The sequence below is a fragment of the Phyllobates terribilis genome, unplaced genomic scaffold (genome assembly GCF_046119375.1).
Source record: "Phyllobates terribilis strain yellow unplaced genomic scaffold, ASM4611937v1 Scaffold_11__3_contigs__length_659146591, whole genome shotgun sequence".
NCBI classification, from domain to species: Eukaryota; Metazoa; Chordata; class Amphibia; order Anura; family Dendrobatidae; genus Phyllobates; species Phyllobates terribilis.
The window spans coordinates 623,115,042-623,187,130 of NW_027362771.1; the positions used below are offsets into that span (position 1 = coordinate 623,115,042).

General features: G+C 44.4%; 1 protein-coding gene and 1 pseudogene across 1 annotated transcript; both read right to left on the reverse strand.

Annotated features, from left to right (window-relative positions):
* Positions 1-12,704: 12,704 nt before the first annotated feature.
* LOC141167424 (extracellular calcium-sensing receptor-like) lies at positions 12,705-33,326 on the reverse strand. Its single transcript, XM_073654830.1, has 5 exons — positions 33,262-33,326; positions 20,407-20,698; positions 17,156-17,965; positions 14,482-14,605; positions 12,705-13,609 (listed from the first exon to the last, which is right to left on the reverse strand). Exons 1-5 carry the CDS (start codon positions 33,324-33,326, stop codon positions 12,705-12,707), a joined length of 2,196 nt encoding a protein of 731 aa, XP_073510931.1.
* A 7,337-nt stretch (positions 33,327-40,663) lies between these two features.
* On the reverse strand, positions 40,664-41,616 carry LOC141167425 (vomeronasal type-2 receptor 26-like; annotated as a pseudogene).
* Positions 41,617-72,089: the final 30,473 nt, after the last annotated feature.

Sequence of the window (72,089 nt, forward strand, 5' to 3'; positions counted from 1 at the left end):
TAATAGATGGCAACCGACTTTTATTCTTCCTCCAATACCACTGCCACAACGCGTTTCAATGGTCTAAGCCGTCTTCATCAGGTGGGGTAAAGGAGAATGTTACAATGACAGTTTTATAAAGGGGTGGTATTTTACATAATTTAGACCACATGTTGTAATCAATTAACCCTTTCATTGAAAACTCCATATAATGCATTCTTAACCAATTAACCATTGTTAAAAAGGGATTTTTTAGTGCACAATGCTGTTTCCAGGGGAAATAAGAGGTTAATTGGTTAAGAATGCATTATATGGAGTTTTTCAATGAAAGGGTTAATTGATTACAACACGTGGTCTAAATTATGTAAAATACCACCCCTTTATAAAGCTGTCCTTGTAACATTCTCCTTTACCCCACCTGATGAAGACGGCTTAGACCGTTGAAACGCGTTGTGGCAGTGGTATTGGAGGAAGAATAAAAGTCGGTTGCCATCTATTATATTGTTCAGTATTCCTTTGGCGCTCCCTGAGACCACTGCACCATTGTTTACTTACCTTCTTAGATCTGTCTCACTCTAAGACCCAGCGGCTACCTCCCTCCTGCTAATTGACGGCCAGGCCTGGGTGTTCAAATACTTTCTGTTTACTACAGGGAGGTGCCGGTTAAATTCACATGTTTTCTTGTGAAGGCTTGGAGCCTCTGCAATCTGTTTACTTCCTCTTTGGTGCTAGGAGGACGTGCATCATCAGACACATGCATACAGTGCTGAAAAGACATGGGAACAGCATGGGGAAGAACCCTGAAAGCATCTCTGACTCCCAGATCACTGACTAAGTGTGCCCATCATAAATGATCCTTGGCGCATGCGAAGATGCCTCCCGCCATGTACCTGTCATTGCAGACTTGAAACAATCACCGTTCACATCCTTGTCCCAGCGCAGCGTTCAGTTGTCCCGACCCCATTCCTTGGAATGCAGGCACAATTATGCAGCCAGCCACCCACCCACCCACAGGCTGCAATATTATACTGCCAAATTTTTGACAGCTGCTTGCACTTGAAATGTGGCCTTTTAGGCTCGTGGAGGCAGAAGCTGTGCACAACCTCATGGCAGCAGAGGCCGGGTGTCCATACTCGGTCCCCAGCCATCACTATTTCTCCAAGAGTCGTCTCCGCCTTCCACAAGCACGGGTCCCACAACATTACCTGTGCCCTCCCCAGTGCACTTACTGGGAAGGACCGCCTAACCACAAACACGTGGTCAAGTGAATGTGGCCAGGCACGGTACAGAGCCAGTCCACAGCTATAAGGTGAGTTGGATTTCACCACAGCAATATTTTTTAGCTTGGTGAAAGGACTGACTTCTGGGAAACCGTGTCTACTCTGGCTGTCATTTCTCTGTCACCAGGTTCCGCCCAATGTCACACACGACCATGCCTGGCTGTATGTTCAGCGGTGAGAGCCACAGATCAGGCTGCTGTATTACAGCTTTCAACAATTCTGCAGCGGTGGGCAGTTTGTCACCTAAGTATTAAGCATGTTATCTTCAGCACAGCCTGTTGCCGCTTGGCCAAGGCAGTGCTGCAGTGCTTTCAGCTTGACTGATGTGGTCTTTGGGAGATGGAAGCCGCACTGGAGGAGGAGGTGCAGAAGCTGAACAAAGTGATTACATTGAGGTTACATTGGAAACTCTGGTTTTTATGCCAAAGAAAGATCCTACTGTGTTTGTTTTTACGTTATTTTTTAACCCCTTCGCGACATTGGGATTTTCCATTTTCGCATTTTCCCATGTTCCCAGAGCCATAGCGTTTTTATTTTTTGGTCAATATGGCCATATGAGGGCTTATTTTTTGCGGGATAAGTTGTACTTTTAAACGCCATTACTAGTTTTACCATATCATGTACTGGAAAACGGGGAAAAAATTCCAAGTGCAGTGAAATTGCAAAAAATATGCAATTCCACAGTTGTTTTTTGTTTTGTTTTTCTTTCCACGTTCACTGGATGCTAAAACTGACCTGTCATTATTATTCTCCATGTCCTTATGAGTTTGTAGACACCAAGCATGTATAGGTTCTTTTTTATTTACCGTAAGTGGTGAAAAAAAAATCCAAAGTTTGATAAAAAAAATTTTTTTAAAAATGGCGCCATTTTCCGAGACCCGTAGTGTCTCTACTTTTCAGGATCTGGGGCCGTGTGAGGGCTTATTTTTTGTGCACCGAACTGACATTTTTATTAATACCATTTTGGGGTACATCCGATGTTTTGATCCCCTGCTATTGCATTTTATTGCAATGTTGCGGCGACCAAAAAAACATAGTTCTGGCATTTGGAATTTTTTTCTCATTACGTCGTTTACCGATTGGATTAATACTTTTTCTATATTGAAAGATCGGGCGTTTCTGAATGCAGAGATACCAAATATGTGTATGTGGGGTTTATTTTTTATTATTTTATTTTGAATGGGGCAAAAGGGGGGTGATTTTAACGTTTATATTTTTTTAATTTTTTAAATATTTTTAAAAACTTTTTTTTTTACTTTTTGCATGCTTCAATAGTCTCAATAGAAGACTAGAAGCAAAAGCTGTCTGATCACCTCTGCTACATATAGGTGATCAGCAGATCACCTCTATGTAGCAGAAATGCTCCTGTACTATGAGCGCCGACCACAAGGTGGCGCTTATAGTAATCTTTACAGGACAAACATTGGAGTCTGCTGCAGACCCAGGGTTGTTATGACCACGCATCGGTGACCAGTCATCATGTGACGGGGTCACCGATGGGCGGGGCTAATGCCACGCTTCTGGCACGGCGATGTTAAATGCCGCTGTCAGAGATTGACAGCGGCATTTAACATGTTAACAGCTGTGGGTGGATCGCGATTCCACCCGCGGCTGTTGCGGGCACATGTCAGCCGTAATAATCAGTGGTGGTGGAGGATCAGGATGAAGAGAAGGAGGAGGACAAGAGCAAATAGCCAAAATCAAGAAGCATATACCCATATGTGGGTGTGAAGAGGTGCATGGGAATACACCTCCCAAAAAAAACCACTGGATTTGAGTTTATGTTACGCTGCTATCATTCGGCGGTGATGAAAAGTCCAGCCCTTGTTCATTTTTATAACAGTCAGCCTGTCAGCATTTTCAGTTGACAGGCGGATGCGCGTATCAGTTATAATTCCACCAGCGGCACTAAAAACCCGCTCTTATAAAACGCTAGCGGCAGGGCAGCCCAGGACCTCCAAGGCATAGAGAAACAGTTCATTCCACGTATCCAGTTTGGATACCCAATAATTAAAAGGCACAGAGGAATCACGGAGGACGTTGGTACGGTCGGCAAGGTACTCTCTCAGCATCTTCCCAAACTTTGCTCTCCTTGTGAGAGTACCCCGCACCTCAGGGCCTGTGCGATGAGAGGGTCTAAGAAAACTCACCCAGAACTTTGACAGTGTTCCCCTGCCTCTGCTGGATTGCATTTGTGCCTCTCTCGCCTGTACTCCTTGGTTTTCCAATGAACTGTGACCTTTGCCACCAGTGTTTTCAGATGGGAATCTTTTAAATAGTTCTGTAGCAAGGGCCTTCTGGTACAGCCCCATTTTTGTAGACCTGTTCGCCTCAGGAATAAGAGATATAAAGTTCTCCTTGTAGCTTGGGTCTATAAGTATCACCAACCAGTAATGACTGTCACCCAAAATTTTGAGAACGCGAGGGTCATGGGAAAGGCAGCATAACTGTCTTGCCTAGACGACTGCTAACAGGCAAGACTTCCGTGTCCTCACAAAGAGGATGACTGACCATTCTCTCCTCCTCCTCTCTGTTCTCTGGCCATTCACGCTGAACAGACGGTATGACACTTGTGCAGGTAGTACCGTCTATAGCGCATGAAACTAGCTCCTGTTATTCCTCCTCCTCTTCCTCATTGTCACCCAATCCACGTTGGGATAAGATGAGGCTGGGCTGTGTGTAATCACCCTGTATGGTTCCTTGCTCCATCTCATCGTGCTCTGCTTGCAATGCATCCTCTTTGATTGTGAGCAGAGAGCATTTCAGAAGAGAGAGAAGCGGGATGGTGACGCTAATTATGGCGTCATCGTCGCTCACCTTCATGGTGGAGTCCTCTAAGTTTTGGAGGATGGTACATATGTCTGACATCCACATCCACTCCTGAGGTCTTATGTGTGGAGTCTGAACTGAATACTGACAGTCTTGTTGATGCTGGTACTCAACAACTGCTCTCTTCTGCTCACAAATCATTCATCTGCACTGTAGAGTTCCAACGCGTGGGGACATCACACACCAGTCTGTGAGCCGGAAGCTGAAAACGCTGCTGAAACACGGCAAGGGCGGTAGATGCTGTAGGTGACTTTTTAAAATGGGCACACAGGCGGCGTGCATTAACAAACAGATTCCGCAGCTACAGGTAGGATTTGAGAAACCACTGAACCACGAGGTTAATCACATGGGCCAGGCATGGTAAGTGTGAGAGGTCGCCTCGCCTCCGAGCCACCACCAGGTTCCGGCCATTGTCACATATGACCATGTCTGGCTGTAGGTTCAGCGGTGTGAGCCACAGATCTACCTGCTCTTTCAGAGCTGTCCACAACTCTTCAGCATTGTGCGGTTTGTCACCTAAGCATATGAGCTTCAGCACAGCATGTTGCCGCTTGGCCCAGGCAGTGCTGCAGTGCTTCCAGCTTGTGACTGATGTGGTCATTTCGGAAATGGAGGCTGAAAAGGAGGAGGAGGCTGAGGAGAATGGGATGCAGGAGCTGTAGACTGTGGGGACAACCCTGATTGACCTAGGGCCCACAATCCTTGGTGTCGGGAAGACGTATTCCGTCTCAAGGTCCGACTGGGTACCGGCTTCCACTATGTTAACCAAGTGTGCCGTCAGCGAGATGTACCATCCCTGCCCACAAGCATTTGTCCACGTGTCAGTGGTTAGGTGGACTTTACCGGTAACTGCGTTGTTGAGGGCAAGGCTAATGTTTTGGGACACGTGCTTGTGTAATGCGGGGATGGCACACTGGGAGAAATAGAGGTGGCAGGGGACTGAGTACCGAGGGACAGCCGCCACCATCAGGTTGCGGAATGTTTCCATCTCCACGAGCCTAAAAGGCAACATTTCGAGCGCAAGCAGTCATGAAATGTGGGAATTTAGTAATGTGGCCTGTGGGGCTTTGACTGCGTATTTGCGCTTGCGTTCCAAGGACAGGGGTATGGACAACTGAACACTGCGCTGCGATAAGGACGTGGACGTGCTTCCTGATGCTGCTACTTGAGAGTGTGCAACGACAGGTGCAGGGCAGGAGGCATCTTCGCATGCACCATGGACAGGAGATTGGCTTGCATGCACAACAGCAGAAGAAGCAATGGTGCCACCCGCAGACACTGTTCCTGGACCCTGGGGTTCAGCCCTCAAAGTCGGGTGCTTTGCTGCCATGTGCCTGATCATGCTGGTGGTGGTCAGGCTGCTAGTTTTGCCACCCCTGCTGATGCTCACCTGGCAGGTAGTGCAAATGGCCTTTTTGGGGTTATCGTCAGAGTCTTTAAAAAACAACCATACTCGGGAAGAACTAACAGTTGTACTGGCAACTTTCTTCGTGTTGGTGTTACAGGGAACGGTTGCCTGCCTTCTTTCTGCGGCCACCACACTGCTTCTTCCTACCTGTTCTGGTGCTCTGCCTTCCTCCCCCTGTGTGCTGCTGTCCTCGCTCTGCATGTCCTCCTGCCAGGTTGGGTCAGTTACTATATCATCCACCACCTCGTCTTCCACTTCCGCACTCTGGTCCTCCTCCTGACTTTCTGGCAATTGTGTCTCATCATCGTCCACCTCTTGTGACACTTTCTTATCATCGCCTTCATGTGACCGTGGCTGCTCAAATATTTGGGAATTGCTATATGCGATCTCCTCTTGTCCCGCTTCAAGTGGACCAGGCGAGAGGCCCGAATCTATAAGTGGGAAAGTGAACAGCTCTTCAGAGTGTCCAAGTGTTGGATAAGTTGTCTCTGGGCACTCGGCATGGTGGGAGGAAGGAGGTTCAGGGTGAATAATATGCGGTCCAGACTCACAGCTACTGAGACTTGTCCGTGTGGAAGACAAGGTGGCGGTGGTGGTGGCTAAGTGACTGGAAGCATTATCTGCTATCCAACCAACAACCTTTTCACACTGCTCTGTGTTCAATAGTGGTGTGCTGTGGTCCCCTATTAATTGGGACAGGAAGGTCGAGCAAGAAGATGTGGGTGTTTGTTGTGGCACAATTTCTGCTTGCCCACGGCCTCGGCCTCTGCTTGCACCAGCATCACCATCACGTCCAGTTCCCCATCCCTTGCCGTGTGCCTTGCCCATTTTAATTGGAGGACAATATCTTCCACGCTCACAACAAATGACTGAATTTGGAGAGAACTTATATGTGATCCGTGTGACGGACAAACCACAGTTTTAAATACCTGGCCTGTAGGTAACTATTTTGAACAGCAAACTGGTCTCAATTGCTTCACTGACACACTGAAACAAATTTTTAATGGAGGCCAGAAATGGCAGTATTTTCTGAAAATGTACAGTATATGTGATCCGAGTGACGGAGAAAACACAGTTTTAAATACCTGGCCTGTAGGTAACTATTCTGAACAGCAATCTGGTGTCAATTGCTTCACTGACACACTGAAAAAAAAATTTAATGGAGGCCAGAAATTGCAGTATTTCCTGAAAACGTATATGTGATCCGCGTGACGGAGAAAACACAGTTTTAAATAGCTGGATTTTTAGCACTGTAATATGGAAAGGACCTGGCTGTATTCTGCAGTGCCAACAAGAGAATGGCACACAAAAATGGTGTTATCTGGATTGCTTTTTAATCAAATAATGAGGATTAAGATCCAAAAAAAATTATTCCTGGCCCCTGAGACCTGGGCCTATTTCTAGAAATATAACAGCAGCAGCAGACAGAACTGGAATGGAGCCTCTTGTGCTATATGCACTTCAGTCTGCTATATACCCTGCCTGACTGATATCTCTGCAGATGGATTAGTTTGTTGAGATGGATATGTGTCTCTAATATAGTTTGGTACACCTACACTAACTAGAAACAAGCACATCTCTCCCTAGCTGAGCAGCAGCTCTCCTAACACTGCCTGATTCAGGAGTGACTGTGATGAACATGGGGGTGCCAGGTCTGATATAGACCTGATGACGCTGTGCGGCCAGCCAATCACTGTAATGCCACAACCAGGGGAGGAGTCCTGAGGAGATAATTTGCATATTCCCACTGCATTTTGGGGTAAGTGAAGAGTCTCCGCGAGCTCAAAGAACACTGGATTTTTGCTGTTGGAGCTGAAAAGAGGACATCGTCGCGCATTTTGAGGTTTTTTTTTAAGCTTTTTTCACTGTTTTCAGAACATTAACAATAAGAACATGGAAGAGTCCAGGAGCCATTTGGTGAGCTGCATATCCTGCTACATGTTCACAGACTTGCCAGTGGAAAAGCCAAACTTCACATGCCAGAAATGCAAGCTTGTGTCCCTGTTGGAGGAAAAGTTGCGAAATCTAGAAGAGAGGTTAACTACCTTGAAAATCATTAAGGAAGGTGAAGAGTTCTTAGACAGAGCAGAATTATCTCTTCATGATTCAGAAAGAGAAGAAATTCGATCTGCACCTGATGAAACAGAGGAATGGAAGCATGTGACCCAGAGAAGCAGGAGGATCGAGAGGCAGTCAGCACCCATACTGCTCAGGAACCAGTACCAGGCTCTCACGCAGGAGAACCATGAAGAAATACAGCAAAATAAGACTTTGCCAGCAATGAAGAACCTTGTAAGCCCTCAGAATCCTCCTGGATGGAGAAAGAAGAATGTTGTGAAGAAAAAACGGAGAGTGGTGGTCATGGGGGATTCCCTGTTAAGAGGAACAGAGGCCGCTATCTGCAGACCAGACATAACCTCAAGAGAAATGTGCTGTCTTCCAGGAGCAAAAATTAAAGATGTGTCTGACAGGATATCAAGACTCTTCAGACCTACAGATCACTACCCATTCCTGCTAATACATGTGGGGACAAATGACACCGCAAGAAAGGACCTGGAAACCATCTGCAGTGACTTTGAAGACTTAGGCAAGAAAGTGAAAGAATTGGGAGCGCAGGTGGTCTTCTCATCCATCCTCCCAGTGGATGGCCATGGAACAATGAGGTGGAATAAGATTCTACAGGTGAACAACTGGCTACGTCGATGGTGCCGTCAACAAGGATTTGGATTTCTGGATCACGGAATGAATTACCTATACGATGGACTACTTGCTAGAGATGGGGTGCACCTTACGAAGACTGGAAAACATGTATTTGGAAGTCGCCTTTCTACACTCATCAGAAGAGCTTTAAACTAGAACAATGTGGGAAGGGAAGCAAAAGGCCAGAAAAAGCCATACAGCTGACAAATACTATTGAGATCTCTGCTACTGGAAGTGGAAAGGAAGAACAAAGACAAAACAATTTAAATAATAAAAATATGGGAGGAAGAGAAACCAATCACAAACTAAAATGTTTTTATACAAATGCACAAAGCATGGGCAACAAACAAGGAGAATTGGAACTACTAATGCAGGAAAAGGAATATGATGTCATTGGAATCACTGAAACTTGGTGGGACGATACACATGATTGGAATAAAAGGCTAAAAGGCTACAACTTATTTGCAAGAAACAGACTTGATAAACGAGGAGGAGGTGTTGCATTGTATGTCAGAAAAGCGTATATCTGCACAGAGATTGAAGCTTCAGAGACTGGGAGTTCTGTGGAAACTGTTTGGGTAAGAATACAAGGAGAGAACAACGGAAAGGACACCATTGTAGGCATTTACAACAGGCCACCTGGGCAAGCTGAAGATATGGATGAACTCTTTATGTATCAAATGACCAAGTTCTCCAAAAAATATGACGTAGTGGTCATGGGAGATTTCAACTATCCAGACATTTGTTGGGAATCTCTCTCAAGTAAAACTAACAGGTCAAGCAAATTCTTATCCTCTCTTGCTGACAACTTTATCTTCCAAAAGGTAGGGGAGAAAACAAGGGGATCTGCTACTTTGGATCTAATCCTTATAAACAGGGAGGAAATGGTTGAGGAGGTAAAGGTGGCTGGGACCCTAGGAGGCAGCGATCATGCTATTATAGAATTTTGGATAACTAGAGGAGGAAGACATGTGAAGACTCAAACTTCAAGGTTAGATTTTAGAAAGGCAGATTTTAAGAGACTCAGAAAGAGAATAGGAGGGATCCAATGGCTGGATGTCCTTAAGGACAAAAATGTCCAGGAAGGATGGGAAATTTTTAAAAATGAGATTCTCAAAGCACAATCGTTAACAATCCCGAAAAGTAGGAAGAATGGGAAGCATTTAAGGAAACCAGGATGGATGAACACAGAACTTAAACACATGCTAAAAAGAAAGAAAGAAATGTTTATTAAATGGAAAGAGGGAGGCATATCTAAAGAAGATTATAATGCAGTCTGCAGATCCTGTAGGGCACGTATCAGGTTAGCTAAAGCTGACAATGAATTAAGGCTTGCAAGAGATGTCAAAAGCAATAAAAAAGGATTTTGGGGGTATGTCAAAAGTAAAAGAAAAGTCAAAGATGCTATAGGATTTTTACAGGATGAAAATGGAGAAATGGTAAGAGAGGATGTTGAGAAGGCCGAACTTTTTAATTCCTATTTTGCATCTGTTTTCTCTCAGAAAGAAAATGTAACATCAACTGATCTTCACTGTCCTTTTAAAGGAATAGAGGAATCCAAGTTATCTGTAAACAGAAAGATTGTGAGGGAATATTTAGCTAACATAAATGAGTTCAAGTCTTCAGGTCCAGATGAATTACACCCCAGAGTACTGAAGGAGATCGTAGAAGAAATTTTAGAACCACTCTCCATAATCTTTGAAAATTCTTGGAGAACAGGAGAAGTCCCAGAAGACTGGAGAAGAGCAAATGTTGTTCCTATCTTCAAAAAGGGGAAGAAGGTGGACCCAGGGAACTATAGGCCGGTGAGTCTGACTTCTATACCAGGAAAGATCTTTGAACAAATTATTAAACAACATGTATGTAAGTACATGGATAAGAATGAAGTGATTAACCAGAGTCAGCATGGGTTTGTAACTAACAAGTCATGTCAGACTAACTTAATTTCCTTCTATGACAGAATCACTGACTGGGTGGATCAGGGAAATGCTGTAGATATAGTATATCTTGACTTCAGCAAAGCATTTGACAAAGTATCTCACACCATCCTTATTGAAAAAATGACCAAGTATGCAATGGACCAGGCAACTGTTAGGTGGATTCATAACTGGCTTAGTGATCGGACTCAAAGGGTGGTTGTAAATGGCTTCACATCCAGCTGGATGAATGTCTCAAGTGGGGTACCACAGGGCTCCATCCTGGGACCTGTATTGTTCCATATCTTTATCAATGATTTAGATGAAGGAATTGAGGGTAAACTGATTAAATTTGCTGATGACACAAAGCTAGGAGGGATAGCTAATACTAGAGAAGAGAGAGAGAGGATTCAAAAAGACCTAAATAAACTGGAGCAGTGGGCAGCAACCAACAGAATGGTTTTTAACAGGGAAAAATGCAAAGTACTACATCTGGGCAATAAAAATGAAAAAAGCATATACAGAATGGGAGGAATAGAGCTAAGCAACAGTACATGTGAAAAAGACTTAGGTATACTAATAGATCATAGACTGAACATGAGTCAACAGTGTGATGCAGCAGCAAAAAAGGCAAATACAATTCTGGGATGTATTAACAGAAGCATACAGTCTAGATCACGTGAAGTCATTATCGGTCTTTACTCCTCTTTGGTCAGACCTCATCTGGAATACTGTGTACAGTTTTGGGCACCACATTTTAAAAAAGACATAGACAAACTGGAGCAAGTTCAGAGAAGAGCGACCAGAATGGTGACTGGTCTGCAAACCATGTCCTATGAGGAACGGTTGCAGGATTTGGGAATGTTTAGCTTGCAAAAAAGAAGACTGAGAGGAGACTTAATAGCTGTCTACAAATATGTCAAGGGCTGTCACATTGTAGAAGGATCATCTTTATTCTCATTTGCACAAGGAAAGACTAGAAGCAATGGGATGAAACTAAATGGGAGGAGACACAGATTAGATATTAGAAAAAACTTTTTGACAGTTAGGGTGATTAATGAGTGGAACAGGCTGCCACGAGAGGTGGTGAGTTCCCCTTTAATGGACGTCTTCAAACAGAGGCTGGACAGACATCTGTCTGAGATGATCTAGTGAATCCTGCTTTGAGCAGGGGGTTGGACCAGATGACCCAGGAGGTCCCTTCCAACTCTACCATTCTATGATTCTATGATTCTATGAACCAACATGGCTACGGTATTACAGTGAGTGGCAGGCAATCCCTGCATGTTCATTGGCTCTCTAAAGAGCGCCAAACATGCAGGGAGGAGACCCGAGCCCCCGCTGAGCAACCCTGGAAATACTCGGCGAATGCCGAGCATGTCGAGCAGGGAGATGCTCGGGCGAGTACCGAGCAGTAGCGAACATGCTCGCTCATCACTAGTATAAATATGTGACTCTTCAAATTTTGTGTTATACTTTTGTGTACGAACACAAAGAATACCCCGGGGGTTTAAGAGTCTCGTTACGCCCGACCATTTTTAAGGAGAACGATGATTTTTGCAAGAAGTTTAAACAAATTTTAAATAAATGTTCGATAGGCATTATGACTTTAACCCTTGATTTTTTACAAAAATCTATTATTACTGTGAAGGAACGTATCCAGTCCATTGAGTTCCAGCTCTCCTCATCTATGTCGAGTGAGGATTTTCAAGCAACTAAGGATAAAATACACACCATACTAACCCAGAATCGACAATCTTCACTATAGCGCAATTCTTATGGGTCTCTTTCTGCTCCGGGGTCTTATTTGTCCCAATGCATTGAAAAATTCTCTGTTCTGAAGAATGCCAATGTAGGCCGAAACATTATAAATGCAAATCAGAGATTTTGCTATACAAATAAAGGTTTTGAGTACCGGATTCTTCTTTTACTTATTTGGAGTGGAATCCTATCCGTGCACTGTTATAAGATGCCATGTAACGCATAAAAGGGGTTGTCCACTACTATTAATAATGTGCCAATCTATTTTTATTAAGAATAGAAGTTTCTTTGTAATTACCTTATGTTGCCATTACTGCCTGTAAGCGGCGCTATCACTGGCCGCTCACAGGCATCATGTGACCCCCCGAATGCAGCTCTCTCTTTTCTGCATTCCACGGTGGATGCTGGGCTGTGGGCGGGGATACCCCTTTTCCCTATATATAAAATCTAGTCTTTTTATTCAAATGGGTGTGGTTCTCAACTTTTCACTATGGAAATCTTGAGGACCATACCCACTTAGATAAAAATGCTAGAATTACATACAAGGAAGAGGGGGCTATATCTCAGAAATAGTGTGGTGAGGAACAAAACAAAAGTTTTCCAGATTCAGGAAAACAGTGGTCTTTACACCAGGAAAAAAAATATAAATTTATGGCAAGAGACAGAACACTTATTAAGAGCAATTATAACTCTATTTCTAGATTAAAACAATTTATAATTACTGATGTGCAATAACTTGGAATATATTGGTCGGAAATTATGAAAACACAACCATTTTATTACTGGAAATAAAACCCAGCTATTCTATAAAAAACTATTATGTACAGAAGGTTATTTTTTGGTTTTGCCCATAAGATATTCTCTGGAGTTCATCATTGGCCTAAATAACACTATGAAACATTTAGGCAGAAACATGCAGACCACCAATGCCCAACTTGATGACTGAATAGCAAATATCTCCATGGCCACAATGTACTTTCCACTGGCACTAAGATAGGCTGGAATAAAGGATATCCAGACACTAAGGAAGGCCAACATGCTGAAGGTGATATATTTGGCCTCATTGAAACTGTCTGGGAGTCGTCTGGCCAAGAAAGCAACAATGAAACTAATGGTGGCCAGGAGACCAAGAAACCCTAACATGCTCCAAAAAGCAGTGGTTGATCCTTCGTTGCACTCAATGATGATGACTCCGGGCTTTGTGTTTATATTCTGATTTGGAAATGGAGGTGAAAGAGATATCCAGAGAATACACAAAGTAAATTGTAAGAAGATACAGATTATGATGATTGTGTAGGACACCCAAGGACTCGCTAATTTTTTTACTTCACTTCCTGGCCTAGTAGCCATGAATGCAAAAACCACCATGAGAGTCTTAGCTAAAATACAAGATACACAAAGAGCGAAAGCCAAACCGAAGGTAGCCTGGCGTAGCAAACACTTCTCAGGCACGGGGTATCCAATGAAGGTCAAAGAACAAAGGAAGCAAAGACAAAGAGATCCTAGAAGAAGACAACTGAGGGAGAAATTATTTGCTCTTACTACAGGAGTCTTCTTGAAATAAAAGAAAAGTCCAAAAATAGAAGTTGGGATGCTTGACGAGAAGATGCTGGAGGCCGTCAATGCAGCTCCTAAAGGTTCTTCAAAGGAGAGGAATTCTATCTCTTTTCTAATACATCTGTCTTTTTGAAGATTAGGCCAGTGATCCCATGGACATTTCATGCAGACAATTGAGTCTGAAATACAACAAAATATATGTATGTATTGGCTAATGGCACCATTCTTAATTGATGCTGATCGCATCTACTACAGAATTCATTCACATGTTAGCGATCTCTTCTTTTCCCTGCTATTCCTCTTGCAATCCATTTGTCTGAAGAAGATCTGGGTGATCAGACCAAAATGTCACTATATAATTTCAGAAAGCTAAAAACTTAGTAAGCAACAAGTCTATCTTCCTGCTCCCCTTCTGCTGCTGCTGTGGCGCGCACCGCGCGCAGCTTCCCGGGCACTGTGCTTAGGGTGTGCGCGCTCCCTCCCTCTTAAAGGGGCCGCTCGCGCTGACCGAAAGAGTCCCCAGTCAATGGCCGGAAGACTTCCCCTATATAAGGCACCTCCTCCAAAATGGAGGTGCCTGTGCAAGGTTGTTGTTTTGCGTGCTAACACTTTCCTCAGCCCTCAGGTCCTGCTGCCTGTCAGCCTTGCCTGCCAGTCTGTCTATCAGCCGTGCCCACCAGCCTGCCTACCTGGAACACCTATCTGGCTATTTGCCGTGGTCACCAGCTTGCCTACCCGGAGCACCTGTCTGGCTATCAGCCGTACCTGCCTGCTTATCTACCTGGATCACCCGCCAGCCTTCCTGCCGTGCTCATCCGCTGTACCGGTCAGCTCCTATCATCTGACCCATGGGAGTCACCTGCTCTCACACAAGGTCGGTCCCAGAGTGGCACCTGGTTCACCTGCCCGGTCCCTCCCTGGTTCACGGAGTTGACTAAGCCGCTGTGTGACCTGTGTCGGTCCGAGTAGGCACTTAGTTACGCCCCTCTGGTCCCTCTTTGGACCGAAGCGCAAACGTTCCACCACCCGGTCCCGTAACAAAATCTTTCACCTGTTTGGTTGGAAATCTCTCCTTGAGAGCACGGAAGACATTCAAAGCAACAGATGGGTTGTCCTCTTCTCATCACTTGTCTGAAGCCTGGGAGACAACTCTCACTGCATACAGAATAGGGCACCTAGGCAATAAAATATGGAAAACATGGCAAAATACAAATACTTTAAGATGATACACCATTGATAATGATGACATTTGTAGCTTCTTGTTGCTGGTCAGTTTAAAGTGCCCTGATGAGACTCGCTATATTGAGGGGAAGCATATTTTTTAATCATGTGCTCGTAGTTATTTGGGACCTTTTTTCTCTTTCTGGTATGGCAATTTGACCTGCATTTTGTAATCAGATATGTATTATGACTTATGGGATGTGGTGTGTGTATGCATATGGTTTCATTTATCATGCGTGTGAGACACCACATTGCATTGTTTAACGTGCCAACCTCTATTGCAAGGAATGGAGATAATGAGGATGGACTAGCCGGGAGTATTTCAAAAACACCCTGACATTCAGGAGTTGAAAATGACTTCAGGGACACTTTGGAGAAATGAAACTGTATCACCGGTTCCACGACCAAATCAATGTAATGATGAGCTGTTAGTGTACCTAGAATTAAGACTAGTGGGGTCCGGCTACTGTGCATCATGCCATCCCACACCACCATACCGGGTGTAGGACTGGACAGAAACATATATTTATTGACAATCAAATCTTTTTAAAAATATTTTAGCAATTCCCCATTGACAGCCAACATAAAATTGTTCAACTGTTAGTAATATTTGTTATGGAAGGAATTAGATAACAAAGACCAACCCAAGAGCAGAAGTTCAAGGGTAGCCCTCTGCTCCCATAGACTTCAAATGTTAAAGTCAAAAGTCAACATAAAAATAGAAGTGTATGGCTCCTGGCCTACTGCATTTACACGACTGGATAATTAAGATTAAAATTTGTGTCGTCACACTAATCCAAGAGTGGATGTTCAAGGGTAGTTGTCTGCTCCCATAGACTTCAAATGTTAAGAGATCTTTCTCTAAAAAACTCAGAGCTCTTCCTAAAACATCTTTATGTCAGTAGGGAGATATTCAAGATATGTCTCGGATTATTAATGGCCATGGTTAGCATTTGGTTGGACACCTCTATTTTTTAAACTATATATGAAAACATAAAGTTCTAAGTATAAATTAGAAACATACTTGGCCATGGTTGTGGGACCATAATCCAACACCTAGGTCAACACTGAAGGTGTCTCCTTTAGTCCGAATTGTATCATAACTCCCAACTTTGACATGTTGTATACTCCCAGTCTCATCTGCTTGCCGGTAAACAATATCATAAGCTGCAGGTGGATCGCCATTTTTATCAAAAAATATTTCACTTCCGCTGGTCAATCTTACTCGTACAGTCTGAATGTAATGAGAAATCTGGAAAGGAGGCAAATATGTTTTTTTAAATTGGCGATGTTCACAAATTCTTGAGCAATCCATCCCAATTAACACTGTTTTCGAAGAAGTCAAGGTTGCACCTGTTCTCTACTCCTTAAATTTATCCGATAATCCATCTGCCAGAGAAAAGAATAGCTGTACAATATGTGGCATGTAACAATAGGGAGGTCTCGCGTAGAGGAATTGTGGCTTAAGAGATTCATGTAAGACCTGTGATCACTCGGTCATACACAAACACGTCATAATAAGCTTAACTCCTTTCCCGATGCAGCCGGTTTTAATTTTTTACCATTTTGTTTATCCCTCAACTACTTTCAAGAGCCAAAACTTTTGTTTTTCCATCCACATAGCCATATGAGAGCTTGTAATTTATGGGATGAGTTGTAAATTTGAATAACACCATTAATTTCACAGTACAATGAGCTGAAAAATTGTTGAAAAAAAAATCCCAGTGCAGTGAAATTGTGAAAAAAAATGCAATTCTGTTAAAGTTTTTGGGGTTTTATTTTTATGGAGCCCATTATATGATATAAATGACCTGGCATCATGATTCTCCAGGTCAGGACAATTACAACGATTCCAATATTGTCCCAAATTTTTAAATTATTTGAATAGCAAAAAACAATGTGAAATTTATATAAAAAATTTTTTTTTGTTTGTGTCATTTTCTCAGACTCATAACTTTTTCATTTTTCCGTTGAATGAGCTACACAAGGGCTATTTTCTTGCAGACCAAGCTGACATTTTTATTGATACCATTTTGGGGTACATGATATGTTATCACACTTTTATATATTTTTTTAAGGTGTGCAACGACTAAAAAACAGTAATTGTGGCGCTTCTATTTTTTTTTTTTTGCGCTATGGCATTTATTATATGGCTTAAATAATTTTATATTTTGATAGATCAGACTTTTGTGGATGCCAAGGTGCAAATATATATATATATATATATATATATATATATATATATATATATATATATATATATATTAATATCATTAATTTTAATGGAGGAAAAAAAGTGATTCAAACATTATAGTTATTTTTTATAACTTTTTTAAAAATAACAATTTTTCAATTTTCACACTGGCCACCAAGGCTTTTTTTAGACTCTAACTTCCTCTTGTTTCACGAGATTCACTTGTACTGTATGTTAGATAAAATAGACTGACTCAGTACTCATGTTAATATTTAACTTAGTTTAATACCAATCTTATATCAAATCCTACCTGCCAGGGCTTCATGTTCTCAATTATTCCAAATCCCTTATCATTGAATGGTCCTATTGTCTTATGATATGTGCGAAAGTCATGCAAAGCCTCAGCTATGACATAAATGGCAGCATAAAGGTTATGTGCCCCTCGTAAGCTGGAGACATCGCTGAAGCTGGTGTAGATACTCTTCAGGTCGTCCTTCTCAGCACACATATTGATAGAGTTATTGAGCAGCTGAGTCCTCATTTCCAGATTGAGAAGTTCACAATCATAAACCCAAGATCCTCCTGGTCCTTGGAGTGGATGAATACTGTTGAGATATTGTTCAAAATTGGGAATGATTGAGCTGTGGAAGGAAAACCCAATAGAACCTGAGAGTATAGAAGAATATTTACTATCTGATAGTAAAACTGATGTAGACCAAGCTTCACTAGCTACAAAGATCTTTCCGATTACATTGTTTTTTACCATCTCATTTAGAAGAGGAACCATTTCGACATCTGTGGAGAAGATTACAATCACCTTGGCAGAGGACTCTCTAATGATTTTCGTGAGGAAAGGAGCGTTCTTATCCTGACGACTATTCAAGATGTATCCCATAAAGGCCAAACAAGCTCCAGCCTTAAGGAGTTCTTGCTTTATGACTTGGATACCTTGCTGACCATAATCTTCACTCAAGGCTACTAATCCAACCCAAGTCCAATTAAAATGCATCACGAGTTGAGCCAGACCCTTGGACTGAAAGTCATCATTAGGGACAGTCCTGAAGAAGGAAGGAAATTGTGATCTGTCACTTAGAAGAGCGCTGGTTGAGTAGTGACTGATCTATGATGAGAAAGAAGAAGGTGTTCTATGGTCTAGTCTTACAATGATAAGAGCATTTCAATCAAAATAATAGCGAAGAGATTTAGTTGTATTTTTACAATTTTATTTATAATGGATATAGTGGAGATGAATCAAATATAGTCATCCTTGCTTTGCCTTTTTCGAGCAAGCAAGTAGTGAACTGGGTTCCTGATGCCTCTACCAGAAGAGATGAGGACCCAAAACAAGGGCATGTTTACTGTTATGTGTATTCTGAACGATATCATTTCTGGAGAACATATAAGGCATATCCACTTTGATGTTCACATGTGGAATTTTTTGAGCTTTTTAGTTTTTCCTGAAGAGGTTTTGAAAAATACCTAGTAGAGAAATAAATTCATGGCACTTGCATGCTTGCAGTCCAATTGGACATTTCTTCGGAGTCTTCTCTGAAAGCCTGCACTTTCACCCTTCACTCCCAGATGTTGCCAGTCACAGCTTGGCATTGTCTGAGACTGCTAGATCAGCTGCCAGACTGTGGTTGGCAGCATTTGGGAAAGAGGAGTAAAAGCACATGCCCCAAGAGAGGATTCTAAAGAAATACTCAGTTGGTCTGCAAGCAGAGATTTCACATAATGTGTTTCAAAAGCAACAAATGGGAATTTCTCAGAAATTGAGTGATACAGCGCAAAAAGGAAAAATGAGTGGCAGAATCAGAGGAGCTTGAGGATTTTTATAAGGTATTTAACTATTTTTTTCAGCAAGTGACATCCTCTTTGATGTCTTTATTGAGCCAAGATCTCGATCTGCGCATGGGCCGTCATTTTATTGAATTCAGCATGACTAGTGAAATAAAAATGCTCACATGATGCATAAGTCAATGTTGGTGGTGGCGTGAAATTGGAAAGAGGAGGCAGGTCACTTAAAAACTGGAGACAGGTGGATGGGCCGGAGAAGGAGGAAAAAACCCTCCCCACAGCCAAGATATTGTGGACAGAAATCTTGTAAAAAGAGAACTTAAAATGCTGATTAAACAAGAACCATAGAGCAGATTTCATCAACAAAGCTATCAATTTAATACATATAACAGTACCATTATGGCCATGTTTTTACATTGCTAAAGCGTGCTGACAGGTTCTCTTTAAAGATAATAACCTCTTCAGGAAACTCATCAGGAAAAGAAAAACTTTTTTAAAATCTCCCCTAAAAAAAAAAAAGAATGTGGCGTCCTTTTTGAACACCTCAAAATATTCTGTTGAATTTTAACTTTATCCAAAGTCCAGAGATGGTCATACAAACTCAATCAGTCCTCATTAACCTCTTCCCGCCTCTACTAATTTTTGTTTCTCGTTACGCTTTTTCATACTTGCTTTCCAAAAAACATATTTTTTTTTATTTATCAGCAGAGCTATATGAGAGTTTATTTTTTGTGTGATGGTTTATTTTACAATATATTGCGTATAAATCAGGCAAACACACCTATAGGTGGACCATATGCCACAATAGAGGTCATACACATCACTTTGCTCTGTGCATGAGCCCTAAACAATTATCAACATTTTAAACCAATGTGATGCTCAATTGGCCTTCTGGGTGGAAATTATTAACCCAGTTGCTAGTACCAGATGTCTGTCATGTTTCTGGACTCGAACACTTGATTCTGTGTTCTATGATCGGGGTCTCTTTCTGCTGAGTCACAACAGATACACCTTTTCTTTGGGTGTTTTAGTTCAATTATCTTTGTTTCTGTAGGTTTTGGATAACAGGTGTTTTTCATTTATTCTGTTTGTCTGTCCCATCACCTTTTGGGTGCAGCTTTAAACACCTTACCTGCTTGTGTTTCCTGCTGGTGATAGATTTTGTTGGATCCGTTCATTGGGCTGTAGCTTGTGTTGGTTGCAGTTGCTTTGTGTGTTATTCCTTTTCTCCTTAGAAACTAGCAATCCAAAGAGCTGCTAAGGACATTCAGGGTAAGCCACCGCCGATTGGTGGCACCATTACGTTATCTTAGGGTGCCAACCTCCACGGTCAGGCAGAGACAGTCCAGTGTCAGAGAAGGGTTTTTCCTAGTCTGAATATGGATCTGTCAGGTTCAGGTATTTGTCTTCCTGGTTTCTACGTTACCCGTGTGAATGTGCTTTGGCAGTCATAACAATGTCCAGGTCTGAGCTTGAAAACTATATGTAACTCTGTATCTCTGGGTAATGCATGGCTGCCATTTATTTAGGCGTTGGCTTCTGTTTACCTACTCTAGCTATGGGGAGTTTTTGGGTAGTCTCCTGCTGTTCTTCTTCTTCCTTCCTAAATACACTGCAGCTCTGCTTATTCAGATTGGACTCGATAACTACGCAGGAGCCCAAAACCACCAGGAGTTCAGTGCAAGTAGATCAGATTTCTATAACAGCAAAGAATGAATTATTACAAGCTATATAACCTGAAATAATAGCATTGTCAGACAATACCTGAGGGTATCTGTACAGACCAAGCATGTGAGCCATCAAAATAGAATAAGGTGATATAGAATGTCCAATAATGGCAGCAATTGATGGTCCTTCTTGGCAGGAATAATTGGGGATCCCTCTTTCTCGCCCTGTAAGCAACATCTGAGTCCCATCCAATTCATGGTGCATGGCAGCACAGGAGTCATAGACCTGGAAACCCAAGGTAGTATTTGGCAAGAGACTTGGACTTGTATTAATTTCCTCCACAGCAAAGCGTAAGGCTTGGAACTGCTGCAAAACCTCAAAACTAAACCTTCAAGGAAAAAATAGAATATGGTTTATGGCTCAAAATGTTTCAAGATGTCAATTCATGAACAAAAAGAGAACTTAAAAAGTCACTGAGAGTCTCCGTCATTGATGCTGCCAAACCATAAAATAATAGTAAAGCTATAACAGACAACTTTAGTAATAAAACAAGATGACTATTCTACAACCACAAGGGGGTCTTCACAAAATGGATTTCCCACTTCTAAGCAAGGGTGATGGTCCAGGTTTTGCTTTATACATTAAGTTGGAAAGGAACTTTTCTACATCTGAATTGTCATAATGATCAAATAGATGATACACAGACTTTATGTCACCATAATACCATGGGATAGTACAACACGTTTTAGACTGAACTGGATTCTAACCTTGCTCCGAGAAAAATCCAAGTTATAATGTTTCATATTTACTACACAACATCAACAATATGAAAGTTGTTATATTAAAAAGGCAACTTTAAATCACAAAACATCAAAGGGTTTGGGAATACAAATTTATTAGAGTCTTTGATTCCCTCCACACAGAACTAAATCTGTCAGGAGGATTTATGACTCACTACAATATCTGAAGAATCTGCTCCAGAGACAGTGAGGGCACCAGGCCTCTGATCTTACATGGAAATTGGGACTATAAAACTTTCACACCACTAATATAATGCAATTATGGATTCACTCTCTAAACTTAGTTTATTTTGTTTATTTAAATGTCCATTTATTATACTATGCTTCTGCCTTTTTTTGTGCATATATTTGTGTTTCTTCAGATATTTTGTTATACCATGCCTGAGAAAGAGACCTAAGAAGTCTTGAAAGCTATGGTGTAACATCATTTATTTTATTTTTGCTAGCCATTAAAAGGTTTAATAACTACAAGATTATCTTATTTTTTCCACTAAAAGAAATATACCTGTATTTGCTACGACACAAATTGGTTATCTGAGACTTTGGTTATTTTTTCATATGGGGCATAGAACTTACTGGCACGCATTTGATAAGTACCTGCCTGTTCTGCCCTGTGATGATCTGTTCTGGCTCAGACGGTGACTCTCTTGTTTGAGCAGCTCATTCTTTTCCAATCTGCTCTGTAGATAGGGCATCACTGCTGACATCACACTGATTCACTACCAGCTACCTGCAGTTAAGCTTCGGGGAACTGGCTCTCTTTCCGCATCATGTGTCAGCTCTGACGCTGTGTCGACAGAGCAAAGCGGAAAAGAAGAAACTACACTGTCGACATGATGTCACTGGAAGCAGATTGGCGACAACAATAGTCCGTGACCATACTGAGACTGCACAGATAGTCACCGGGCACAGATCGTCAGGGCAAAACAAGCAAATATTGAGCAACTACCAGCTGGTAAGTTCTTAGTAGTGTTAAGCCACCCCCGTAGTGTTCGGGTTCGGTTCGGTTCGTCGAACACCGGGATGTTCGTGGAACTGTTCGTCGAACACCTTAGAACACCGTCGAACACCGTTAAAACCAATGGCAGGCAAACAAAAACACATAGAAACACATAGAAAACACCTTCAAAGGTGTCCAAAACCTGACAAACTGCTCAGAAGACACTCTCTTTAAAAAAGCCGGGCGGCAATTCAGCAGTGGCATACACCGGTACCCGACAATTTAGACAAGAAGGAATAGAGCATCACACATAGATTAGATAGATAGAAACATGTCAGTCACATAAGAAGTACAGTGACAGTGTTGGTTACTGTACTTGTCATTTAGTGTTAAAGGATTTATTAAAAAAAATATTAGCGTTTTCATGCACCGTCTCTTTAAAAAAGCCAGCCAGCAATTCAACAGCGGTACCCGACAATTTAGAACAGAAAGAATAGAGCATCACACATAGATTATATAGATAGAAACATGTCAGTCACATATATAATAAGTACAGTGATAGTGTTGATTACTGTACTTGTCATTTAGTGTTAAAATAAAGGATTTATTAAAAAAAAAATTGGCGTGGGGTTCCCCGTAATTTTAGTCTCTAGCGGAGGTTAAGCAGACGGCTGGGGCAGATGTTTGAAGCCTGGGAAGGGGGTAATACCCACAGAGCTTCCCAGGCTTCTAATATCAGCCCCCAGCTGAATACCTAGCCTTTACTAGCTATTAAAATGGGGGACCCCAAAAAAAATGACATGGGGTCTCCCCTATTTTAATAGCTAGCAAAGGCTAGGCAGACAGCTGGGGGCTGATATTAATAGCCCAGGAAGGGTGCCATGAATATTGGCCCCCTCCCAGGCTAGAAACACCAGCCGTCAGCCGCCCCAGAAATGGCGCATCCATAGGATGCGCCAATTCTGGCACTTAGCCTCCCTCTTCCCACTGCCCTGTAGCGGTGGCAGTGGGGTAATAGGGTTGGGGTTGATGTCAGCTTATAATGCCAGCTGACATCAAGCCCAGGTTAGAAATGGAGAGGCGTCTATAAGACACCCCCATTACTAACCCCATAGTCAAAGTTACAAAAAAACACAAACACCCAGAATAAAGTTCTTTAATTGAAATAAACACACAATTCTTTATTTTTCTAAATTAAACCATACTTACCACACGCCCATTCCAGCTGAAGCCAACGATCTCCTGCAATAAAAGTAAAATAATAAAGCAACATCATCCTTACCTTTCCATGGTTCCCACGACAGCTTGAGCTCTGCTACATTCACATGACAGGCTGGACCGCAGCAGAACGCTGCCATCCAGCTTGCCATGTGGCAGACACTGAGAAGCGCAGGCACGCAACCTGGTAGGAGGACATGCAGAGCGAGGACAATAGCACACAGAGGGAGTGAGGCAGAGCACCCCAACAGGCAGGAAGAAGCAGTGTGGTGGCTGCAGACATAAGGCAGGCAACTGTTCCCCGTAAAACCAACACAAAGGAAGTTGCCAGTACAACTGTTAGGTCTTCCTGAGTCTGGTTGTTTTATAAAGCGCAGCGTTCAGCTGTCCATACCCCAGTCCTTGGAATGCAAGCGCAAATCTGAAGACAACGCCCCACAGGCCACGCTACTAAATTCTCACATTTCACGACTACTTGTGCTCGAAATGATGCCTTTTAGGCTCGTGGAGACGGAAGCATTCCGCAACCTGATGGCGGCGGCCGTTCCTCGGTACTCGGTCCTCAGCCGCCACCATTTCTCCCGGTGTGCCGTCCCCGCATTACACAAGCACGAGTCCCAAAACATTAGCCGTGCTCTCAACAACGCATTTACCGGTAAAGTCAACCTAACCACGGACACGTGGACAAGTGCTTGTGGGAAGGGATGGTACATCTCGCTGATGGCACACTGGGTTAACATAGTGGAAGCCGAGACCCAGTCGGAACTTGGGACGGAACACGAAATCCCGACGCCAAGAACTGCGGGCCCAAGTCAATCAGGGTTGCCCCCACGGTCTACAGCTCTTGCACCTCATCCTCCTCAGCCTCCTCCTCCTCTTCAGCCTCCATCTGAAATGACCACATGAGTCACAAGCTGGAAGCACTGCAGCACTGCCTCGGCCAAGCGGCAACAGGCTGTGCTAAAGCTAATATGCTTAGGTGAAAAACCGCACAATGCTGAAGTGTTGTGGACAGCTATGAAAGAGCAGGAAGATCTGTGGCTCACACCGCTGAACCTACAGCCAGGCATGGTCGTGTGTGACAATTGCCAGAACCTGGTGGCGGCTCTGAGGTGAGGCGAGCTCACACATGTACCATGCCTGGCCCATGTGCTTAACCTCGTGGTTCAGTGGTTTCTAAAATCCTACCCGGAGCAGCCGGATCTGCTTGTTAAAGTACACCATCTTTGTATCCATTTTAGAGAGTCAGCTACAGCTTGCGCCGCCCTTGCAGTGTTTCAACAGCATTTGCAGCTTCTGATTCACAGACTGGTGTGTGATGTCCCCACGCATTGGAACTCTACACTGCAGATGTTGGGAAGGATTTGTGAGCAGAAGAGGGCAGTTGTTGAGTACCAGCATCAACAAGGCCGTCGGTATTCAGTTCAGACTCCACACATAAGACCTCAGGAGTGGACATGGATGTCCGACATATGTACCATCCTCCAAAACTTTGAGGACTCCACCAAGATGGTGAGCGGCGATGACACCATAATTAGCATCACCATCCCGCTTCTCTGTCTTCTGAAACACTCCCTGCTCACAATCAAAGAGGATGCATTGCAGGCGGAGATGGAGCAAGGAACCATACAGGGTGATTACACGCAGCCAAGCCTCATCTCATCCCAACGTGGATTGGGTGACAATGAGGAAGAGGAGGAGGAGGAGAACATGGTCAGTCATCCTCTTGATGAGGACATGGAAGTCTTGCCTGTTAGTAGTCTGGCACGCATGGCTGAGTTTATGTTACACTGCCTTTCCCATGACCATCGCGTTCTCAAAATTTTGGGTGACAGTCATTACTGGTTGGTGACACTTTTAGACCCCCGCAACAAGGAGAACTTTATATCTCTTATTCCTGAGGCGGATAGGTCTACAAAAATGGGGCTGTACCAGAAGGCCCTTGTTGCGGAACTATTAAAAAAATTCCCATCTGAAAACGCTGGCGGCAGAGGGCACACTTCATTGCACAACCTAGGAGTACAGGTGAGAGAGAAACAACTCCAATCCAGCAGAGGCAGGGGAACACTGTCAAAGTTCTGGGAGAGTTTTCTCAGACCCTCGCATCGGACATGCCCTGAGGCGCGGGGTTCTCTCACAAGGAATGCAAAGTTTGGGAAGATGCTGAGGGAGCACCTTGCCGAACGTACCAACGTCCTCCATGATTCCGCTTTGCCTTATAATTATTGGGTATCCAAGCTGGAAACGTGGAATGAACTGGCTCTCTCTGCCTTGGAGGTCCTGGCCTGCCCTGCCACCAGCGTTTTATCAGAGTGGGTTTTTAGTGCCGCTGGTGGAATTATAACTGATAAGCGCATCCGCCTGTCAACTGAAAATGCTGACAGGCTGACTCTTATAAAAATGAACAAGGGCTGGATTGGGCCAGACTTCTCAACACCACCGAATGATAGCAGCGTAACATAAACTCCAATCCAGTGTCTTTTCTAGGGAGGTGTATTCCCATGCACCTTTTCACACCCACACATGGGTATATGCTTCCTGATTTTGGCTATTTGCTCTTGTCCTCCTCCTTCTCCTCATCCTCCACCACCATATCACCAGGATGACCGTGGTCCATGATGCAACACCCAATTTTTTTAAAGGGTGTTTATGTTGCCCGTAAAAAAAAATTTTCATACAGTATGTTCATGTATACCCCCCAGGGGTAAATGTTTGTCAGCCCATACACTTAGTGCATGGGCATTACAAGTATAGGAGGCCAGCTCCTTTCTAATGGGAACATTTTTTTATGAGGCCCTCCTCCACGTCTCTTCCAAGGGGCAGTGAAGTGCCTCCAAATTTTTGGCAGCCCTTGCATTCACTGCATAGGCCAACACTATGGGAGACTCTCTCCTTTCTAATGGGAATTTGTCGTTTCTGTGGCCCTGCTCTGTGTTTCTTTAAATTCTTAGTGGGGTTTTTCCTAAAATTGTCAGCCGTTGGACTCACTGCACACCCTAAAACTGTATAGCAGACAGTCTCCTTTCTAATGGGAACATGTCGTACCTTGCTACTGTGGCCCTGATCCATGTGTCTTTAAATTCTTAGTGGTGTTTTTACTAAAATTGGTCAGGCGTTGGACTCACTGCATACCCTAAAACTGTATAGCAGACTCTCTCCTTTCTAATGGGAGGATGTCGTACCTTGTTACTGTGGCCCTGCTCCGTGTGTCTTTAAATACTTAGTGGGGTTTTTACTAAAATTGGTCAGCCGTTGGACTGACTGCATACCCTATAACTGTATAGCAGACTCTCTCCTTTCTAATGGGAACATGTCGTACCTTGTTACTGTGGCCCTGCTCTATGTGTCTTTATATTCTTATTGGGGTTTTTCCCAAATTTTGGCAGCCCTTGCAGTCACAGCATGGGCATTACCACTATAGGAGACCCGCTCCTTTATAATGGGAACATTTTTTTTACTGAGACCCTCCTCTATGTCTCTTCAAATTGGTATTGGGTTGCGTCCAAATTTTTGACAGCCCTTGCAGTCACTGGATACGCAATAACAGTATAGGAGACCCACTTTTTAATAATGAGAACAACAAAGCATTTTGGCTGATGGCTCTCTAACAATAGCTAGGGCCGACTGCTGGCCTTTTAAGAATAGTAAGGGCCGTGTGATGTCCCTATAAAAATAGGGTTTATGACTTTCAGAGTCCCTCCATCATAAATAAAACAGGATGCGTCTGATAATGTGTCACACACCACATTGTCAGATAAGGTTGTAAAATGTTAAAATGACATTTCCCGTTAAATGCCTTTGTCTTAAACAAAAAAACGTTAAAAAAACAAAACAATAGGATCTTTCTTTAGTATAAAAAACATAGCCACCAATTTAACAACAATGTAATCACATTGATCAGCTCCTGCACCTTCGCCTCCATCTCCGAAATAACCACATCAGTCACAAGCTGACAGCACTGCAGCACTGTCTTGGCCAAGCGGCAACAGGCTGTGCTGAAGATAACATGCTTAATGCTTAATTGACAAACCGCCCAGCGCTGCAGAGTTGTTGAAAGCTGCAACACAGCAACCTGATCTGTGGCTCTCACCGCTGAACATACAGCCAGGCATGGTCGTGTGTGACAATGGGCGGAACCTGGTGACGGAGAAATGACAGCCGGGTAGATACGGTTTCCCTCTATGCCAGTCCTTTCACCGAGTTAAAGAATACGGTTGTGGTAGAATACAACTCCCACTGAGAAGCTGTTTCAGATTGAAAACATTGTGCCCATCAGAGGATTTGATTCTGAGGGCTAACCTTTCTCCTCCGCTCAAGAGCCCCATAGCGGCTGCAAAGTTAGCACTATCATGAACTCTCCTGAGGTAGAAGCCAAGGCACACCAGAGGATTCTCTGGTGGGACAGTCCAACCCTGCCAAGAAGCAGTCCTGGCTAAGAAAAGTGTGTGGAAAGGTTCCTGGACACTCTATGGCTGCTTTTTTACTAAGTAGGAAACACACGCAAACACGGGGAGAACATACAAAGTCCTTGCAGATGTTGTCCTTGCTGGGATTTGAACCCAGGATCCCAGCGCTGCAAGGTTTCAGTGCTATCCACTGATCCAATGTGCTGCTGTGACACCCCAGGGGTCTGGTTGCCACAGTAATAGAGATATTATGTCTGAGAGCAAGTGGGAGGTTTCTCTGGTCAGGAGCCCTAAACATGCAACACGGCCCACCCAGACCTGGGAGGGGAGGAATCTGCCCTTATAAACTGGGTCTGGGGCGGGATTAGAGAGTGAAGCTGCAGACAGAGTCAGAGTCTGGAGAGGGAAAGTGAGATCAGGAGCTCTGGAGGAGCAGTAGCTGAAGTCCAGGGGCTGGAGCTGAGCAGAGCTCGCCCTGGACGAAGACACTAAAACCGGACACAGGAGTCCGAGGCTGTGGGGACTGATATACACCCAGCAGCAGAAACCAGCCGGCAGGGGATTCCAGGTCCTCTGGCCATAGAAGCCCAGAGGCTCAGTCACAAAGAAGGGACCAGCACCGCCATCCAGGAGCGGAGGCTAACAGAAGGCCCCAAGTCACCAGCCATACGGGTGAGCACCACATGGTATACTCAGGGACGTGGGCTACTTGTAACCGCTGACAGCAAGGTAGCCAGGAAGAGTGCAGATAAACGGGGAGGCCTACAACTCCACCTGGCCAGGGGAACTCCTGCTTGCTCGCAGACTGACCAGGCCCCTTATACTAGCCAGTACTCCCGGGAGGGTCTGCCTTGTACCATCAGTAAAGACCCTGAACTGCACCACACGTCTCTGTGATTCCTTGCCGCTCCTGCACCATTAGCACTGGGACCCTCACACCATCACTCCCATCATCTTCCACATTAGCTGCCCTGAGGCAATACTTCTCCCGTGGGGAGTCATCCCATACTCGGCTGCGCAAACAACATCAGCCTCAGCGGTCTGCAGCGCAGCGGCGGTCCCCACTGACCGAAATCCACGGGTGGCGTAGTCGGACACTTATTACAATACAAATAGACTGCCACTGGTTTGACCACCCTGGGCATGGACCGGGTCACCGCCACACAGAGACTACAACCCCCAGCATTCTACAACAGGCCCGGTTCCGGGTTCCCCTGCACAACACAGGCCCAGGGGGCGCGTCACTGCCATTCAACCTCTAATATCTAACAGGCTGGAGCAACTTGCACCTACTGCCACTCTATCTTCAGCTCCTTTGTGAGAAAATGTATTTGGGCAGCCACTCAGTCTACCAAATAAAACTCCTGAGAAGGAAATTGGGGATGGCTTCGCTACTGGTACTGGGGGCAGTGCTAATACCATGGCGTCATACCATAGTTTGCTAGAAATATTCCAAGCTGGTAGGAGGCAAGCAAATTCCCACAGAAAAGTGCCAGCAGTAATGTTCAGGGTCCCACGCTTGTAGAAGACGGAGACAACACCGGAAGAAATAGTGACGGCTGGGGACCGAGTATGGACGCGAGGCATGAGGCATGTGGTTGTGAAAAGCTTCCGCCTCCATGAGCTTAAAAGGCCACATTTCAAGTGAAAGCAGCTTTACAGGATTTCTGTGAGAAATGACACGCAGGGTAGATAGGGTTTCCCTCTATGCCAGTCCTTTCACCGAGCTAAATACAACTGTCAGCAAAAAAAGTTGTGGACTGGCTCCGTACTGTCCCTGGCCACATTCACCTGTCCACGTGTTTGTGGTTAGGCGGTCCTTCCCAGTAAGTGCACTGGGGAGGGCATGGGTAATGTTGTGGGACCCGTTCTTTTGGAAGGCGGAGGCGATACCGGGAAATATAGTGACGGCTGGAGACCGAGTATGGACCCCCGGCCGCTGCCGGCATGAAGTTGTGAAAGCTTCCGCCTCCACGAGCTTAAAAGGCCACATTTCAAGTGCAAAAAGCTGCCCAGAAATCTGGCAGTTTAGTGTTGCGGCCTGTGGGTGGGTGGGTGGCTGGATGCATACTTGCACTAGCATTCCAAGCAATAGAAAACTAAGCAGATGCTGTCCTCTATCATCATCATGGCCTCACCTCGGCACTATGAACTCTCCTGAAGGAGAAGCCAGGGCCCGCCGGAGGAGTCTCCGGTTCTCTGGTGGGCCCGCCCAACCTTGCCGAAAAGCAGCCCTGGCTAAGAAAAGTGTGGGGAAGGTTCCCGGACACTCTATGGCTGCTTTTTTAATGTGGATCAGCCATGCTTAAGCATGTTATTTCTCAAACCGCATTACAGATCAGGCCATTGTCCAACTCTGTATTCATGAAATTAAATGCGCAAAGAAAGATGTGTGTGTGTGTCAAAGCACCACCGACAAGTGCAAGTTGATGTTGGACGGGCTGCCATTGCTGCTGCAACAAGCTGCATTACAGGACTTCCTGGGAGAACTGACATGCAGGGTAGAGAGGGTTTCCCTCTATGCCTGTGAGCAAAAAAAATGATGTAGGACTGGCTCCGTACCGTCCCTGGCCACATTCACCTGTCCACGTGTTTGTGGTTAGGGGGTCCTTCCCAGTAAGTCCACTGGAGAGTGCACAGGTAATGTTGTGGGACCCGTGCTTGTGGAAGGCGAAGGCGATATAGGGAAATATAGTGGCGGCTGGGGACCGAGTATGGACACCCGGCTGCCGCCGGCATGAGGTTATGAAAATCTTCAGCCTCCACGAGCCTAAAAGGCCACATTTCAAGTGCAAGCAGCTGTCAAAAATTGGGCAGTATAGTGTTGCAGTCTGTGGGTGGGTGGCTGGCTGCATACTTGGGCTTGCATTCCAAGGAATGGGGTAGGGACAACTGAACGCTGCAGTGGGACTAGGACGTGGACGGTGATTGTTGCAAGTCCGCAATGACAGGTGCATGGTGGGAGGCATCTTCGCAAGGATCACTCATGATGGGCACACTTTTAGGCAGTGACCTGGGAGTCAGAAATGCTTCCAGAGGTCTTCCCCATTCTGTTCCCATGTCTTTTCAGCACTGTATGAATGTGGCTGATGATGTGTCACACACCACATGGCCAGATAAGGTTGTAAAATGTTAAAATTACATTTCCTGGTGAATGCATTTGTCTTGGTTGAAAGCAATGCAAAAGTGCAAAACTGCATCAAAAACGCTACATGTGAACATAGCCCAAGGTGTGGAGGAGTATTTTTGTTTTTGGTTATTTATTTTGCTTTATATACATTGTACATGTCATGGAAAGGATGTTCCTTAACATATTTCACAGGAAAATCAATTTTGGTTTCATTTTGGTATGTTTTATTGTGAGTCCGTAAAAGTGGCGTAATACCTCTGACAACGTTGTTGACAGAAGTGACCTGGGAGTCAGAAATGCTTTGATGGGTCTTCCCCATGCTGTCCCCATGTCATTTGAGCACTGTTCCCATCGACCTGGGCAATTTTTAGGCCCTTTGCAGACCGCCAGGGGGAGCAGCCAGAAAAATGTTCGAGTTTCCCCTAGACTTACATTGGGCTTGTTGCTCAGGTTGAGCACCCGAGTATTCCAATTTGCTCGACCCGAGCAACGAGTACCCGAGCATTTTAGTGCTCGCTCATCCCTAGTGAGAATAAAACATTGAGTTGTGTCCTCCACCAGTTGCGAAAAGCAAAGGACACTGGCTTAAATCTCTTGCTTCTGATGAAAGAAATGTCTCCTGAAGAGTGTCTTCTGAACTCCCAACAACGTCTCCTACTGCTATCTGCTACCATGTCAAACACCAGACCTATAGTCTGTTCTACTGGTGAAACACATGACATTTTCCGAGATCTACTGGAAATATGAGCATTACTCACATTGTGCAGGCTCCTTGTGGGGGTCTCATTGTGAAATCAATCTCTGGAAATTCTTTGTCAAAATGGATAGGGAGGATGACTCCTATCAGCACACTTCCACTCTCCCGGGAACCAGTGATGGTTAAGCCCCTCAGCCTACACCCATCCTTGTCTGAATGAGTGGCTGGCATTATGTAAGACAGGATAAGATGCCACAGAGACCAGTATACGTGGAGTATCAGCCTAGGATAAGAAATATGATAAAATCTACAAGCAAAATTGTGTTATGTATGATAGAGATTTCCAATTGGAGATGCCCAGAGCACTAAGGCAACCTTTACAGTACATTGTATATACAGATGAAGAAGTAGAGTTTGTCGCTGAACTATTTTCATGACCTACATGTACTCACTGACTTATGGCAATGTAGTATCCAGAAATAAATTTAGATATCCCCATGATGCTGACTGACAATTACATTGCTGCTGCAATGAGAAAAAAACTCATCTGTATTACTATGCACCTGTGTCATGACTTCTATAAGATTCGGAGCATACTAAGGATGATCCAATTGAAAGAGTGGTTTGCTTCAGTCTTGAGGACAAAGCTTTAAAGCTACATATAATATGTAATCACAATGATAAAATATCAAATGACCAAGAAACAATAAGTTCTTGACAGTCATGGGCTGTTGGGCAATGATATCTTCTCAGCTTCACATCATCTTAAACTTCACCACCCAACTGATTCACCATTACCTTTTGACTTCATATACCAGCCCGTATATCTATTCTTTGTTATAAGGTCTACAACCAGTGAATTGCTTCATATTTGGTCTATGCTAGGGAGGGGAGTCTGATAAGATTGCAAATTATACAATCTCGACCATCTAGAGCCAATATGTGAGTGTGTGGATTTTCCTCCAGGAAATCGTCATGTCACTGCTCCAGGGTAGTCTGCGATAGAAGTGGCTAATTTGGAGATGAGCTGAAGATACTAATTTGTGGCATAAAGGCAGCAGACATAAATCATAGTTAAAAGTGCAGAGGTTAGGACAGGAATGGAACATTCACAATGGTTGATGGGCTGAAGCCAGGGCTATCAAAGTTCAGACTCTACTGTGAACAAGTAGCAAGTCTGCATGGACAACAGATGGGTGGCCCTACAAGAGGGAAAGTTCATTTGGTTGGAGAAGTAGTAAGATGATGTGTAGAGGGATTCAAAGCTGGAGAATAAGTAAGGAAAGAGCTAGGAGAGAAATGTTTGGGAGGAGAACACCACTCAGTAGGCAAACTAAGATTCCCGAACCAGTTCTAACAAGACCTCTACTCTGTTCACAATATTCTTTCCTTTTCATACTCGTGAACACACACTGAGACATCTCCTTTCCCCCACCAATTCTCTTATACTGGAGACCCAACACTCACATTTATAAAGGTTTTTTTCTTCAACCTAAAAAGAACTAACAGCTTTCATGTTCTCAATACTTCTAGGCTCATAAAGAAGACTGGCCACCATTTTTCCTTGGGAGAGTGAACAGGTATTTTATCTCAGTACTTCTCAAGTTTCTTCTTTAAGGTCCATGTCAAAATATAATATGTATGACAATTTGGAAATTACATATCTACTGTGCACTCATCATCTTTATGGACTTGTACACCGGCAATCTTATCCCCCTTGTAATATTAGAAACCAGTGCCAATATAGTGGCCATTTTTACCTCATCTCCATTTTCGCTATGAAGTTTCCTTCTTGCTTCTGCATATTCAGCCTTTTTATACACATATCCGAATTCCCCAGTTCTCACAGACTTGTTCCCTGTTGGTAGCTGTCTGTTCCTATAACTACCTGCAATGGTCTCACCTGATTAACCATGATTAGCTCACTCATAAAGAAATCCCTGACCGGGAATTGTAGAGAAAACTACCAGTAATACTTATTTCTCCATGGTTAATAGCAAAATTTTAATACATTTTAAATATTTTCCCTTTAAGGGAATGTATCATCAGAAAATTAACTATTTAAAGCATGTTTTTGTGTTAAATGTATTTAAAAAAAAAATTTGATTTTTTTTTTCATATTACGATCTGTATGCAATCATATAGCTGCAGGACCTGGGATTCGGTTGTCACAGACAGCTAGATACCCCGTAGTGAACACTGAGATGGATTATTGCCTTCGGTGCCTTCTCTATTGTTGTATACACTGACGTCGCTTTCTTCTTCAAGAGAGAAGTGTGTATAGGAAAGGAGCATGAACTGCTGGGTCATAGGAGTAGCTCTGCTGTGCAGTCAGAAGGCTGCATTTCCCCTGTAACTGGGGCTAATATCCAAGTAAAGGAAGTAAGATGGAAAAAAATATTTAATTATTTTAGTGCATCCCAAAAATGTTCTATGATTTATGATTTTTTCAGCTTTTTTTTCATCTTTGAGTTATGAAAACCAAAACTTTTTTTATCACGATTCCTCCACTCAGTGTGTCTTGGATACAGTGACTAACAGCTCAGTAGCCCTATCTGGTGTAAGGGCGTGCTCAGCTGTCGGTATTTTGATTGACAGCTCAGACATCCAATATGAGACTGGAAGCCTCCTTCCGGTGTTCCATGTTCCCCTGTTCAAAGTGATTACCCAGCTATTTAGCTAAGATATCAGTCCCACATCTCTGCCAGACGTAGCATTTCCTCAATGGTTTGCCTTGTAATCCTGTGCTCTGTTTGTTGATCTATTGCTGCCTCACCTTGGACCTTGTTCTGATCATCTGTTTGCCTAAGCCCCTTTGCTCTAATCTGCTATTTCCTGGTATTCTGACCTCTGACCATGACCTGACTTCGCCTTTGTCTTTCCCCTTTAGTTTAGTTCATGCTCTCTTGGTAACTGACCCTGGAACATTTGACTATCCTGCCTCACGGCTTGTCCATAAGTAATGACTAGCGTCACATTACGTCTGGCCTATACGTTTTTTTCCCCACCAATGGATCCAGTTTTTACATTCAGCAATCAGGTGGCGAATCTGATCCAGGTGGTCCAGGATCTGGCTAAAGAGCACCCGAAGCTAGTATCTTCAGTCCCAACTCAGGGTCAGTTTTCTACAACCCCTGGCAAAAATTATTGAATCACCGGGCTCGGAGGATGTTCATTCAGTTGTTTAATGTTGTTGAAAAAAGCAGATCACAGACATGGCACAAAACTAAAGTCATTTCAAATGGCAAATTTAGGGCTTTAAGAAACACTAAAAGAAATCAAGATTAAAAATGTGGTACTCAGTAAGGGTAATTTTTTTCAGACCAAGCAGAGGGAAAAAAATATGGAATCACTCAATTCTGAGGAAAAATTATGGAATCACCCTGTAAATTTTCATTTCCAAAACTAACACCTGCATCAAATTAGATCTGCTCGTTAGTCTGCATCTTAAAAGGAGTGATCACACCTTGGAGAGCTGTTGCACCAAGTGGACTGACATGAATCATGGCTCCAACATGAGAGATGTCAATTGAAACAAAGGAGAGGATTATCAAACTCTTAAAAGAAGGTAAATCATCACATTGCAAAAGATGTTGGTTGTTCACAGTCAGCTGTGTCTAAAATCTGGACCAAATACAAACAACATGGGAAGGTTGTTAAAGGAAAACATACTGGTAGACCAAGGTAGACATCAAAGCGTCAAGACCAGAAACTTAAAGCAATATGTCTCCAAAACAGGAAATGCACAACAAAACAAATGAGGAACGAATGGGAAGAAACTGGAGTCAATGTCTGTGACCGAACTGTAAGAAACCGCCTAAAGGAAATGGGATTAACATACAGAAAAGCTAAACATAAGCCATCATTAACACCTAAACAGAAAAAACAAGGTTACAATGGGCTAAGGAAAAGTAATCGTGGACTGTGGATGACTGGATGAAAGTCATATTCAGTGATGAATCGCGAATCTGCATTGGGCAAGGTGATGATGCTGGAACTTTTTTTTGGTGCCGTTCCAATGAGATTTATAAAGATGACTGCATGAAGAGAACATGCAAATTTCCACAGTCATTGATGATATGGGGCTGATGACATCATTTTTCATGATGATAATGCATCCTGCCATAGAGCAAAAACTGTGAAAGCATTCCTTGAAAGAAGACACATAAGGTCAATGTCATGGCCTGCAAATAGTCCAGATCTCAATCCAATTGAAAATATTTGGTGGAAGTTGAAGAAAATGGTCCATGACAAGGCTCCAACCTGCAGAGCTGATCTGGCAACAGCAATCAGAGAAAGTTGGAGCCAGATTGATGAAGAGTACTGTTTATCACTCATTAAGTCCATGCCTCAGAGACTGCAAGCTGTTATTAAAGCCAGAGGTGGTGCAACAAAATACTAGTGATGTATTGGAGTGTTCCTTTGTGTGTTTGTTTTTCATGATTCCATAATTTTTTCCTCAGAATTGAGTGATTCCATAATTTTTTTCCCTCTACTTGGTCTGAAAAAAATTACCCTTACTGAGTACCACATTTTTTATCTTGATTTCTTTTAGTGTTTCTTAAAGCCCTAAATTTGCCATTTGAAATGACTTTAGTTTTGTGCCATGTCTGTGATCTGCTTTTTCTCAACAACATTAAATAAGTGAATGTACATCCTCCGAGCCCGGTGATTCCCTAATTTTTGCCAGGGGTTGTAGTACTATGGGTGCTTCCCAAAGCTCTCTGCTTCCAACTGTAGTTATGACTTCTGTACCTTCTGACGTGCAGTTGGTCTCTCCCGAACCAGTAGTGGCACTTCCTGATAAATTTTCTGGGGGGAGAGACCAGTTTAGGATATTCAGGGATATCTGTAGACTATTTTTTACAATATGACCCTGGTTTTTTGAGGATGAGTCCCAGCGGGTGGGAATAGTCATGCCCCTACAGCAAGGGGTCCTCAGACTTGAGCATTTTCTTTGTCCCCACTACCAGAATGGTTGATTGATGATTCCTTTTTTGATGCCTTAGTGATGATCTATGACAAACCTAACAGGGTCCAGGTCACGGAGGCAACATTCTGAACCTGACACAGGGAGGCCTCACTGCTGAGGACAATAGTTTCAAGTTCCGGCAATGGTCCACTGAAGTGCCGTGGAATGATGCAGGACTCAAGTGCCAGTTCTGCAGAGGCCTCTCAGATACACTCAAGGATGCTCTGGCTCTACATACTGCACCTTGTTCCTTGGGAGGAGGCCAGGACTCAGGCCATTCGAATGGATCAAAGAATTCAGGAGAGACGTGATGAGCGACAAGGGGTTTTGGTCATTCTTCCCGAGTCTGTCCCTGTACCTGAGGTGGAAGCAATGCTGGTTGGAGCTGCCAGCTCTCGGGTCATTGAGAAGAGATGTCAGAGTGATCTCAGACTCTGCCTCTATTGTGGTTGCGCTGGACATTTCCTTAAGGACTGCTCGGCACACCCTCAAGCAAGCAAGCCAACAGGAATTGCCTAAGTCTGGGTGATTGTCGAGGAGGTCACCTAGACTCCCAGGTACCTTTTTACTCCTTAGACAAAATACTGCTAAACATGAAACTACTTTTTAAGAACCAATGGTTATCTGTGTTAACTTTAACTGACTATGAGTCTGTCACCAACTTGATTGATTCTGGACTGGTTCTGAAATTAAGGTTAGGGACAGTTAGGTTGGATATACCCATTCAAAGTTTTGCCACTGACAGGACACCTTTATTCTAGAAACTTGTCCAGCTGGTAACAGTGAAATTCATACTTGGAGTGGGAATGCTTAACTCTGAGTCCATCTCCTGAATATGATAGACAAATTACTTGCTGGGTCGGTAATGGGGCTTCTATGGCTATGTATTCACAATCTTGTAATTGATTGGTGTCGAAGGATATTGTTAAGTGGAGCCCTAACTGTCATAAGAAATGTCTTAGTTCTGTACAAATTTTCCCCGCTAGTCTGGAGAGTCTGTCGGGATACCTGAAAGACTTTGGAGATGTGCTAATCTTATCCCTAATGATGAATTACCTAAAACTCGCCTTTATAATTTGTCGGGACCTGAACATTCTGACATGAAAGAATATGTAAATGAAAGTTTATGGAAGGGTCTGTGGGAAATCAGAATCCATTTTTGTCTTCTCAGTTCCCATTTTATGCTCAAAAATCTATCACACAGCACCTTTACACAGAAACCTTCCTCTACACATTACAAGTCCCTGAGATTCTGGATAGAACCAGACACTTAGATACAACTAGCTCTGAATCCCACAAAACAGTTTTTTTCTTGTTGGCATAAAGCCCTTTCTACCGGTGCTGTCTATAAACCCCACCCACATTTAATTAACGTGGAATTTTATGCTGGACACTACATGCGTGGGTGTACTGTATTGATTCTCCGAGCTCGTTCTTCACACCTCTAATCTGGCCTCACACATCAACTCTGGTGGGGGCCGTTGCACCCACGCTAAATTTGGCGTCCGAGAACAGGGACCGGACAACAACTACTCCCGTCCGGACTACTTGTGATTGATGTTTCCCGGAATGGACAGGTAAAGCAGCCTCTTACAAGCAGCAAGGTAAGAAACTTTTTCTTACAATTTATCTGTTCCTTCCTGATGATGCTTTCTAAGTCCGGGTGAGTTTTATACTAAGTCCAAGTCATTTATCCTGTATAAAACGATTTGATGTGTGAGTAAATTATGCTGTTCTCCCAGAAAGTCCATAGTTGTTGTTTAAGTCTGTTGTTTATCACTGCACTAGCATGTTTTGGTTTGTGGTTGGTACGTAAAAGAATAGTTGATGTGGATGATTCTCACCCCATAGAAAATTCTGCATTAGTCCTTCCTCCTCACCTGTTGCTGCTCGGTACTTACCTCGATTTCCATTAATTAAACAAAATTACAGTTAAAAATACTTACCCACTTCCACTCAACCCTGACCTATATAATTAGCTTATGGGGGCTAAATGGTTTTCTACACTAGATCTTAAAGGGGCTTACAATTTGATATGCATTCAGAAGGGTGATGAGTGGAAGACGGAGTTTTTAACATCTGAGGGTCTATTTGAAAATCTTGTTATGCCTTTTGGGTTAACCAATGCACCAGCGGTATTTCAAAATTTTATTAAAGATATATTTTCTGATTGTATTAGGAGGCTTATTGAGGTATACCTTGATGATATTCCAATTTTTTTAGCCAGATCTGAATTCAAACTATGAACATGCCCGTTTTGTTTTATGAAAACTTAGAGAGAATACTTTATTTGCTAAACTGGAGAAATGTACCTTTTCTGTCTAAGAGATATCGTTCCTGATGTTCATTGTATTGGCTGAAGGGTTTAAAATTGATCCTGCATAGGTGAAGGCCAAAATTGATTGGGTTCAACCTTGTGACCTTAAATTATTGCAATGTTTTTTTAGGATTTGCCAATTACTACAGAAAATGTATTAGGGTTTTTTTCACTGATTGTTAAAGCTATCACCGATCTCACTTGTAAGGGGTGGATTTTAACTTTTGGTTGCCGGATGCTATTGGGTCACGTAATAAACTAAAATAGTTTTTTATGTATGTTCCAGTTTAATCCAACCTGATCTCCAGAAACCATTAATTGGATGCTTCAGAGGTTGGGGTAGGCGCTATATTATCTCAAGGTTCCAAAGCACTGACCAACTTGCGACCATGTGCATTTTTCTTTAGGATATTTTAGTTTCAAAATAGTGCACTGAAAAGGATTTGTACAAAAATGCTCTATACACTGAAAAATTATGTCACTCACACATAAAAATGGCAAGGAAATAAAAGTAAAAATAGTAGAAACCATGGGACCAGATGAACATAGTATGCTGACGTAATGACACAGTATAAAATATCTACAGATGTGCAGCAGAATAATAAGATAGTAAGTACTAACCCCACGAATGAATGCACGTGCCCGACGCGCGTTTCGCCTGTAGCTTTGACGAGGGAACCAATTCTGTAGTTACATAGTTTTTCAGTGTATACAGCATTTTTGCACAAATCCTTTTCAGTGCACAAGTCAAATTCCTTATACCACTTGGTTTTTTACTATGAATCTTGTTGAAAAGCAATTTGCGTGCACTTACAACTTGTAATAATAATAATCTATTGATCAGTTTTATTGATCTATGAGCACAATACATTTCTGATGTAACTGTGGCTAATTCTCTTCTGTGAATATTATTTGTAATTCTATACAGTGTGACAGCGCCCCACTATTTCAAATGCACTTTTTTTTAGCATCTTTCTACCTTAATATCTTAACTATTTTTAAACAATATGATAAATAAAGTGATATGATCTTTTATACATTTATTAGTGGTGTGTCATGTTTATAGATATATAACTGAATGGACACAACACTATAATCTGTTTGTTCTGTCTGTGTTAATTTTGGAAACCCATTTTAAAGAGGACCTATCACTAGCTATAAATGTGTATTTTTTTATACATATGCAAACAATGCTGCAGCTCTAATTCGAGCTGTTTTTCTTCTGTTCCTGTGCCTCTCCTTTCCTGTGCCTCTCCTCTCCTGAGATATGGCTCCCTTTTACCTGTATGTAAAATACAGTCTTTTTATCCAACTCTTTTCTATGGAAGTCTTCTTGAGAGCGACACCCTCTTCTATAAAAATTTTAGGCTTATATACAATGTCGGACTGCGGTGCCCAGAGCCCACCAGTAACCAACTCCAGGGCCCCACTTTTCAGCTACATGCAAATGTGACATTATCCTGAATCACAAATTTATATAACAATGAGCTGGGTATATTGTTACATAAATAAGATTCCGCCTTTATCTGTACATAGTGATTCAAGTATATAATGCCAAGTACTGGTCATATAAGAGGGTGGTGGCCTACCGGAAGATTTTCCTCTTCTCCTGTGGGCCAGTCCAAGCCTGCTTATATACAAGGAAGAGGAGGTCATATATCAGAAATGGTGTGGTGCAGGAAAACAGTAAAAACCATGCCACATTCAGGAGAACAGCGGCATTTGCACCAAAAAGAAACATATTTAGGATAAGTGACAGGTTTACAGTGAAGAGCAATTAAAATTCTATTTATAGACGAACACAATTTATAATTACTGACGTACAATAACTTGGAAGATATTGATCTGAAATTATGAAAACACAACAATTTTATTAGTGGAAACAGTATGTAAAACCAGCAACAGCTATTATATAAGAAGCTATTATTTGGTTTATTTTTTTGTTTTTGCCCATAAGATATTCTCTGGAGTTCATCATTGGCCTAAATAACACTACGAAACATTTAGGCAGAAACATGCAGACCAACAATGCCCAACTTGATGACTGAATAGCAAATATCTCCATGGCCACAATGTACTTTCCGCTAAGATAGGCTGGAACAAAAGATATCCAGACGCTGAGGAAGGCCAACATGCTGAAGGTGATATATTTGGCCTCATTGAAACTGTCTGGGAGTCTTCTGGCCAAAAAAGCAACAATGAAACTAATGGTGGCCAGGAGACCAAGAAACCCTAACATGCTCTAAAAAGTAGTGGTTGATCCTTCGTTGCACTTAATGATGATGACTCCGGGCTTTGTGTTTATATTTTGTTCTGAAAATGGAGGTGAAAGAAATATCCAGAGAATACACAAAGTAAATTGTAAGAAAATACAGAGCATGATGATTGTGTAGGACACCCAAGGACTCGCTAACTTTTTTACTTCACTTCCTGGCCTAGTGGCCATGAATGCAAAAACCACCATGAGAGTCTTAGCTAAAATACAAGATACACATAGAGAGAAAGCCAAAAAGCCAAACCGAAGGTAGCCTGGGGTAGCAAACACTTCTCAGCTACGGGGTATCCAATGAAGGCCAAAGAACAAAGGAAGCAAAGACAAAGAGATCCTAGAAGAAGACAACTGAGGGAGAAATTATTGTCTCTTACTACAGGTGTCTTCTTGCAATAAAAGAAAAGTCCAAAAATACAAGTTGGGATGCTTGACGAGAAGATGCTAGAGGCAGTCAATGCAGCTCCTAAAGGTTCTTCAAAGGAGAGGAATTCTATCTCTTTTCTAATACATCTGGCTTTTTGAAGATTAGGTCAGTGATCTCATGGACATTTCATGCAGACAATTGAGTCTGAAATAAATAAATATATATATATGTATATATACAGTACAAACCAAAAGTTTGGACACACCTTCTCATTTAAAGATTTTTCAGTATTTTCATGACTATGAAAATTGTACATTGACACTGAAGGCATCAAAACTATGAATTAACACATGTGGAATTATATACTTAACAAAAAAGTGTGAAACAAATGAAAATATGTCTTCTATTCAAGGTTCTTCAAAGTAGCCACCTTTTGCTTTGATGACTGCTTTGCACACTCTTGGCATTCTCTTGATGAGCTACAAGAGGTAGTCACCGGAAATGGTCTTCCAACAATCTTGAAGGAGTTCCCAGAGATGCTTAGCACTTGTTGGCCCATTTGCCTTCACTCTGCGGTCCAGCTCACCCAAAACCATATCGATTGGGTTCAGGTCTGGTGACTGTGGAGGGCAGGTCATCTGGCGTAGCCCCTTATCACTCTCCTTCTTGGTCAAATAGACCTTACACAGCCTAGAGGTGTGCTTGGGGTCATTGTCCTGTTGAAAAATAAATGATGGTCCAACTAAACGCAAACCGGATGGAATAACATGCCGCTGCAAGATGCTGTGATAGCCATGCTGGTTCAGTATGCCTTCAATTTTGAATAAATCCCCAACAGTGTCACCAGCAAAGCACCCCCACACCATCACACCTCCTCCTCCATGCTTCACGGTGGGAACCAGGCATGTAGAGTCCATCCGTTCACCTTTTCTGCGTCGCACAAAGACACGGTGGTTGGAACCAAAGATCTCAAATTTGGACTCATCAGACCAAAGCACATATTTCCACTGGTCTAATGTCCATTCCTTGTGTTCTTTAGCCCAAATAAGTCTCTTCTGCTTGTTGCCTGTCCTTAGCAGTGGTTTCCTAGCAGCTATTTTACCATGAAGGCCTGCTGCACAAAGTCTCCTCTTATCAGTTGTTGAAGAGATGTGTCTGCTGCTAGAACTCTGTGTGGTATTGACCTGGTCTCTAATCTGAGCTGCTGTTAACCTGCGATTTCTGAGGCTGGTGACTCGGATAAACTTATCCTCAGAAGCAGAGGTGACTCTTGGTCTTCCTTTCCTGGGGTGGTCCTCATGTGAGCCAGTTTCTTTGTAGCGCTTGATGGTTTTTGCAACTGCACTTGGGGACACTTTCAAAGTTTTCCCAATTTTTCGCACTGACAGACCTTAATTTCTTAAAGTAATGATGGCCACTAGTTTTTCTTTACTTAGCTGCTTTTTTCTTGCCATAATACAAATTCTACCAATCTATTCAGTAGGACTATCAGCAGTGTATCCAACTGACTTCTGCACAACACAACTGATGGTCCCAACTCCATTTATAAGGCAAGAAATCCCACTTATTAAACCTGACAGGGCACACCTGTGAAGTGAAGACCATTTCCGGTGACTACCTCTTGAAGCTCATCAAGAGAATGCCAAGAGTGTGCAAAGCAGTCATCAAAGCAAAAGGTGGCTACTTTGAAGAACCTAGAATATAAGACATATTTTCAGTTGTTTCACATTTTTTTGTTAAGTATATAATTCCACATGTGGTAATTCATAGTTTTGATGCCTTCAGTGTGAATGTACAATTTTCATAGTCATGAAAATACAGAAAAATCTTTAAATGAGAAGGTGTGTCCAAACTTTTGGTCTGTACTGTATATATGGAAGTAATGGACAGTACTGTATATAGCAATATAAATGGAATAGTCATTTCTTTCACCTGTTTGGTTGGAAATTTCTTCCTGAGTGCAGGGGACATATTCAAAGCAACAAATGGGTTGTCCTCTTCTCATCATTTGTCTGAATCCTAGGAGACAACTCTCACTGCATACAGAACGGGGCACCTGAGCAACCACATACAAGAACTACGTATATTTTTATACTTCATAGATATATTATTCATATTACTAAACAAATATTCAGGCAGCACATCACATATGACCCTGGCTAAGAACCATAGGAACTGCTGAGTTCCCCCACACTAATAAAGAAAATCATAGGCCACAAATACAATGCATTTGTTTATGGTTTGGGGGGACTGTGTATTATTGATGTCCTCTATAACTTTACATTGTAAGTTCACCGCACTTGAGACACGTTGTTTATGCTGCTTTTTGCACCCTTACACATGGGTTGTTCACCCCTCATGATTGTTTTGTTTTTTCCATTTCACTCCTTTGCATGTCTCTTTTTGTCACCTTTTTATTTTTATTATTTTTTTCTTATTATTTTAATGCTGATGCACATTAGAGGTGAGCGTTGTTCGACTCGAACTGTTCGCCAATCTCAAATTAGAGCTGTTTTGGGCGGTGTTCGAGCCGTTCGGCGAACACGAACGATTTGAAAAAAATTCGGCTGTTCGAGGTTATGTTCGATAACTGTTCGTGCACCAAAATCATAACTGGATTTTTTCTCAGTAATGATGAAAATTAATGTTAATACGCAGTTTGAGTGCACAGCGGGGCGGGGGGAGGGGCAGGGGATGGATCTCTGCAGGAATAATGAAGATCTCCATTTTTTTTTCTCTTTCCCGCATTTACAGTGGGGAGGTGCAATCTGTCAGCCTATCAGCAGCGCACACACGGAGCGAAGTGCTTTTTTTTACACAAGCAAGGGCATGTGTCATTGGCAGTGTATGTCACATGTCCTTGCCCTATAAGACCCATCCATTTTCCACGTCGCCACCATTTTCTCACTGCTGCAGCTGCGTGTTAGACGGCACCGCTGTTGCTGTGTGCGCTATACCTTGTTAATTTCAAGCCAATTTTCGCACAAATCTACAGATAGCTTGGGAGTAGGGAATAGTTGTGATTGCAGTCCTTTTAAGGACTAGGTTACAGCATTTCCTATGACATTTATCAGGCAGGTCTGTGCTCTTAAATAGATAGGTTGGGAGTAAAGACTAATTGTAATTGCAGTCCTTTTCAGGGCTAAGTTACATCAGTTCCTATCACTTTTATCAGGCAGGTCTGTGCTCTTAAATAGATAGGTTGGGAGTAAAGACTAATTGTAATTGCAGTCCTTTTCAGGGCTAGGTTACATCAGTTCCTATCAGTTTTTGCCAGGCAGGTCTGTGCCAGTGCTGTGCAAGTTTTTTTCACAGCATTTGGCTGAATCTAGCAAAGCAAATCCTTTTTGGCCTATTGCAGAGTGTGTTAGTCAGTGGAGTAGCCGATCTGTGTTGCAAGCTACACCACCTGAGTATAGAATGCCAATTTTTTTACTGCACCTAGTGAAGTAAAACCTTTTGGGCATAGCATCATTCTATTAGTCCATCTATACTGACCTCCATAAGGTTGCAAATTCAATATAATTTTTTTCTGCATCTAGCTCTGAAAACATATTTTGGCTTCTAGCAGTGTGAGGGACTTGTTCTATTAGTCCTTCTATACTAACCTCCATCAGGTTGCAAATTCAATATCATTTTTTTCTGCATCTAGCTCTGAAAAAATATTTGGCCTTCTAGCAGTGTGTGGGACCTGTTCTATTAGTCCATCTATACTGACCTCCATCAGTTTGCAAATTCAATATAATTTTTTTCTGCATGTAGCTCTGAAAAAATATTTGTCCTTCTAGCAGTGTGTGGGACTTGGTCTATTAGTCCATCTATACTGACCTCCATCAGTTTGCAAATCCAATATAATTTTTTTCTGCATGTAGCTCTGAAAAAATATTTGGGCTTCTAGCAGTGTGTCGGACTTGGTCTATTAGTCCATCTATACTGACTTCCATCAGGTTGAAAATTCAATATAATTTTTTTCTGCATCTAGCTCTGAAAAAATATTTTGGCTTCTAGCAGTGTGTGGGACTTGTTCTATTAGTCCATCTATACTGACCTCCATCAGGTTGCAAATTCAAAATAATTTTTATCTGCATCTAACCCAGCCAATACTTTTGGGCTAATACCACAGTTTGGCCACTCAACTCTGCTCGGTTCCCATCCATTGTTTTTGTGCAAACAACTCCAGAGTTGTGAATTAGTTAACCACCAAAATAAGTGGAAAAAGGCCTGCTGCTGGTGGAAAGGGGAATAGGCGTGTTGGGAAGGGAAAAAAAGGTTGTGTCCGAGGGGTAGGTGTTAAAGCAACAGTAACATCTGCAGAAGAAAGACCATCTTCCAGCCAAACTAAGATGTCTACTTCTTTTAGCGGACAATGTGATAAGATCCCTTTCTTACGGCCACGCCAATCGCTACAAATTCCAGATGAGGCACAAAAACAGTAGGTGCTTCAACGGATATCAAGTGCTCCTTTAAATGGGCTCTCCTCCACATCAACTTCAACATCACAAATACTCCAGTCCTCAGAGGTGTCACCCCAATCGCACTTGCTTCCTCACAGCTCCCAAGTCTCCAGCTGCACGTCTGAGTATGGGGTAGAACAGATGGTTGAGTCTGCAGAGCTGTTTACTCATACTATAGCCTAGGAATCAGAGGTCGGCTCCAGCGCTTCTGTGAATCCAGATGAGGAAATGATCTGCACTGATGCCCAGAATCTTTATGAGTCGGATCCAGGACCAGACGCAGAAGGTTCTGACCATGATGTAGACCCTCGTTCCCAAACTGTAACTCCTGTTGGTGGAGACAATGAGGAAGATGATGATGAGACTCAAATACCTGATTGGAGCGACAACTTTAGTTTTTTGTCAGGGCAGGAAGAGGTTGGCTCTGAGGACGACGGGTGTGATAACACACAGGGTGATGATGATGAGGTTGGAGATCCCACTTACTGTCAACCCACAGTCAGCCAAGAGATGAGGTCAGCAGAGGAGGTGGAAGAGGATGGTAGTGATGACGAGGTCAGGTTGCGCCTTCCTGGACAAAGACGGAGTACTGGAAGCACGTCAACAACTGCATCCTCAAACACAACTCTGCCTCTCACCACAAGTCGTGGTGGCTCTTCAGGTCGCATGGGTGCTAAGCCTTGCATAGCCTGGGAATTTTTTCAGATCGATTACGATGACCCAACTCGTGTTATCAGTAACATTTGTCAGCAAAAGCTAAGTAGAGGCCAAAAAATACATAGTTTGAGTACTTCATGCATGAACCGGCACATGGATATGAAGCATAAGTTGCAGTGGGAAGCTCACTGTGCTACAATGCGGCCTAGCCGGCCGGGCCAACCACCGTCTGCCACATCTTGTGCATCCGTGGCCTCTTCATCCTCTGTGACTGGGGGGACAGCAGTCACACATGTTTTGGGACGCAGACCAGCCACCTCTTCACCCGCAACAGCCAGCGTGATTGGCAGGTCATCATTTTCTTTGGAGGTGGAAACACCAGCTCGTGTTCAGCGCTGTCCGACATCGATAGCACCACCTTTGGTTCAAGGCAACCTATCATGTCCGCCTGCATCTTCCTCACAGACCGGCAGTTTGCCGGGGACACCCTTCTCAACCCCGTCTAAGCACAACAGCCAGCCCTCGGTCCCTAAGATGTGGACAAGTAAACGACCATTTCCTCCTAGCCATGAGAAAGCTAAGAGGTTGAATTTCACCATTGCAAGCTCTTGGCTACAGAAATGCTTCCTTTCCGCCTGGTGGACACAGAGGATTTTTGAGACCTTATGTTCGTCGCAGTGTCCCAGTACCAGATGCCCAGCCGGCACTACTTCTCAAAGAAAGGTGTGCCTGTGCTCCACCAGCATGTCGCACACAACATCACCGCTTCTTTGAGAAACTGTGTGTGTGACAGGGTGCATTTCACCACAGACACTTGGACGAGTAGGCATGGACAGGGGCGTTACATGTCGCTGACTGGGCACTGGGTAACTATGGTGACAGCAGGACAAGGGGCTAATGTCCAAGTCTTGCCGTCCCCACGAGTTGTGCGTCAATCCTCTTTATCTCAAAGTTCCTCCACTGCTTCTGCCTCCTCAACCTCCTCTCGGTCCTCCACTTGCACCCAAAGCCTGTCTGGTCATGCCACAAGCTTTCTAACTGCGCAGAAGGGATCCTGCACACCTCCTTACTATGCTGGCAGCAGGTCTCAACATCATCAGGTGTTTTTTACTTTGAAATGTCTGGGAAATGTGAGTCACACAGCTGAGGAGTGGTGGCCAGCTCTGGAGAACCAGTTTCATGAATGGTTGTCTCCACTGGACCTGAAACCAGGGAAGGCCGTGTGCGACAATGCTGCAAACCTGGGTGCAGCCCTTCGCCGGGGCAATGTCACACACGTGCCTTATATGGCTCACGTGTTGAACCTGGTTGTCGAGCAATTTTTAGCCCACTATCCTGGACTAGATGGCCTTTCTGCAGAGGGCACGGTCGCTGTGTGCTCACTTCCGCCATTCACATCCCGCAGCTCAGTGACTTACACCTAAACCAGGGAAGGAGTCCTGAGGAGATAATTTGCATATTCTCACTGCATTTTGGGGTAAGTGAAGAGTCTCCGCGAGCTCAAAGAACACTGGATTTTGGCTGTTGGAGCTGAAAAGAGGACATCGGTAAACCGCGCGCCTGTAGCTTGAAGCTTGAAGCTTTTTTTTTTAGCTTTTTTCACTGTTTTCAGAACATTAACAATAAGAACATGGAAGAGTCCAGGAGCCATTTGGTGAGCTGCATATCCTGCTACATGTTCACAGACTTGCCAGTGGAAAAGCCAAACTTCACATGCCAGAAATGCAAGCTTGTGTCCCTGTTGGAGGAAAAGTTGCGAAATCTAGAAGAGAGGTTAACTACCTTGAAAATCATTAAGGAAGGTGACGAGTTCTTAGACAGAGCAGAATTATCTCTTCATGATTCAGAAAGAGAAGAAATTCGAACTGCACCTGACGAAACAGAGGAATGGAAGCATGTGACCCACAGAAGCAGGAGGATCGAGAGGCAGTCAGCACCCATACTGCTCAGGAACCAGTACCAGGCTCTCACGCAGGAGAACCATGAAGAAATACAGCAAAATAAGACTTTGCCAGCAATGAATAACCTTGTAAGCCCTCAGAATCCTCCTGGATGGAGAAAGAAGAATGTTGTGAAGAAAAAACGGAGAGTGGTGGTCATGGGGGATTCCCTGTTAAGAGGAACAGAGGCCGCTATCTGCAGACCAGACATAACCTCAAGAGAAATGTGCTGTCTTCCAGGAGCAAAAATTAAAGATGTGTCTGACAGGATATCAAGACTCTTCAGACCTACAGATCACTACCCATTCCTGCTAATACATGTGGGGACAAATGACACCGCAAGAAAGGACCTGGAAACCATCTGCAGTGACTTTGAAGACTTAGGCAAGAAAGTGAAAGAATTGGGAGCGCAGGTGGTCTTCTCATCCATCCTCGCAGTGGATGGCCATGGAACAATGAGGTGGAATAAGATTCTACAGGTGAACAACTGGCTACGTCGATGGTGCCGTCAACAAGGATTTGGATTTCTGGATCACGGAATGAATTACCTATACGATGGACTACTTGCTAGAGATGGGGTGCACCTTACGAAGACTGGAAAACATGTATTTGGAAGTCGCCTTGCTACACTCATCAGAAGAGCTTTAAACTAGAACAATGTGGGAAGGGAAGCAAAAGGCTAGAAAAAGCCATACAGCTGACAAATACTATTGAGATCTCTGCTACTGGAAGTGGAAAAGAAGAACAAAGACAAAACAATTTAAAAAATAAAAATATGGGAGGAAGAGAAACCAATCACAAACTAAAATGTTTTTATACAAATGCACAAAGCATGGGCAACAAACAAGGAGAATTGGAACTACTAATGCAGGAAAAGGAATATGATGTCATTGGAATCACTGAAACTTGGTGGGACGATACACATGATTGGAATAAAAGGCTAAAAGGATACAACTTATTTGCAAGAAACAGACTTGATAAACGAGGAGGAGGTGTTGCATTGTATGTTAGAAAAGCGTATATCTGCACAGAGATTGAAGCTTCAGAGACTGGGAGTTCTGTGGAAACTGTTTGGGTAAGAATACAAGGAGAGAACAACGGAAAGGACACCATTGTAGGCATTTACTACAGGCCACCTGGGCAAGCTGAAGATATGGATGAACTCTTTATGTATCAAATGACCAAGTTCTCAAAAAAATATGACGTAGTGGTCATGGGAGATTTCAACTATCCAGACATTTGTTGGGAATCTCTCTCAAGTAAAACTAACAGGTCAAGCAAATTCATATCCTCTCTTGCTGACAACTTTATCTTCCAAAAGGTAGGGGAGAAAACAAGGGGATCTGCTACTTTGGATCTAATCCTTATAAACAGGGAGGAAACGGTTGAGGAGGTAAAGGTGACTGGGACCCTAGGAGGCAGCGATCATGCTATTATAGAATTTTGGATAACTAGAGGAGGAAGACATGTGAAGACTCAAACTTCAAGGTTAGATTTTAGAAAGGCAGATTTTAAGAGACTCAGAAAGAGAATAGGAGGGATCCAATGGCTAGATGTCCTTAAGGACAAAAATGTCCAGGAAGGGTGGGAAATTTTTAAAAATGAGATTCTCAAAGCACAATCGTTAACAATCCCGAAAAGTAGAAAGAATGGGAAGCATTTAAGGAAACCAGGATGGATGAACACAGAACTTAAACACATGCTAAAAAGAAAGAAAGAAATGTTTATTAAATGGAAAGAGGGAGGCATATCTAAAGAAGATTATAATGCAGTCTGCAGATCCTGTAGGGCACGTATCAGGTTAGCTAAAGCTGACAATGAATTAAGGCTTGCAAGAGATGTCAAAAGCAATAAAAAAGGATTTTGGGGGTATGTCAAAAGTAAAAGAAAAGTCAAAGATGCTATAGGATTTTTACAGGATGAAAATGGAGAAATGGTAAGAGAGGATGTTGAGAAGGCCGAACTTTTTAATTCCTATTTTGCATCTGTTTTCTCTCAGAAAGAAAATGTAACATCAACTGATCTTCACTGTCCTTTTAAAGGAATAGAGGAATCCAAGTTATCTGTAAACAGAAAGATTGTGAGGGAATATTTAGCTAACATGAATGAGTTCAAGTCTCCAGGTCCAGATGAATTACACCCCAGAGTACTGAAGGAGATCGTAGAAGAAATTTTAGAACCACTCTCCATAATCTTTGAAAATTCTTGGAGAACAGGAGAAGTCCCAGAAGACTGGAGAAGAGCAAATGTTGTTCCTATCTTCAAAAAGGGGAAGAAGGTGGACCCAGGGAACTATAGGCTGGTGAGTCTGACTTCTATACCAGGAAAGATCTTTGAACAAATTATTAAACAACATGTATGTAAGTACATGGATAAGAATGAAGTGATTAACCAGAGTCAGCATGGGTTTGTAACTAACAAGTCATGTCAGACTAACTTAATTTCCTTCTATGACAGAATCACTGACTGGGTGGATCAGGGAAATGCTGTAGATATAGTATATCTTGACTTCAGCAAAGCATTTGACAAAGTATCTCACACCATCCTTATTGAAAAAATGACCAAGTATGCAATGGACCAGGCAACTGTTAGGTGGATTCATAACTGGCTTAGTGATCGGACTCAAAGGGTGGTTGTAAATGGCTTCACATCCAGCTGGATGAATGTCTCAAGTGGGGTACCACAGGGCTCCGTCCTGGGACCTGTATTGTTCAACATCTTTATCAATGATTTAGATGAAGGAATTGAGGGTAAACTGATTAAATTTGCTGATGACACAAAGCTAGGAGGGATAGCTAATACTAGAGAAGAGAGAGAGAGGATTCAAAAAGACCTAAATAAACTGGAGCAGTGGGCAGCAACCAACAGAATGGTTTTTAACAGGGAAAAATGCAAAGTACTATATCTGGGCAATAAAAATGAAAAAAGCATATACAGAATGGGAGGAATAGAGCTAAGCAACAGTACATGTGAAAAAGACTTAGGTATACTAATAGATCATAGACTGAACATGAGTCAACAGTGTGATGCAGCAGCAAAAAAGGCAAATACAATTCTGGGATGTATTAACAGAAGCAAACAGTCTAGATCACGTGAAGTCATTATCGGTCTTTACTCCTCTTTGGTCAGACCTCATCTGGAATACTGTGTACAGTTTTGGGCACCACATTTTAAAAAAGACATAGACAAACTGGAGCAAGTTCAGAGAAGAGCGACCAGAATGGTGACTGGTCTGCAAACCATGTCCTATGAGGAACGGTTGCAGGATTTGGGAATGTTTAGCTTGCAAAAAAGAAGACTGAGAGGAGACTTAATAGCTGTCTACAAATATGTCAAGGGCTGTCACATTGTAGAAGGATCATCTTTATTCTCATTTGCACAAGGAAAGACTAGAAGCAATGGGATGAAACTAAATGGGAGGAGACACAGATTAGATATTAGAAAAAACTTTTTGACAGTTAGGGTGATTAATGAGTGAAACAGGCTGCCACGAGAGGTGGTGAGTTCCCCTTCAATGGACGTCTTCAAACAGAGGCTGGACAGACATCTGTCTGAGATGATCTAGTGAATCCTGCTTTGAGCAGGGGGTTGGACCAGATGACCCAGGAGGTCCCTTCCAACTCTACCATTCTTTGATTCTATGATTCTATGATCTCTACAGAAGTCGCTGGGCCTGCCACTTCACCGGCTAAAATGCGATGTACCTACCCGGTGGAATTCAACTCTGCACATGTTGCAGCGACTGTGGCAGCACCGACAAGCCCTGGTGCAATACGTTCTGACGTATAGCCTGGGCCAACGAGATGCAGAGGTGGGGCAAATCACGCTGGAGGAGTGGTCTCAGATCAGGGACCTATGCACCCTTCTGAACAGTTTTGAAATGGTGACGAAGATGTTTAGTGCTGACGATGCCATTATCAGCATGACTATTCCAGTGATTTACATACTGAAGCACATGTTAAACAGAATTCGGAGTCAGGTGGTGGCACAAGAGGAGGTGAAGGAAGTAGAGGAGGAGGAGTTGTATGCGGAAGGGCTAACATCTGCAAGGTCCAGATGGTCGGCAGCACCAAGGCAGCAGGCATGTGAGGGTGGGGGAGATTGTTTTACAAGGGCGCATGGTAGCAGCCAAACTAGTGAGGAAGGTGCAGGAGCCCAGGAAGAAGTGGAGGACGAACTGATGGAAGACTCATCAGATGAGGGAGACCTTGATCACATTTCTGTTGTGCGAGGTTGGGGGGAGACGACAGAGGAAGGAAGCAAGATTGTTACCTCGCCACCAACACAACAGGGACTTGGTGCTCCTGGATGCGCAACACACATGAGTGCCTTCTTGCTGCACTACCTGCAACATGACCCTCGAATTGTGAGAATTAGAAATAATCCTGACTACTGGGTTGCCACACTGTTAGATCCCGGTACAAAAGTAAATTTGCCGAAATTATTCCTGCCATAGAAAGAGATGCACGCATGCAGGAGTATCAGCAGAGACTGTTGCAGAATTTTACATGTGCTTTTCCCCAAAACACTAGTGGTGCACGAAGTGAATCTCACAGTTCCAACTTGCCAACCGTGGGACCGTCGAGTGTTGAGCTCTCAAAACGTAACAGAAACACAGTATCTGCTGGTAACATCAATTTTGCGGAATCATTTCACCACTTTTTTAGCCCATCCTTTGCAAGGCCACGGGAGACAAGAAGTCTGACACATAGTCAACACCTAGAGACGATGGTACAGGAGTATCTCCAAGTAAACATTGAAGCCATGACAGTGTCACTGGACCCTTGCTCTTTTTGGGCTTCCAATCTGGATAAATGGCCGGAGCTCGCCACTTACGCCATGGAGATCTTATCATGCCCGCAGCCAGCGTTCTGTCTGAACGTGTGTTCAGCGCTGCTGGTGGTGTGCTGACAGATAAGCGCATGCGGCTCTCCACTGATAATGTAGACAGACTCACGTTCTTAAAGATGAACAAATCATGGATCCGAAATGACTTTTCTACCCCTGTGTCATCCTGGGGAGAGTAAAAGCTTGATGATTTGTTAAAATCACCTCACCAACCTTTTTAAGCTTTAAAATTACTAATCATGTTTATCTGTCTCTTGGCTGGAAAATAATTTGGGCCTTGTAGCAGTGTGCAGTACTGATTCTATTAGGCCATCTATACTAAGCTCCACCAGATTTAAAATTACTAATCATCTTTATCTGTATCTTCGCTGGAAAATAATTTGGGCCTTGTAGCAGTGTGCAGTACTGATTCTATTAGGCCATCTATACTAAACTCCACCTGATTTAAAATTACTAATCATGTTTATCTGTATCTTGCTGGAAAATAATTTGGGCTTTGTAGCAGTTTGCAGTACTGATTCTATTAGGCCATCTATACTAAGCTCCACCAGCTTTCAAATTAATAATTTTTAGCTGCATCTAGCCCGGAAAATAATTTTGGGCTCCTAGATGCGCAAGACACATGAGTGCCTTCTTGCTGCACTACCTGCAACATGACCCTCAGATTGTCAGAATTCGAAGTAATCCTGACTACTGGGTTGCCACACTCTTAGATCCCCCACACTCTTTGATCAACCTTTTCATTTTAATAAAGAACAAAAAAATGTTCATTTTTGAAATTATAAGCATTAGCAGGTTACTAATAAATCAAACAGTTTTCAACTCAAAACTTTATTCTAGGTGATGTTAAATTTGCACATAGGACCCCTTGTTCGAAAGGAGCTTCTCAACTCTCTCGTCCATTGAATTTGTCAGGTTTTGGACGGTTTCTGCTTCAATTGTTTTGCATGAGGACAGAATACCCTCCCAGAGCTGTTGCTTAGATGTGAACTGCCTCCCGCCATCATAGACACTCCTTTTGATGATGCTCCAGAGGTTCTGAATGGGGTTGAGGTCAGGGGAGCATGGGGGTCACACCATAAGCTTGTCCCCTTTTATGCCCATATCAGCCAGAGATGAAGATGTGTTATGTGCAGCATGAGACGGTGCATTATCATGCATGAAAATGATCTTGCTGCGGAATACACGGTTCTTCTTCTTGAACCATGGCAGGAAGTGCTGTTTTAGAAACTTTACATACATTATGGAGTTCATCTTTACCCATTCAGGGATCCTAAAGGGGCCGACAATCTCTCTCCCCATGATTCCAGCCCAAAACATTACTCCACCTCCTCCTTGTTGGTGCTGTAGCCGTGTTTGCGTGGGGTATCCATCAACCAGCCATCCTCCACTCCATCCATCTGGACCATCGAGCGTTGCACGGCACTCATCGGTGAACAAAACAGTTTTGAAGTCAGTCTTCATGTATTGTTTGGCCCACTGGAGCCGTTTCTGCTTGTGTGCAGTGGATAGAGGAGGTCGACAGGATGGCTTACACAGAGCTGCAAACCTCTGAAGGACTCTGCATCTTGTTGTTCGGGGGACGTTGGAGGCACCAGCAGCTTCAAAAACTTGTCTGCTGCTATGACAAGGCTTTTTTGCCGCTGCTCTTTTAACCTGACATAATTGCCTGTAGGAAAGAGTCCTCAATTTGCCCTTATCAGCACGCACACGTGTGTACTGTGAATCAGCTACATACTTCTTGATTGTGCGATGATCAGGATGAAGTGTCTTGGCAATGTTGATTGTAGTCATGCCTTGACCTAAACACTCCACAATTTGTTGCTTCTCAGCAGCCGAAACATCCTTTTTCTTTCCAATTTTGGCAGAAAATATAGGCTGCTTAATAATGTGGGACAGCCTTCTTAAGTAGTCTTGCCTTTCATTGGACACACCTGCCAAACTAATTAGCACAGGTGTCTGCAATTGCTTACAGTGATATAAAGAGCCCTGACACACATCACCATCAATGAGTTTAACTGACAAACAAAAAAATTCTTCCCTTATCACTCCTAAACACTTTTTGCATAATAATTTGGAACACAGTATACATGTGCTTTTCCACAAAACACCAGTGGTTCACGTAGTGAATCTTACAGTTCTAACTTGCCAACCGTGGTCTGTATGGAGTTGTTCAATAAAGGGCCCAAAATTAAGATAACATAGATGGGAGAGGTCTCTATGAATAGGAATTCCTAAGTATTTGATACCCTGTGAGGGCCAGGCAAAGGGAAAGTTGGACTGGATGGAATCCTGTATGGATTTGGGGAGGGAGACATCGAGGGCCTCAGACTTCGCTGCATTGATTTTAAAATTTGACCATGTAACAAAGTGATCTATTTCAGCCATAACAGCAGGGATATATGTGATTGAGTGATATATACTAGGACATCATCGGCAAATAGAGAGCACTTGTACTTGGTGCCTCCCACCTCAATCCACCTAATATTGGGGTTATGGCGAATTGATGAGAGCAGGTGCTACATCACTAGGATGTATAAGAGAGGGGACAGAGGACATCCCTGCCTTGTCCCATTGGTGATTATGAAAGGTGATGAAAATGTTCCATTTATCTTCAGCCTAGGTGACGTATTGCGATACAGGGCCGTGATTTTGCCTATAAAAGGGTCCCCTAGACCCCTACCCCAAGCTTTTTAAGGGAATAATATATGGCGTGCCAGGAGACTCTATGGAGTGCTTTCTCAGCATCCAACGAGAGTATCTAATTACAAATTTTTAACTGCATCTAGCCCAGGAAATACTTTGTGCCTGGTAGCAGTGTCTGCTAGTCAGCAGATTATCTCAGCTGTTAAGCAAGCTACACCACCTGTAGTTTGGACACTTAATTTTTTCAAAGGAAATGGTTCGGGCCCCCGGGACACTCAGTGAAGAGCATCGGCGAGGCACCCCGAGGCATAGGGGCTGGGACTGGCGGTAGGACGCCTTGCGGTGGACCGCCGAGCTCGATCCTTATAAAAGCTTTTTAACTGCAGCAGCTTTAGTGGACGCTACTGGAGCTGGAATTACGCCGCTGCTGGCATGAGACTTGCCCTCCAATAGATCCTTGTAAAAGGATTTAAAGTGTATTCATTTTAATTAGAGATACAATTTAAATTAAAAAGCTTAGACCTGCCTCCACCGCAGGGGGGCTCACTCGACCCACCAGCGGACAGGCACCAGTATTGGGAGAGGGGGGCTGGCCGTCGGGGTCCACCGCAGCTCTGGCACAAACCCGGCGACACGGAGGTCGCACGGGCAGGAACGGACTGGCCGTGTCGGCTTCGCACTTTTTTTGTTTTAGAAGGGCATGACATGCCTATATCTGTGTCTCCCCCTCCTTTTACTCCTCCACCTCTTTTCTTTTCGCATGACTATATGTACTTGTTACTTTTCCATGTGTTAGTTGTGTCTTCTGGGCAGTTTGTCAGCTTTTGGACACCTTTGAAGGTGTTTTCTATGTGTTTCTATGTGTTTTTGTTTGCCTGCCATTGGTTTTAATGGTGTTCGACGGTGTTCGACGAACAGTTCGACGAACAGTTCGGTGAACATACGGGTGTTCGACGAACCGAACTCGAACACTACGGGGGTGGCTCAACACTAATGCACATCACTTTCTCTCACTTTTTACTTTATTGTTTTTCTAATATACAGTTCAACTTGCTCCGCTATTGTTTCCTTCCATCTTGTTTGTCCTATTTATACTTACCCTTACGTATGACACTCCCATTTAAATTATAGTAGCACACACTCTTTTTGCAAATTAAGACCATCAAATCTTCTTAAAAAATGAGGCCGTGGGTTCTCATTTTGGACTCTTAAAACATGGACGCCCCTATCTGGACTCCTAGAAAACGGCGGCCAATATGCGCATGCGCAGTGTATTCATATACCGGGATATCCTGCACCGGCCATCTATGATGCGTTGCGCGCATGTCATTGACGTCACAGGGTCATATTGTACCCGACATGCGTGTGACGCAATGATGGTGACGGGTGATTCTACCACTGGGTCGTGATTTACACTGACCATGCACCACTTAATTGTTCAGATTAATAGGAGTATATATATACCAGTAGGACAGTACAGTTAAAGCACCTCCCCTTGAGAAAACTAAAGTGAAACGCGCATCGGGGCTGCGTGGGGAACTCCTATCTTGCACACCATGGGTAAGTTTCAGTAGTTTACAGTTGATTACATTTTCCTTACTATACTTGGGCACAATCGTGGGCATTTTGAGTTATATTATATGTCCTCTTTCTTTCCATGCTATTTTGGCTAGACCACAACCGGTGTAATAGGTCATATTGAGTCATCATAGTACTGCTAATGACTACTTTGTTGGTTGACACACGACAAATAATTTTTTGTAAACCTTACTCATCAATGTCTATTTGCTTGTGCCCTCTTATACCCATTCCCATGTGGTACACACCATATGGATAGGTGTTTCCCCTTATCATTCCTCCTGTACGAGACCTCATTCCAATATAATATGTATTTTTAATGTATCTTTATCAATAAAATTTGCTTGTTTTTATGCTATTTGCTGGTTCATGGTTACTCCATGGTTTATTCTTTTTTCTATATTCATATAACTAGTCTACTGTAGGCATCTGTTTGTGCCATTTATGTTAACAGAATTGAAACTCATAGTCATTCATTGTCAATCATAAAAGTTTTACATATATCAACAATCTCATATTAACATCCATTGTAAGCTTGGCCAACATTCGGTAGAAATTTCTACGAAAGTAATAAAATAAGAAGGGCCACTCCCAGGACAAAAGTCCAGAGATTTCTGACTTCTGCCATAAAATGATTACATTTTCAAAAACTCTGAGGTCTCCCGAAAACAACCCTATGTTGATGTGAAGCCTTTAAAGATATGTCTTATTGTCCACAACTGGACCTTGGTTGGACACCTCTATTTAATAAGTCATGTAAAGCAACTTAAGGTTTTATATATGAAAAAGAGGCATACTTGACCATGGTTAGAGACCCAAATTTCAACACCGAGGTAAATGTTAAAGGAATTTCCTTCAGGCCGAGTTGTATCATAACGTCCAACCTTCGTGTGTTGTATATTTCCATTCCCATCTGCTCGTCAGTAAACAATATCATTAACTGCAGGTGGGTCACCATTTTTATCAAAGAATATTTCACTTCCACTAGTCAATCTTACTCTTGCAGCCTGGATGTAGTGAGAAAGCTGGAAAGGAGGCAATTTTTTTTTTATTTGGTGATATTCCCAAATCTTTGATCATTTCTATTCTAAAGATAAAAAAACCTTCTCTATGACCATCTCAATTACCATTTTACATGAAAGAAGACATTGCAATGAGTACCTTGCATTTGCAATTAAAACTTCAAGGATGGATTTCACAAAAATACCCCAACAAAATATTACAAGCAAGGTATGAATGTAATAAGCTTATGTAGCACCCCGAGGACTCGGCTGCTACAGGGGTATTGCACCTCGAACCAGAGGTGTGGTATTCCACTCCCGGTTAAGGATGGAATGTGGACCGGGGCTCAGTAAGCTGCATACACTACACTCACCCCATTTCCGGGGGACAGATCAACGGTACTCCCACCAGATAGATGTGCAGGTACGACAGCGTCTGTCCCTGGCTGGAGTGGGAGGGGGGGAGGAATATCTCAGTGGTGTAGGAGCAGACAGGGGAGAGACTCTGGGCATAGGTAGGAGCCCATTGGGTGCTGGTCACCTGGGCTCGGGTGTCAGAAGGGAGTATAAAAGGTGGGCACCATCTTAGATCAGGGTCTGTCTGTCTGTTCAGAGAGGAGCTCAGCCAGAGAGGGCTGACAGGGAGCTGTGGCTCAGTCCGGGCCCAGTTCCAGAACCAGGCCTGAAGTGGAGGCCTGAAGCAGAGAGAGAGAAGTAGGAGGAAGAAGGAACAGAAACACCAGGAAAGGCCCAGAGACGCAAGAAAAGAGGGAACCCTAAGATCCCACGGAATAACGGGTGAAGGGTTGGCAGAACAGGGTACCGGATCCCAAACTGGTGGAGGCCAATTATCCTTAGCCAGGAACCGGAGGTCGTGGTCAAGTCTTGGCGCGACCCCTCACCAAATCCACCAGGAAGGCATACCGTATAGGGTCAGGGAAACCGGGAAAGGTTTCGCCACCAAAAGGCCCGAGGGAGCCGGACAAAGGTGGGTCCCTAGTGGGGACGGCCAGTAGGAAGGAAGAGAGGGGAGCCCTGGACCACGCTCTGGAATTGCCTGGGAGTTGGCCGAGTCCCTGACCTGGTGGACGCAGCATGACTCGGGTGGTCCTTACTGTGCACAAGGGACCCGATAAAGAACTGTGAGTAAAGCTTTGGAAACTGCATTTCAAGCCTCCGTGTTTCATCGCCGCACCTACACCATCAGTACTGGGACACCCGCACCATCACTGCCATCTTCATCTCCACAATAGCTGCCCTGAGGCAATACTCCTCCTGTGGGGAGTCATCCCATTCTCAGCTGCACAAATAACATCAGCCTCAGTGGTCTGCAGTGCAGCGGCGGTCCCCACTGACCGCAATCCACGGGTGACGTAGTCGAACTCTATAACATCTTACTTTATTCTAAGTTCTGCCACTTGGTTTGACCACCCTGGGCACGGACCGGGTCACCGCCACGAGGACTACTACCCCTATCAGATCCGGCTCCGGGTATTCCCCGCATGCGCAACACTGCCCAACATGGCCCAGGGGGCGCGTCAACTTTGGCGTAGTCGGCAGGATTCCGTGCCCGCAACCACCGGGTACTGCGTGCCTGAAGAAAAGTTCACATGTACCGTAAGAAGAAGCCTCCCGCCAATTCCAGAGGATTCCCGCCATCGGGCGCCAGGTCGGGTCGTTTCCCGCCGTTTACCCGCCATCTGCAGCCTTTGCCCGCCATCCGCGGAGTTTCCCGCCATCAGGAGACGATTCCCGCCATCTGAGACGGTTTCCCGCCCTGGCAGAGCGGACGCCATTATGGGCGTGCCAGAGGGTGGCAAGAGACCACCTCCCATCGTGGGCATGGCCTCAGAATGGCGCCAAAAGCAGAGACCGCCCCCGCCAGTCGAGACTGCAACAATAGAGATGTCCATCAGCGTGGGGGGGCTGCCCCTGAAGCTGACAGTCGCCAAGTTGCCCCGGGGCCACTCCCCATGGGGGCGGATAGAGAACAAAACGGAGGGACTGGGGGCGGCCAAGATCAGTCTGGACAGACCGCACCCGGGGATGGAGGAAGAGTCAAGCAGTACCGACCCCGTGGTCTGGAGCCTGTTGCAGGCCGCCACCCCAGACGGCCTGGTGGAGATCCTGGCACAACTCCCCAGAGATCGGGAGCGCGCACAGGCTGCGCTGGAGGACTTGGCCCGGAAGATGGCCCGAGTACAGCAGGAAGCACTGGCCGAATGGAGAAGGGAGATGGCCCAGCAGGCTGGAACCCGCCAGCAGAGGACGCCACCCGCAACGTGGAGCATGTCCGCCTCTGAGGATGGTACAGGAAGGACGAAGGCCGGAGACGACACCGCGGAGGGAGCTGCAAGGATGGAAGCAGGTAATGGGGACGTCATTACCCCGAGCCCAGTAGCCGTAAGCCTGCCCCAGCTCCCCGTCGCAGAGCCTGAAGTCCTACTCACCGCGCCCGTTGCCGCACCGCCACTGCTCCCAACTAGGCCTCAAGCGGCAGGAGTCGCGGTCACGCCCTCTTCCGCGCCACGCCCCTTGACCCTGAGCGCGGCAAAGCAGGAAGTGCCACCGGCCTGGTCGCAGGGCCTGGTGAACCCGGGCGCCGCTGTCCCTCCAGCGCCCTCTTCCCCAAAAGTGCCATTCCTAGACCCAAATAGGATGCCTCCGGCCTGGACGCAAGGCCGAGTACCCCCGGGCGCCGCGGTTCCCACCGCGCCCTCTGCCTCCACAGTGCCACCCCTGGGCGCAGATCTCTTCGCGCAGCATACTAGCCCGGACGGGCTGCCCTTCGTGTGGCCACCGGAGTACGTCAACCCCCGACTCCGGAAGGGACGGCCCCTGTGTGAGCCCCTGATCCCGGCTCCGGCGCCCGCCAAAATCGTTCCGCTCCCGTTAGAGGATGCCCAATTTGAATGGGATCCGACCGGTGAGGACCTCATGGGGTTCACCAAGGAGACCCGGGCGGACGCTGCCCGGCGTGAGGAGTGCTGCCGTCAACAGCTGGAGGTCTTTGGGAGAGAACGGCGAGAGAGGCGGATCCGCGAGGAGCAGCTGCAGGCCCGAAGCGCGGAACAGAAGCGCAGGGCCCGACAAAACCCCCGTACGGCCCACGGTCCCCGCGCCAACGGGACCGTAATAAAGTTCCAGCTAGGAAATGGCTGGGGCTTTATCCGGGATCACCGAACTCCTGGCGACGTCTTTGTTACCCGCAGGGATGTCGAGAGCCACCTTCCTGAAGGACACCGTGGACGTGATCTCTACCCGGGTGACGTGGTCACCTTCACCCGGCATGAGTGTGCCAAAGGACCGTACGCCCTTCACGTACACCGGCTAACAGAGGAGGAGTTGCAGTATGAGGAAAACCAAGAGGACCCGGACGGGTCTGAAGACTACCCTCAGGAGGGAGCACGGAGAGGACATAGCTATTGAAGGGAAGTAGCGTGAACAAAGAATTGTATATAGTTACCCGTCGGGGTACAAGAACTGTCGTGAAATTGTTGATTGTGTGAACTGTTACCTGTGTGCCCCTAATCCCCAACCAGGCTGAGGACTGTGAGCAGCCATTCCCCTATTCCCACTGGCCGAGGACTGAGAGCGGCCATCCTGTAAATAGTTGCGCTTCCTTAAGCGCCCCTTACTGGTTTTATAAGAACTGTTTTTCTACCTCGGAATTAGTGACTGTTGCACTTTACCTGGTCACAAGTTGCACCGTGGCCAGAGATCAAGAATGTGTTTGTGAAGAACGTTTTATATGAGAATGTTTTACTTGAAAAAGTTTTATATTGAAAGTTTAAATGCTGCTAGTATAATAATGTAAAAGTTACCTGTGATGTTCTATAATGTGTCATATGCTAAAAGAGTTCCGGTAGTTTTGACCAGTAACGTTAAAGAGAAAAGGACCTCCCATCAGGGGATGATTGAAAAGTTGATATATCTTATATGCAAGTGTACACTTTAAAAATTTTGTATGTCTAAATTGTTTTACTCTTTTCCAGCCCGAGGACGTGCTGTGATTTACCAGGGGGGAATGTAGCACCCCGAGGACTCGGCTGCTACAGGGGTATTGCACCTCGAACCAGAGGTGTGGTATTCCACTCCCGGGTAAGGATGGAATGTGGACCGGGGCTCAGTAAGCTGCATACACTACACTCACCCCATTTTCGGGGGACAGATCAACGGTACTCCCACCAGATAGATGTGCAGGTACGACAGCGTCTGTCCCTGGCTGGAGTGGGAGGGGGGAGGAATATCTCAGTGGTGTAGGAGCAGACAGGGGAGGGACTCTGGGCATAGGTAGGAGCCCATTGGGTGCTGGTCACCTGGGCTCGGGTGTCAGAAGGGAGTATAAAAGGTGGGCACCATCTTAGATCAGGGTCTGTCTGTCTGTTCAGAGAGGAGCTCAGCCAGAGAGGGCTGACAGGGAGCTGTGGCTCAGTCCGGGCCCAGTTCCAGAACCAGGCCTGAAGTGGAGGCCTGAAGCAGAGAGAGAGAAGTAGGAGGAAGAAGGAACAGAAACACCAGGAAAGGCCCAGAGACGCAAGAAAAGAGGGAACCCTAAGATCCCACGGAATAACGGGTGAAGGGTTGGCAGAACAGGGTACCGGATCCCAAACTGGTGGAGGCCAATTATCCTTAGCCAGGAACCGGAGGTCGTGGTCAAGTCTTGGCGCGACCCCTCACCAAATCCACCAGGAAGGCATACCGTATAGGGTCAGGGAAACCGGGAAAGGTTTCGCCACCAAAAGGCCCGAGGGAGCCGGACAAAGGTGGGTCCCTAGTGGGGACGGCCAGTAGGAAGGAAGAGAGGGGAGCCCTGGACCACGCTCTGGAATTGCCTGGGAGTTGGCCGAGTCCCTGACCTGGTGGACGCAGCATGACTCGGGTGGTCCTTACTGTGCTCAAGGGACCCGATAAAGAACTGTGAGTAAAGCTTTGGAAACTGCATTTCAAGCCTCCGTGTTTCATCGCCGCACCTACACCATCAGTACTGGGACACCCGCACCATCACTGCCATCTTCATCTCCACAATAGCTGCCCTGAGGCAATACTCCTCCCGTGGGGAGTCATCCCATTCTCAGCTGCACAAATAACATCAGCCTCAGCGGTCTGCAGTGCAGCGGCGGTCCCCACTGACCGCAATCCACGGGTGGCGTAGTCGAACTCTATAACATCTTACTTTATTCTAAGTTCTGCCACTTGGTTTGACACCCTGGGCACGGACCGGGTCACCGCCACGAGGACTACTACCCCTATCAGATCCGGCTCCGGGTATTCCCCCTGCACAGCAGCAGCAGCACAGGCCCAGGGGGCGCGTCACTTATGCTTAATTTAGGTATGAAATATCTAGCTGACAGGTCCTCTTTAAGTGGTGGTCCTGCTAGAACAGTATTTTACATATCAAAACATTTACAAAAAGGAGTCTTACCTGCCAGGGTCTTATGTTCTCAATTTTTCCACATCCCTCGTTAAATTGCTCTTTAGTCTTAAGACATATGTGGAAGTCGTGCAAAGCCTCAGCTATAACATAAATGTCAGCATACAGGTTATGTGTCCCTTGTAAGCAGGAGACACTGTTAAAGCTACTGTAGATACTCTTCAGGTCTTCCTTCTCAGCACACATATTGATAGAATTATTGAGCAGCTCAGTCATCATTTCCCTATTGAGAAGCTCACAGTCAAAAGCCCAAGTTCCTCCAGGTCCTTGGAGTGGATGAATACTGTTGAGATATTGTTGAAAATTGGGAATGATTGAGCTGTGAAAGGAAAACCCGATAGAATCTATCTGATAGTAAAACTGATGTAGACCAAGCTTCACTGGCTACAAAGATCTTCCCAATTACACTTTTCTTTACCATTTCATTTAGAAGAGAAACCATTTTGACATCGGTGGAGAAGATTACAATGACATTGGCAGAAGACTCTAGAATAACTTTAGTGAGGTAAGGAGCATTCATATCTTGACGACTAATCAAGATATACCCCATAAAGGCCAAACAAGCTCCAGCCTTAAGGAGTTCTTGCTTAATGACTTGACTAACCTGCCGACCATAATCTTCATCTAAGGCTACTAATCCAACCCAAGTCCATTTAAAATGCATCACAAGTTGAGCCAGACCTTTGGACTGAAAGTCTTCATTAGGGACAGTCCTGAAGAAGGAAGGAAATTGTGATCTGTCACTTAGAAGAGTGCTGGTTGAGTAGTGGCTGATCTATGACAAGAAAGAAGAAGGTGTTCTAAGGTCTAGCCTTACAATATTAACAGCATGTCAATATAGATAATACATTGTTTTCTTAATGTTTTAGAATACTGTTTGCAGTGGATTCAGTGGAGATAAATAGTGATGAGGGAGCATGCTCGCTACTGCTCGGTGCTAGTCCGAGCACCTCACTACTCGAGATGCTTCCAGTCACTTAGCCACCACCACCACCCTGTCTTCTCACCCTGATCCTCCTTCCTCCCACCATGCTGAGTACCCAGAGACAATTGATCCCACACTTGGACACTCTGAAGAGCTGTTCACTTTTCCATTTATAGAATCGGGCCTCTCGCCCGGTCCACTTGAAGTGGGGCAAGTGGAGATCGCGTGTAGCGATGCCCAAATATTTCAGCAGCCACGGTCACACGAAGGCGACGGTGGGAAAGTGTCACAAGAGGTGGACGATGATGAGACACAATTGCCAGAAAGTCAGGAGGAGGACCAGGGTGCGGAAGTGGAAGACGAGGTGGTAGATGATATAGTAACTGACCCAACCTGGCCAGAGGACATGCAGAGCGAGGACAGCAGCACACAGGGGGAGGGAGGCAGAGCACCCCAACAGGCAGGAAGAAGCAATGTGGTGGTTGCAGACAGAAGGCAGGCAACCGTTCCCCGTAACACCAACACGAAGGAAGTTGCCAGTACAACTGTTAGTTACATAGTTACATAGTTTATAAGGCCGAAAAAAGACAAGCGTCCATCCAGTTCAGCCTATTTCTTGTGCACTGCAGCTATTCCGCAGCGTTGATCCAGGGGAAGGAAACAAAAAACCATGCGGTATAGGCCAATTTACATCATTGAGGAAAAATTCACTTCCCGACACCAATCTGGCAGTCAGATTAAATCCCTGGATTAATTAACTAAGCATACGATGTAATTTTATTGTTCTCAAGAAAGGCGTCCAGGCCTCTCTTGAACTCATTAAGTGAGTTGGACATCACCACTTCCTCTCCCAGAGAGTTCCAGAGTCTCACGGCTCTGACTGTAAAGAATCCCCTTCTATGCTGGTGCAGGAACCTCCTTTCCTCCAGACGCATAGTGTGCCCCCTCGTCTTTGTCACCATCCTTGGTATAAACAGGTCATGGGAGAGATCTCTGTACTGCCCCCTGATGTATTTATACATGTTTATGAGGTCTCCCCTAAGCCTTCTCTTTTCCAATGGAAATAGGCCTAATTTTGACAACCTCTCTGGGTATTCTAGTCCCTCCATTCCCTTTATTACCTTAGTCGCCCTCCTTTGTACCCTCTCTAGCTCCAATATGTCTTTCCTGAGCACCGGAGCCCAGAACTGTGCACAATATTCTAAGTGCGGCCTTACCAGCGCTTTATACAGAGGAAGAACAATGTTCTCATCATATGCCCCTATTCCTCTTCTGATGCATGCCATGACTCTATTTGCCTTCACAGCTGCTGCCTGACACTGGGCACTCCAATTTAATTTGCTATTAACCAAGACGCCCAAGTCCTTCTCCATGTCAGATTTCCCCAACGGTTTCCCATTTAATATGTATGGGTGACTGCTGTTTTTCTTTCCCATGTGCATGACCTTACATTTATCGGCATTGAACCCCATTTGCCATTTTTTGGCCCAACTCCCCAATTTATCTAAATCCTCCTGTAGCTGTGCCCTATCCTCATCTGTATTAACTACTTTACAAAGTTTAGTATCATCTGCAAATATTGCTATTTTACTATGCAACCCTTCCACTAGATCATTAATAAATATATTAAATAATATAGGGCCCAAGACAGACCCTTGAGGCACCCCGCTAGTAACCCTGACACCCCCTGAGCTTACTCCATTGATAACCACCCTCTGCTTTCTATCACTCAGCCAGCTATTTACCCACTTGCACACATTATCCCCCAGACCAAGCATTCTCATTTTATATACCAACCTTTTGTGTGGCACGGTATCAAACGCTTTGGAGAAGTCAAGGTATACAACATCCACTGACTCTCCCCGGTCCAGCTGTGAGCTCACCTCCTCGTAGAAGGCCATCAGGTTTGTTTGGCAGGAGCGATCCCTCATGAATCCATGTTGATATGGAGTTAGACAGTTATTATCATTAAGATATTCTACAATAGCATCTCTAAGAAATCCTTCAAACAATTTACCCACAACAGACGTTAAGCTGACTGGTCTATAGTTCCCAGGGTCACTTTTAGACCCCTTTTTGAATATTGGTACCACATTTGCTTGGCGCCAGTCTAGTGGGACAGTCCCTGTCCATAAAGAGTGCTTGAATATAAGATACAGCGGCCTGTCTATCACATTACTTAATTCTTTTAGTACCCGGGGGTGTATGCCATCTGGGCCTGGTGACTTGTCTATTTTGATATTATTTAGGCGTTTCTGAACTTCCTCCTGGGTTAGGTGGGTGATATTTAGCGGAGGGTTTAATTTATCACTCTGCATTTCCTCCGATAAATTGTTTTCTTTTGTGAAAACAGTGGAGAAGAAGCTATTGAGTAGGTTTGCTTTACCCTCATCACCCTCTATGATTTTACCCAGGTTATTTTTCAATGGGCCAACGCCATCAGTTTTAATCCTTTTACTGTTTATATAGTTAAAGAACAGTTTGGGATTCTTTTTACTTTCCTTGGCAATTAGTCTCTCTGTCTCCTCTTTTGCTATTCTTATTTGTTTCTTACAGATTTGTTTTTTTTCCCTATAAGATATTAGCGATTCCTCGCTGCCTTCTTGTTTAAATTTACCGAAAGCCCTTTTTTTGCTTTTCATTGCCCTCTTGACTTCCTTATTTAGCCACATTGGCTTCCTCCTATTCCTAGCCCTTTTATTCCCATAAGGTATGTACCTTCTACAGTGACTATGTAGGACTGTTTTGAAAATTTCCCATTTTCTATCCGTGCTCCTATTACTAAAGATACTATCTCAGTCTATAAGGTGAAGGGCATCTCTTAGCTGATCAAACTTTGCCCTCCTGAAGTTCAGTGTTTTTGTGACTCCCTTGCTGGGACCCTACTGAAGCACATGTGGAATTGTATAATGTTGTGGTCACTATTTCCCAGGTGCCCCCCGACCTGCACCTCAGTTATTCTGTCTGGCCTGTTAGTTAATATTAAGTCTAAAAGGGCCGTCCCTCTAGTTGGTTCCTGCACAAGTTGTGACAAATAATTGTCTTTGATAATTGACAAACCTGTTTCCTTTCTGAGATCTACAGCTTTCGGTTTCCCAGTCTATATCGGGGTAGTTGAAGTCCCCCATAATAATCACCTCGTTATTTTTTGCTACTTCGTCTATTTGTCTCATTAATAGACTTTCTGTGGCTTCTGCTATATTTGGTGGTTTATAACAGACTCCTATGATAATTTTATTATTGTTTTTTGCCCCATGTATCTCCACCCATAAGGACTCGACCTCCTCATTTCCCTCCCATACATCCTCCCGTATTGTAGGCTTTAGACCCGTCTTTACATATAGACAGACTCCACCCCCTTTCCGACTTCTTCGATCCCTTCTAAACAGACTGTAACCCTGTAAGTTAACTGCCCAGTCATAGCTTTCATCTAACCATGTCTCGGTTATTCCCACTATGTCATAGTTACCTGTAGATATTTCTGCTTCCAGTTCATCCATCTTGTTTGTCAGGCTCCTGGCATTTGCTAGCACGCAGTTTACACGATTTTGTTTTGTTCCAATCTTCTCCCTGTGGATTGTATTAGAAATTTTGTTACCTCCCTTCCAAGTATCTTGTCTTGGACCTTCTTTGTCGCACTTCATATCTTTCATTAGTATGTTCTCTGGTTGCATGTTCGTGTCCGGCGTTTTTCTTCCCATCCCCTCTTCTTCTAGTTTAACGCCCTCCTGATGAGTGTTGCGAGTCTCCTGGCGAATGTGTGTTTCCCGGGTTTGTTGAGGTGTAGTCCGTCTCTGGCAAAGAGTCCGTCACAGAGGTAATTCACACCGTGGTCCAGGAATCCAAATCCTTGTTGTCTGCACCATCGTCTTAGCCAGTTGTTCACATCAAGGATCCTGTTCCATCTCCTGACGCCATGCCCGTCTACTGGAAGGATAGAAGAAAAAACTACCTGCGCATCCAGTTCTTTTATTTTCTTCCCCAATGCTTCAAAGTCCTTGCAGATTGTCGGTAGGTCCTTCTTTGCCGTGTCATTGGTGCCAACATGTATCAGAAGAAATGGGTGGACATCCTTGGAACTGATGAGCTTCGGTATCCTATCGGTAACATCCTTGATCTTAGCCCCTGGGAGGCAGCATACTTCTCTTGCCGTTATGTCTGGTCTGCAGATAGCTGCTTCTGTTCCTCTCAGTGGTGAGTCTCCCACCACCACCACTCTTCTTCCCTTCTTGGCTGTCCTTTTTCTTGTCGCTTCTGGGTGTTTCTGGGTGCTCTTTTCTTTTTTGCTTGCTGGTAGTTCCTCATCATTAGGTGTGCCATCTTCATCCTCCACAAGTCCTTGGAATCTGTTTCTCAGTTGTGTGGTTGGTGGTGTCTCCATGGTCTTCTTGCTTCTTTTGGTCACTTGCCTCCACTTGTCTGCCTCTGGAGGTTCTCTGATGCTTCCTTGACTTTCCGTGACCAGTAGTGACGCTTCTGTTCTGTCCAGGAAGTCTTCATTTTCCTTGATGAGTTTTAATGTCGCAATCCTTTCTTCCAGTCCCCGCACCTTTTCTTCTAAAAGAGCCAGTAGTCTATACTTCTGGCAGGTGAAGTTGGTTTCAGCTTCTGGTCGATCTGTGAACATGTAGCACATGTTGCAGCTCACCATGTAGGTTGTCACATCTGCCATGCTGCTCCTTGTCCCTGCTGACTTGATGTCTGTCTTCTTTCTTGTGATACCCTAGGATAAATAAAAGTAAACAAATGCTTTCCAAGCAGCTGGTCCCGGCTGTACCCAACGATCTTCTAGCTGAAGGAGACTCTTCGCTTTTCCCAGAAGGCACCTGGAATATGCAAATTGTCCTCTTCAAGCTTCAATCCCTGGTTTGGCAATGCTTTCCAAGCAGCTGGTCTCGGCTGTACCCAACGATCTTCTAGCTGAAGGAGACTCTTCGCTTTTCCCAGAAGGCACCTGGAATATGCAAATTGTCCTCTTCAAGCTTCAATCCCTGGTTTGGCGATGCTTTCCAAGCAGCTGGTCCCGGCTGTACCCAACGATCTTCTAGCTGAAGGAGACTCTTCGCTTTTCCCAGAAGGCACCTGGAATATGCAAATTGTCCTCTTCAAGCTTCAATCCCTGGTTTGGCGATGCTTTCCAAGCAGCTGGTCCCGGCTGTACCCAACGATCTTCTAGCTGAAGGAGACTCTTCGCTTTTCCCAGAAGGCACCTGGAATATGTGCCTTCCCGAGCCTGGTTGTTTTTTAAAGACTCCGCCGATAACCCCAAAAAGGCCATTTGCACCACCTGCCAGGCCAGCATCAGCAGCCTGACCACCACCATCATGATCAGGCACATGGCAGCAAAGCACCCGACTTTGAAGGCCGAACCCCAGGGTCCAGGAACAGTGCCTGCGGGTGGCACCATTGCTTCTTCCACTGTTGTGCATGCAAGCCAATCCCCTGTCCATGGTGCATGCGAAGATGCCTCCTGCCCTGCACCTGTCGTTGCACACTCTCAAGTAGCAGCATCAGGAAGCACGTCCATGTCCTTGTCCCAGCGCAGCGTTCAGTTGTCCATACCCCAGTCCTTGGAATGCAAGCGCAAATATGCAGCCAATGCCCCACAGGCCACACTACTAAGTTCACACATTTCACCACTGTTTCCGCTCAAAATGTTGCCTTTCAGGCTCATGGAGACGGAAGCATTCCGCAACCTGATGGCGGCGGCGGTCCCTCGGCACTCGGTCCCCAGCCGCTAATATTTCTCCCGGTGTGCCGTCCCCGCATTACACAAGCACGTGTCCAAAAACATTAGCCGTGCCCTCAATAACGCAGTTACCGGGAAAGTCCACCTAACCACGGACACGTGGACAAGTGCTTGGGGGCAGGGACGGTACATCTCGCTGATGGCACACTGGGTTAACATAGTGGAAGCCGGGACCCAGTCGGACCTTGGGACAGAACACGTCCTCCCGATGCCAAGGATTGCAGGCAATAGGTCAATCAGGGTTGCTCCCACGGATTACAGCTCCTGCACCTCATCCTCCTCAGCCTCCTCCTGCTCTTCAGCCTCCATCTCTAAAATGACCACATCAGTCACAAGCAGGAAGCACTGAAGCACTGCCTCGGCCTAGCGACAACAGGCTATGCTGAAGCTAATATGCTTAGGTGACAAACCGTACAATGCTGAAGAGTTGTGGACAGCTCTGAAAGAGCAGGCAGATCTGTGGCTCACACCACTGAACCTACAGCTAGGCATGGTCGTGTGTGACAATGGCCGGAACCTGGCGGCGGCTCTAAGGTGAGGCAGGCTCACACACGTTCCATGCCTGGCCCATGTGCTTAACTTCGTGGTTCAGCGGTTTCTCAAATCCTAACCAGAGCTGCCAGATCTGCTTGTTAAAGTATGCCACCTGTGTGCCCATTTTAGAAAGTCAGCTACAGTTTTCGCCACCATTGCCGTGTTTCAGCAGCGTTTGCAGCTTCCGGCTCACACACTGTTGTGTGATGTCCCCACTAGTGATGAGAGAGCACTAAAATGCTCGGGTACTCGTTGCTCAGGTTGAGCAAATTGAAATACTCGGGTGCTCGACCAGAGCAACGAGCCCAATGTAAGTCTATGGGAAACTCGAGCATTTTTCAGGCGGCTCCCCCCGGCGGTCTGCAGAGGGCCTAAAAATTGCCCAAATCGATGGGAACAATGCTCAAATGACATGGGAACAGCATGGGGAAGACCCCTGGAAGCATCTCTGACTCCCAGATCACTGCTGTCAGCAACGTTGTCAGAGTATTACGCCACTTTTATGGACTCACAATAAAACATACAAAAACAAAAACAAAATGGATTTTCCTTTGAAATATGTTAAGGGTAATGACTTGTATATAAGACAAAATAAATAACCAAAAACAAAAATACTCCTCCACAACTTGGGCTATGTTCACACGTAGCGTTTTTGATGCGTTTTTTCACTTTTGCATTGCTTTCAACCAAGACAAATGCATTCACCAGGAAATGTCATTTTAACATTTTACAACCTTATCTGGCCATGTGGTGTGTGACACGTCATCAGACACATGCATACAGTGCTGAAAAGACATGGGAACAGCATGGGGAAGACCTCTGGAAGCATCTCTGACTCCCAGGTCACTGTCTAAAAGTGTGCCCATCAAAAGTGATCCTTGGCGCATGCGAAGATGC

What these genes read in the sequence shown, in the direction of transcription:
- LOC141167424 (XM_073654830.1), bottom strand. Translation starts at nt 33,326, where the DNA reads ATGTGTATAAAAAGGCTGAATATGCAGAAGCAAGAAGGAAACTTCATA. An exon ending in ATAGCGAAAATGGAGATGAG is followed by an intron (nt 20,699 to 33,261) that starts GTAAAAATGGCC and finishes TTTTCCTTGAAG; the next exon opens with GTTTAGTTTTGAGGTTTTGC. An exon ending in GTCTGTACAGATACCCTCAG is followed by an intron (nt 17,966 to 20,406) that starts GTATTGTCTGAC and finishes TTCTCATCATAG; the next exon opens with ATCAGTCACTACTCAACCAG.